This window comes from Heterodontus francisci, chromosome 23 (genome assembly GCF_036365525.1).
Source record: "Heterodontus francisci isolate sHetFra1 chromosome 23, sHetFra1.hap1, whole genome shotgun sequence".
NCBI lineage: Eukaryota > Metazoa > Chordata > Chondrichthyes > Heterodontiformes > Heterodontidae > Heterodontus > Heterodontus francisci.
Window position 1 is genome coordinate 80,815,087 of NC_090393.1, and position 66,738 is coordinate 80,881,824.

Below are 66,738 nucleotides of genomic sequence, written 5' to 3' on the forward strand. Positions count from 1 at the left end.
ATAGTGAGTGTCTGAGAGTGTCAGAGTGTCAGAGAGTGATAGAGAGTGATAGAGAGTGTCAGAGAGTGTCAGAGAGTGATAATGAGTGTCAGAGAGTGTCAGAGAGTGTCAGAGAGTGATAGAGAGTGTCAGAGAGTGATAGAGAGTGTCTGAGAGTGTCAGAGAGTGATAGAGAGTGATAGAGAGTGTCAGAGAGTGTCTGAGAGTGTCTGAGAGTTTCAGAGAGTGATAGAGAGTGATAGAGAGTGTCAGAGAGTGTCAGAGAGTGTCAGAGAGTGATAGCGAGTGTCTGAGAGTGTCAGAGAGTGAAAGCGAGTGTCTGAGAGTGTCAGAGATTGTCAGAGAGTGTCTGAGAGTGTCAGAGAGTGATAGTGAGTGTCTGAGAGTGTCAGAGTGTCAGAGAGTGATAGAGAGTGATAGAGAGTGTCAGAGAGTGTCAGAGAGTGAAAGCGAGTGTCTGAGAGTGTCAGAGAGTGAAAGCGAGTGTCTGAGAGTGTCAGAGATTGTCAGAGAGTGTCTGAGAGTGTCAGAGAGTGATAGTGAGTGTCTGAGAGTGTCTGAGAGTGTCAGAGATTGTCAGAGAGTGTCTGAGAGTGTCAGAGTGTCAGAGAGTGATAGAGAGTGATAGAGAGTGTCAGAGAGTGTCAGAGAGTGAAAGCGAGTGTCTGAGAGTGTCAGAGAGTGAAAGTGAGTGTCTGAGAGTGTCAGAGCTTGTCAGAGAGTGTCTGAGAGTGTCAGAGAGTGATAGTGAGTGTCTGAGAGTGTCAGAGTGTCAGAGAGTGATAGAGAGTGATAGAGAGTGTCAGAGAGTGTCAGAGAGTGAAAGCGAGTGTCTGAGAGTGTCAGAGAGTGAAAGCGAGTGTCTGAGAGTGTCAGAGATTGTCAGAGAGTGTCTGAGAGTGTCAGAGAGTGATAGTGAGTGTCTGAGAGTGTCAGAGTGTCAGAGAGTGATAGAGAGTGATAGAGAGTGATAGAGAGTGTCAGAGAGTGTCAGAGAGTGATAGTGAGTGTCTGAGAGTGTCTGAGAGTGTCAGAGATTGTCAGAGAGTGTCTGAGAGTGTCAGAGTGTCAGAGAGTGATAGAGAGTGATAGAGAGTGTCAGAGAGTGTCAGAGAGTGAAAGCGAGTGTCTGAGAGTGTCAGAGAGTGAAAGTGAGTGTCTGAGAGTGTCAGAGCTTGTCAGAGAGTGTCTGAGAGTGTCAGAGAGTGATAGTGAGTGTCTGAGAGTGTCAGAGTGTCAGAGAGTGATAGAGAGTGATAGAGAGTGTCAGAGAGTGTCAGAGAGTGAAAGCGAGTGTCTGAGAGTGTCAGAGAGTGAAAGCGAGTGTCTGAGAGTGTCAGAGATTGTCAGAGAGTGTCTGAGAGTGTCAGAGAGTGATAGTGAGTGTCTGAGAGTGTCAGAGTGTCAGAGAGTGATAGAGAGTGATAGAGAGTGATAGAGAGTGTCAGAGAGTGTCAGAGAGTGATAATGAGTGTCTGAGAGTGTCAGAGAGTGATAGTGAGTGTCTGAGAGTGTCAGAGTGTCAGAGAGTGATAGAGAGTGATAGAGAGTGTCAGAGAGTGTCAGAGAGTGATAATGAGTGTCAGAGAGTGTCAGAGAGTGTCAGAGAGTGATAGTGAGTGTCTGAGAGTGTCTGAGAGTGTCAGAGATTGTCAGAGAGTGTCTGAGAGTGTCAGAGTGTCAGAGAGTGATAGAGAGTGATAGAGAGTGTCAGAGAGTGTCAGAGAGTGAAAGCGAGTGTCTGAGAGTGTCAGAGAGTGAAAGTGAGTGTCTGAGAGTGTCAGAGCTTGTCAGAGAGTGTCTGAGAGTGTCAGAGAGTGATAGTGAGTGTCTGAGAGTGTCAGAGTGTCAGAGAGTGATAGAGAGTGATAGAGAGTGTCAGAGAGTGTCAGAGAGTGAAAGCGAGTGTCTGAGAGTGTCAGAGAGTGAAAGCGAGTGTCTGAGAGTGTCAGAGATTGTCAGAGAGTGTCTGAGAGTGTCAGAGAGTGATAGTGAGTGTCTGAGAGTGTCAGAGTGTCAGAGAGTGATAGAGAGTGATAGAGAGTGATAGAGAGTGTCAGAGAGTGTCAGAGAGTGATAATGAGTGTCTGAGAGTGTCAGAGAGTGATAGTGAGTGTCTGAGAGTGTCAGAGTGTCAGAGAGTGATAGAGAGTGATAGAGAGTGTCAGAGAGTGTCAGAGAGTGATAATGAGTGTCAGAGAGTGTCAGAGAGTGTCAGAGAGTGATAGAGAGTGTCAGAGAGTGATAGAGAGTGTCTGAGAGTGTCAGAGAGTGATAGAGAGTGATAGAGAGTGTCAGAGAGTGTCTGAGAGTGTCTGAGAGTTTCAGAGAGAGATAGAGAGTGATAGAGAGTGTCAGAGAGTGTCTGAGAGTGTCAGAGAGTGTCAGAGAGTGATAGAGAGTGATAGAGAGTGTCAGAGAGTGTCAGAGAGTGTCAGAGAGTGATAGCGAGTGTCTGAGAGTGTCAGAGAGTGAAAGCGAGTGTCTGAGAGTGTCAGAGATTGTCAGAGAGTGTCTGAGAGTGTCAGAGAGTGATAGTGAGTGTCTGAGAGTGTCAGAGTGTCAGAGAGTGATAGAGAGTGATAGAGAGTGTCAGAGAGTGTCAGAGAGTGAAAGCGAGTGTCTGAGAGTGTCAGAGAGTGATAGTGAGTGTCTGAGAGTGTCAGAGTGTCAGAGAGTGATAGAGAGTGATAGAGAGTGATAGAGAGTGTCAGAGAGTGTCAGAGAGTGATAGTGAGTGTCTGAGAGTGTCAGAGTGTCAGAGAGTGATAGAGAGTGATAGAGAGTGATAGAGAGTGTCAGAGAGTGTCAGAGAGTGATAGTGAGTGTCTGAGAGTGTCAGAGTGTCAGAGAGTGATAGAGAGTGATAGAGAGTGTCAGAGAGTGTCAGAGAGTGAAAGCGAGTGTCTGAGAGTGTCAGAGAGTGATAGTGAGTGTCTGAGAGTGTCAGAGTGTCAGAGAGTGATAGAGAGTGATAGAGAGTGATAGAGAGTGTCAGAGAGTGTCAGAGAGTGATAGTGAGTGTCTGAGAGTGTCAGAGTGTCAGAGAGTGATAGAGAGTGATAGAGAGTGATAGAGAGTGTCAGAGAGTGTCAGAGAGTGATAATGAGTGTCTGAGAGTGTCAGAGAGTGTCAGAGAGTGATAGAGAGTGATAGAGAGTGTCAGAGAGTGTCTGAGAGTGTCAGAGAGTGATAGAGAGTGTCAGAGAGTGATAGAGAGTGTCTGAGAGTGTCAGAGAGTGATAGAGAGTGATAGAGAGTGATAGAGAGTGTCAGAGAGTGTCTGAGAGTGTCAGAGAGTGTCAGAGAGTGATAGAGAGTGTCAGAGAGTGATAGTGAGTGTCTGAGAGTGTCAGAGAGTGTCAGAGAGTGATAGTGAATGTCAGAGAGAGATAGAGAGTGATAGAGAGTGTCAGAGAGTGTCTGAGAGTGTCAGAGAGTGTCAGAGAGTGATAGAGAGTGTCAGAGAGTGATAGAGAGCGTCTGAGATTGTCAGAGAGTGATAGAGAGTGATAGAGAGTGTCAGAGAGTGTCAGAGAGTGTCAGAGAGTGTCAGAGAGTGATAGTGAGTGTCAGAGAGTGTCTGAGAGTGTCAGAGAGTGATAGTGAGTGTCAGAGAGTGATAGAGAGTGTCAGAGAGTGTCTGAGAGTGTCAGAGAGTGTCAGAGAGTGATAGAGAGTGTCAGAGAGTGATAGAGAGCGTCTGAAAGTGTCAGAGAGTGATAGAGAGTGATAGAGAGTGTCAGAGAGTGTCAGAGAGTGATAGAGAGTGATAGAGAGTGTCAGAGAGTGTCAGAGGGTGTCAGAGAGTGATAGAGAGTGATAGAGAGTTTCAGAGAGTGTCAGAGAGTGTCTGAGAGTGTCAGAGAGTGATAGAGAGTGATAGAGAGTGATAGAGAGTGTCAGAGAGTGTCAGAGAGTGTCAGAGAGTGATAGAGAATGATAGAGAGTGTCAGAGAGTGTCAGAGAGTGTCTGAGAGTGTCAGAGAGTGTCAGAGAGTGATAGAGAGTGTCAGAGAGTGATAGAGAGCGTCTGAGAGTGTCAGAGAGTGATAGAGAGTGATAGAGAGTGTCAGAGAGTGTCAGAGAGTGTCAGAGAGTGATAGAGAGTGTCTGAGAGTGTCTGAGAGTGTCACAGATTGTCACAGAGTGTCTGAGAGTGTCAGAGAGTGATATAGTGTGTCAGGGAGTGATAGAGAGTGTCAGAGAGTGATAGAGAGTGATAGAGAGTGTCTGAGAGTGTCAGAGAGTGTCTGAGAGTGTCAGAGAGTGTCAGAGAGTGATAGAGAGTGTCAGAGAGTGTCAGAGAGTGATAGAGAGTGATAGAGAGTGTCAGAGAGTGTCAGAGAGTGATAGTGAGTGTCTGAGAGTGTCAGAGAGTGTCTGAGAGTGATAGAGCGTGTCAGAGAGTGTCAGAGAGTGTCAGAGAGTGATAGAGAGTGATAGAGAGTGTCAGAGAGTGTCAGAGAGTGATAGTGAGTGTCAGAGCGTGTCAGAGAGTGTCAGAGAGTGTCAGAGAGTGATAGAGAGTGATAGAGAGTGTCAGAGAGTGTCAGAGCGTGATAGTGAGTGTCTGAGAGTGTCAGAGAGTGTCAGAGAGAGATAGAGAGTGTCAGAGAGTGTCAGAGAGTGTCAGAGAGTGATAGAGAGTGTCAGAGAGTGATAGTGAGTGTCTGAGAGTGTCAGAGAGTGATAGAGAGAGATAGAGAGTGTCAGAGTGTGTCTGAGAGTGTCAGAGAGTGATAGTGAGTGTCTGAGAGTGTTAGAGAGTGTCAGTGAGTGTCAGAGAGTGATAGAGAGTGATAGAGAGTGTCAGAGAGTGTCAGAGAGAGATAGAGAGTGTCAGAGAGTGTCTGAGAGTGTCAGAGAGTGTCAGAGAGTGATAGTGAGTGTCTGAGAGTGTCAGAGAGTGTCAGAGAGAGATAGAGAGTGTCAGAGAGTGTCAGAGAGTGTCAGAGAGTGATAGAGTGTCAGAGAGTGATAGAGAGTGTCAGAGAGTGTCAGAGAGTGATAGAGAGTGATAGAGAGTGATAGAGTATGTCTGAAAGTGTCAGAGAGTGTCAGAGAGAGATAGAGAGTGTCAGAGAGTGTCAGAGAGTGTCAGAGAGTGATAGAGAGTGTCAGAGAGTGATAGAGAGTGTCAGAGAGTGTCAGAGAGTGTCAGAGAGTGATAGAGAGTGATAGAGAGTGTCAGAGAGTGTCAGAGAGAGATAGAGAGTGTCAGAGAGTGTCTGAGAGTGTCAGAGAGTGTCAGAGAGTGATAGTGAGTGTCTGAGAGTGTCAGAGAGTGATAGAGAGTGTCAGAGAGTGTCAGAGAGTGATAGAGAGTGATAGAGAGTGTCAGAGAGTGATAGAGAGTGTCAGAGAGTGTCAGAGAGTGTCAGAGAGTGATAGAGAGTGATAGAGAGTTTCAGAGAGTGTCAGAGAGTGTCTGAGAGTGTCAGAGAGTGTCAGAGAGTGATAGAGAGTGATAGAGAGTGATAGAGAGTGTCAGAGAGTGTCAGAGAGTGATAGAGAGTGATAGAGAGTCATAGAGAGTGATAGAGAGTGTCAGAGAGTGTCAGAGAGTGATAGTGAGTGTCTGAGAGTGTCAGAGAGTGATAGAGATTGATAGAGAGTGTCAGAGAGGGTCAGAGAGTGATAGAGAGTGCCAGAGAGTGTCAGAGAGTGATAGAGAGTGTCAGAGAGTGATAGAGAGTGTCAGAGAGTGTCAGAGAGTGTCAGGGAGTGATAGAGAGTGTCAGAGAGTGTGAGAGAGTGATAGAGAGTGTCAGAGAGTGATAGAGAGTGTCAGAGCGTGTCAGAGAGTGTCAGGGAGTGATATAGAGTTTCAGTGAGTGCCAGAGAGTGTCTGAGAGTGTCAGAGAGTGATAGAGAGGGATAGAGAGTGTCAGAGAGTGTCAGAGAGAGATAGAGAGTGTCAGAGAGTGTCAGAGGGTGTCAGAGAGTGATAGAGAGTGATAGAGAGTTTCAGAGAGTGTCAGAGAGTGTCTGAGAGTGTCAGAGAGTGATAGAGAGTGATAGAGAGTGTCAGAGAGTGTCAGAGAGTGTCAGAGAGTGATAGAGAGTGATAGAGAGTGTCAGAGAGTGTCTGAGAGTGTCAGAGAGTGTCAGAGAGTGATAGAGAGTGTCAGAGAGTGTCAGAGAGTGTCTGAGAGTGTCAGAGAGTGATAGAGAGTGTCAGAGAGTGTCAGAGAGTGATAGAGAGTGTCAGAGAGTGATAGAGAGTGTCAGAGAGTGTCAGAGAGTGATAGAGAGTGTCAGAGAGTGTGAGAGAGTGATAGAGAGTGTCAGAGAGTGATAGAGAGTGTCAGAGCGTGTCAGAGAGTGTCAGGGAGTGATAGAGAGTTTCAGTGAGTGCCAGAGAGTGTCTGAGAGTGTCAGAGAGTGATAGAGAGGGATAGAGAGTGTCAGAGAGTGTCAGAGAGTGATAGAGAGTGTCAGAGAGTGTCAGAGGGTGTCAGAGAGTGATAGAGAGTGATAGAGAGTTTCAGAGAGTGTCAGAAAGTGTCTGAGAGTGTCAGAGAGTGATAGAGAGTGATAGAGAGTGTCAGAGAGTGTCAGAGAGTGTCAGAGAGTGATAGAGAGTGATAGAGAGTGTCAGAGAGTGTCTGAGAGTGTCAGAGAGTGTCAGAGAGTGATAGAGAGTGTCAGAGAGTGTCAGAGAGTGTCTGAGAGTGTCAGAGAGTGATAGAGAGTGTCAGAGAGTGTCAGAGAGTGATAGAGAGTGTCAGAGAGTGTCAGAGAGTGTCAGAGAGTGATAGAGAGTGTCAGAGAGTGTCAGAGAGTGATAGAGAGTGTCAGAGAGTGTCAGAGAGTGTCAGAGAGTGATAGAGAGTGTCTGAGAGTGTCAGAGAGTGCTAGAGAGTGTCAGAGAGTGTCAGAGAGTGATAGAGAGTGATAGAGAGTGTCAGAGAGTGTCAGAGGGTGTCAGAGAGTGATAGAGAGTGATAGAGAGTTTCAGAGAGTGTCAGAGAGTGTCAGAGAGTGTCAGAGAGTGATAGAGAGTGATAGAGAGTGTCAGAGAGTGTCAGAGAGTGTCAGAGAGTGATAGAGAGTGATAGAGAGTGTCAGAGAGTGTCTGAGAGTGTCAGAGAGTGTCAGAGAGTGATAGAGAGTGTCAGAGAGTGTCTGAGAGTGTCAGAGAGTGTCAGAGAGTGATATAGAGTGTCAGAGAGTGTCAGAGAGTGATAGAGAGTGATAGAGAGTGTCAGAGAGTGTCAGAGAGTGTCAGAGAGTGATAGAGAGTGTCTGAGAGTGTCAGAGATTGCTAGAGAGTGTCAGAGAGTGTCAGAGAGTGATAGAGAGTGATAGAGAGTGTCAGAGAGTGTCAGAGAGTGTCAGAGAGTGATAGTGAGTGTCTGAGAGTGTCAGAGAGTGTCAGAGAGTGATAGAGAGTGATAGAGAGTGTCTGAGAGTGTCAGAGATTGCTAGAGAGTGTCAGAGAGTGTCAGAGAGTGATAGAGAGTGATAGAGAGTGTCAGAGAGTGTCAGAGAGTGTCAGAGAGTGATAGAGAGTGTCAGAGAGTGTCAGAGAGTGATAGAGAATGTCTGAGAGTGTCTGAGAGTGTCAGAGAGTGATAGAGAGTGTCAGAGAGTGACAGAGAGTGATAGTGAGTGTCTGAGAGTGATAGTGAGTGTCAGAGAGTGTCAGAGAGTGATAGTGAGTGTCTGACAGTGTCAGAGAGTGTCAGAGAGTGATAGAGAGTGTCAGAGAGTGTCAGAGAGTGTCAGAGAGTGATAGTGAGTGTCTGAGAGTGTCAGAGCGTGTCAGAGAGTGATAAAGAGTGATAGAGAGTGTCAGAGAGTATCAGAGAGTTTCAGAGAGTGATAGAGAGTGTCAGAGAGTGTCTGAGAGTGTCTGAGAGTGTCAGAGAGTGTCAGAGAGTGATAGAGAGTGTCAGAGAGTGTCAGAGAGTGATAGAGAGTGATAGAGAGTGTCAGAGAGTGTCAGAGAGTGTCAGAGAGTGATAGTGAGTGTCTGAGAGTGATAGTGAGTGTCAGAGAGTGTCAGAGAGTGATAGTGAGTGTCTGAGAGTGATAGAGAGTGTCAGAGAGTGTCAGAGACTGTCACAGAGTGACAGTGAGTGTCTGAGAGTGTCAGAGAGTGTCAGAGAGTGATAGAGAGTGATAGAGAGTGTCAGAGAGTGTCAGAGAGTGTCAGAGAGTGATAGTGAGTGTCAGAGAGTGATAGTGAGTGTCAGAGAGTGATAGAGAGAGATAGAGAATGTCAGAGAGTGTCTGAGAGTGTCAGAGAGTGATAGAGAGTGATAGAGAGTGTCAGAGAGTGTCTGAGAGTGTCAGAGAGTGTCAGAGAGTGATAGAGAGTGTCAGAGAGTGATAGAGAGTGTCTGAGAGTGTCTGAGAGTGTCAGAGAGTGATAGAGAGTGATAGAGAATGTCAGAGAGTGTCTGAGAGTGTCAGAGAGTGTCAGAGAGTGATAGAGAGTGTCAGAGAGTGTCAGAGAGTGATAGAGAGTGATAGAGAGTGTCAGAGAGTGTCAGAGAGTGTCAGAGAGTGATAGTGAGTGTCAGAGAGTGATAGAGAGTGATAGAGAGAGATAGAGAATGTCAGAGAGTGTCTGAGAGTGTCAGAGAGTGATAGAGAGTGATAGAGAGTGTCAGAGAGTGTCTGAGAGTGTCAGAGAGTGTCAGAGAGTGATAGAGAGTGTCAGAGAGTGATAGAGAGTGTCTGAGAGTGTCAGAGAGTGATAGAGAGTGATAGAGAGTGTCAGAGAGTGTCTGAGAGTGTCAGAGAGTGTCAGAGAGTGATAGAGAGTGTCAGAGAGTGTCAGAGAGAGATAGAGAGTGATAGAGAGTGTCAGAGAGTGTCAGAGAGTGATAGCGAGTGTCTGAGAGGGTCAGAGATTGTCAGAGAGTTTTAGAGAGTGATAGAGAGTGTCAGAGAGTGTCTGAGAGTGTCAGAGAGTGTCAGAGAGTGATAGAGAGTGTCAGAGAGTGATAGAGAGTGTCTGAGAGTGTCAGAGAGTGATAGAGAGTGATAGAGAGTGTCAGAGAGTGTCTGAGAGTGTCAGAGAGTGTCAGAGAGTGATAGAGAGTGTCAGAGAGTGTCAGAGAGAGATAGAGAGTGATAGAGAGTGTCAGAGAGTGTCAGAGAGTGATAGCGAGTGTCTGAGAGGGTCAGAGATTGTCAGAGAGTGTCTGAGAGTGTCAGAGAGTGATAGAGAGTGTCAGAGAGTGTCTGAGAGTGTCAGAGAGTGTCAGAGAGTGATAGAGAGTGTCAGAGAGTGATAGAGAGTGTCTGAGAGTGTCAGAGAGTGATAGAGAGTGATAGAGAGTGTCAGAGAGTGTCTGAGAGTGTCAGAGAGTGATAGAGAGTGTCAGAGAGTGTCAGAGAGAGATAGAGAGTGATAGAGAGTGTCAGAGAGTGTCAGAGAGTGATAGCGAGTGTCTGAGAGGGTCAGAGATTGTCAGAGAGTGATAGAGAGTGATAGAAAGTGTCAGAGAGTGTCTGAGAGTGTCAGAGAGTGTCAGAGAGTGATAGAGAGTGTCAGAGAGTGATAGAGAGTGTCTGAGAGTGTCAGAGAGTGATAGAGAGTGATAGAGAGTGTCAGAGAGTGTCTGAGAGTGTCAGAGAGTGTCAGAGAGTGATAGAGAGTGTCAGAGAGTGTCAGAGAGAGATAGAGAGTGATAGAGAGTGTCAGAGAGTGTCAGAGAGTGATAGCGAGTGTCTGAGAGGGTCAGAGATTGTCAGAGAGTGTCTGAGAGTGTCAGAGAGTGATCGTGAGTGTCTGAGAGTGTCAGAGAGTGTCAGAGAGTGATAGAGAGTGATAGAGAGTGTCAGAGAGTGTCAGAGTGTGTCAGAGAGTGATAGTGAGTGTCTGAGAGTGTCAGAGAGTGTCAGAGAGTGATAGAGAGTGTCAGAGAGTGTCAGAGAGTGTCAGAGAGTGATAGTGAGTGTCTGAGAGTGTCAGAGAGTGTCAGAGAGTGATAGAGAGAGATAGAGAATGTCAGAGAGTGTCTGAGAGTGTCAGAGAGTGATAGAGAGTGATAGAGAGTGTCAGAGAGTGTCAGAGAGTGATAGAGAGTGTCAGAGAGTGATAGAGAGTGTCTGAGAGTGTCAGAGAGTGATAGAGAGTGATAGAGAGTGTCAGAGAGTGTCTGAGAGTGTCAGAGAGTGTCAGAGAGTGATAGAGAGTGTCAGAGAGTGTCAGAGAGAGATAGAGAGTGATAGAGAGTGTCAGAGAGTGTCAGAGAGTGATAGCGAGTGTCTGAGAGGGTCAAAGATTGTCAGAGAGTGTCTGAGAGTGTCAGAGAGTGATAGTGAGTGTCTGAGAGTGTCAGAGAGTGTCAGAGAGTGATAGAGAGTGATAGAGAGTGTCAGAGAGTGTCAGAGTGTGTCAGAGAGTGATAGTGAGTGTCTGAGAGTGTCAGAGAGTGTCAGAGAGTGATAGAGAGTGTCAGAGAGTGTCAGAGAGTGTCAGAGAGTGATAGTGAGTGTCTGAGAGTGTCAGAGAGTGTCAGAGAGTGATAGCGAGTGTCTGAGAGTGTCAGAGATTGTCAGAGAGTGTCTGAGAGTGTCAGAGAGTGATATAGAGTGTCAGGGAGTGTCAGAGAGTGTCAGAGAGTGATAGAGAGTGATAGAGAGTTTCAGAGAGTTTCAGAGAGTGTCTGAGAGTGTCAGAAAGTGATAGAGTGTGATAGAGAGTGACAGAGTGTGTCAGAGAGTGTCAGAGAGTGATAGAGAGTGATAGAGAGTGTCTGAGAGTGTCAGAGAGTGCTAGAGAGTGTCAGAGAGTGTCAGAGAGTGATAGAGAGTGATAGAGAGTGTCAGAGAGTGTCAGAGAGTGTCAGAGAGTGATAGTGAGTGTCTGAGAGTGTCAGAGAGTGTCAGAGAGTGATAAAGAGTGATAGAGAGTGTCAGAGAGTGTCAGAGAGTGTCAGAGAGTGATAGTGAGTGTCAGAGAGTGTCAGAGAGTGATAGAGAGTGATAGAGAATGATAGAGAGTGTCAGAGAGTGTCTGAGAGTGTCAGAGAGTGTCAGAGAGTGATAGAGAGTGTCAGAGAGTGTCTGAGAGTGTCAGAGAGTGTCAGAGAGTGATAGAGAGTGTCAGAGAGTGTCAGAGAGTGATAGAGAGTGATAGAGAGTGTCAGAGAGTGTCAGAGAGTGTCAGAGAGTGATAGAGAGTGTCTGAGAGTGTCAGAGAGTGCTAGAGAGTGTCTGAGAGTGTCAGAGAGTGTCAGAGAGTGATAGAGAGTGTCAGAGAGTGTCAGAGAGTGTCAGAGAGTGATAGTGAGTGTCTGAGAGTGTCAGAGAGTGTCAGAGAGTGATAGAGAGTGATAGAGAGTGTCAGAGAGTGTCAGAGAGTGTCAGAGAGTGTCAGAGAGTGATAGAGAGTGTCAGAGAGTGTCAGAGAGTGTCAGAGAGTGATAGAGAGTGTCAGAGAGTGTCTGAGAGTGTCAGAGAGTGTCAGAGAGTGATAGAGAGTGTCAGAGAGTGATAGAGAGTGATAGAGAGTGTCAGAGAGTGTCAGAGAGTGTCAGAGAGTGATAGAGAGTGTCTGAGAGTGTCAGAGAGTGCTAGAGAGTGTCAGAGAGTGTCAGAGAGTGATAGAGAGTGATAGAGAGTGTCAGAGAGTGTCAGAGAGTGTCAGAGAGTGATAGAGAGTGTCTGAGAGTGTCAGAGAGTGCTAGAGAGTGTCAGAGAGTGTCAGAGAGTGATAGAGAGTGATAGAGAGTGTCAGAGAGTGTCAGAGAGTGTCAGAGAGTGTCAGAGAGTGATAGAGAGTGTCAGAGAGTGTCAGAGAGTGTCAGAGAGTGATAGAGAGTGTCAGAGAGTGTCTGAGAGTGTCAGAGAGTGTCAGAGAGTGATAGAGAGTGTCAGAGAGTGTCAGAGAGTGATAGAGAGTGATAGAGAGTGTCAGAGAGTGTCAGAGAGTGTCAGAGAGTGATAGAGAGTGTCTGAGAGTGTCAGAGAGTGCTAGAGAGTGTCAGAGAGTGTCAGAGAGTGATAGAGAGTGATAGAGAGTGTCAGAGAGTGTCAGAGAGTGTCAGAGAGTGATAGTGAGTGTCTGAGAGTGTCAGAGAGTGTCAGAGAGTGATAGAGAGTGTCAGAGAGTGTCAGAGAGTGTCAGAGAGTGATAGTGAGTGTCTGAGAGTGATAGTGAGTGTCTGAGAGTGTCAGAGAGTGTCAGAGAGTGATAGAGAGTGTCAGAGAGTGTCAGAGAGTGTCAGAGAGTGCTAGAGAGTGTCAGAGAGTGTCAGAGAGTGATAGAGAGTGATAGAGAGTGTCAGAGAGTGTCAGAGAGTGTCAGAGAGTGATAGTGAGTGTCTGAGAGTGTCAGAGAGTGTCAGAGAGTGATAGAGAGTGATAGAGAGTGTCAGAGAGTGTCAGAGAGTGTCAGAGAGTGATAGTGAGTGTCTGAGAGTGTCAGAGAGTGTCAGAGAGTGATAGAGAGTGATAGAGAATGATAGAGAGTGTCAGAGAGTGTCTGAGAGTGTCAGAGAGTGTCAGAGAGTGATAGAGAGTGTCAGAGAGTGTCTGAGAGTGTCAGAGAGTGTCAGAGAGTGATAGAGAGTGTCAGAGAGTGTCAGAGAGTGATAGAGAGTGATAGAGAGTGTCAGAGAGTGTCAGAGAGTGTCAGAGAGTGATAGAGAGTGTCTGAGAGTGTCAGAGAGTGCTAGAGAGTGTCTGAGAGTGTCAGAGAGTGTCAGAGAGTGATAGAGAGTGTCAGAGAGTGTCAGAGAGTGTCAGAGAGTGATAGTGAGTGTCTGAGAGTGTCAGAGAGTGTCAGAGAGTGATAGAGAGTGATAGAGAGTGTCAGAGAGTGTCAGAGAGTGTCAGAGAGTGTCAGAGAGTGATAGAGAGTGTCAGAGAGTGTCAGAGAGTGTCAGAGAGTGATAGAGAGTGTCAGAGAGTGTCTGAGAGTGTCAGAGAGTGTCAGAGAGTGATAGAGAGTGTCAGAGAGTGTCAGAGAGTGATAGAGAGTGATAGAGAGTGTCAGAGAGTGTCAGAGAGTGTCAGAGAGTGATAGAGAGTGTCTGAGAGTGTCAGAGAGTGCAAGAGAGTGTCAGAGAGTGTCAGAGAGTGATAGCGAGTGATAGAGAGTGTCAGAGAGTGTCAGAGAGTGTCAGAGAGTGATAGTGAGTGTCTGAGAGTGTCAGAGAGTGTCAGAGAGTGATAGAGAGTGTCAGAGAGTGTCAGAGAGTGTCAGAGAGTGATAGAGAGTGTCTGAGAGTGTCAGAGAGTGCAAGAGAGTGTCAGAGAGTGTCAGAGAGTGATAGCGAGTGATAGAGAGTGTCAGAGAGTGTCAGAGAGTGTCAGAGAGTGATAGTGAGTGTCTGAGAGTGTCAGAGAGTGTCAGAGAGTGATAGAGAGTGTCAGAGAGTGTCAGAGAGTGTCAGAGAGTGATAGTGAGTGTCTGAGAGTGTCAGAGAGTGTCAGAGAGTGATAGAGAGTGATAGAGAGTGTCAGAGAGTGTCAGAGAGTGCTAGAGAGTGTCAGAGAGTGCTAGAGAGTGTCAGAGAGTGTCAGAGAGTGATAGAGAGTGATAGAGAGTGTCAGAGAGTGTCAGAGAGTGATAGTGAGTGTCTGAGAGTGTCAGAGAGTGTCAGAGAGTGATAGAGAGTGATAGAGAGTGTCAGAGAGTGTCAGAGAGTGTCAGAGAGTGATAGTGAGTGTCTGAGAGTGTCAGAGAGTGTCAGAGAGTGATAGAGAGTGTCAGAGAGTGTCAGAGAGTGATAGAGAGTGATAGAGAGTGTCAGAGAGTGTCAGAGAGTGTCAGAGAGTGATAGAGAGTGTCTGAGAGTGTCAGAGAGTGCTAGAGAGTGTCAGAGAGTGTCAGAGAGTGATAGCGAGTGATAGAGAGTGTCAGAGAGTGTCAGAGAGTGTCAGAGAGTGATAGTGAGTGTCTGAGAGTGTCAGAGAGTGTCAGAGAGTGATAGAGAGTGTCAGAGAGTGTCAGAGAGTGTCAGAGAGTGATAGTGAGTGTCTGAGAGTGTCAGAGAGTGTCAGAGAGTGATAGAGAGTGATAGAGAGTGTCAGAGAGTGTCAGAGAGTGCTAGAGAGTGTCAGAGAGTGCTAGAGAGTGTCAGAGAGTGTCAGAGAGTGATAGAGAGTGATAGAGAGTGTCAGAGAGTGTCAGAGAGTGATAGTGAGTGTCTGAGAGTGTCAGAGAGTGTCAGAGAGTGATAGAGAGTGATAGAGAGTGTCAGAGAGTGTCAGAGAGTGTCAGAGAGTGATAGTGAGTGTCTGAGAGTGTCAGAGAGTGTCAGAGAGTGATAGAGAGTGATAGAGAATGATAGAGAGTGTCAGAGAGTGTCTGAGAGTGTCAGAGAGTGTCAGAGAGTGATAGAGAGTGTCAGAGAGTGTCTGAGAGTGTCAGAGAGTGTCAGAGAGTGATAGAGAGTGTCAGAGAGTGTCAGAGAGTGATAGAGAGTGATAGAGAGTGTCAGAGAGTGTCAGAGAGTGTCAGAGAGTGATAGAGAGTGTCTTAGAGTGTCAGAGAGTGCTAGAGAGTGTCTGAGAGTGTCAGAGAGTGTCAGAGAGTGTCAGAGAGTGATAGTGAGTGTCTGAGAGTGTCAGAGAGTGTCAGAGAGAGATAGAGAGTGATAGAGAGTGTCAGAGAGTGTCAGAGAGTGTCAGAGAGTGTATGAGAGTGTCAGAGAGTGTCAGAGAGTGATAGTGAGTGTCTGAGAGTGTCAGAGAGTGTCAGAGAGAGATAGAGAGTGATAGAGAGTGTCAGAGAGTGTCAGAGAGTGTCAGAGAGTGATAGAGAGTGTCAGAGAGTGTCAGAGAGTGTCAGAGAGTGATAGAGAGTGTCAGAGAGTGTCTGAGAGTGTCAGAGAGTGTCAGAGAGTGATAGAGAGTGTCAGAGAGTGTCAGAGAGTGATAGAGAGTGATAGAGAGTGTCAGAGAGTGTCAGAGAGTGTCAGAGAGTGATAGAGAGTGTCTGAGAGTGTCTGAGAGTGTCAGAGAGTGCTAGAGAGTGTCAGAGAGTGTCAGAGAGTGATAGAGAGTGATAGAGAGTGTCAGAGAATGTCAGAGAGTGTCAGAGAGTGATAGTGAGTGTCTGAGAGTGTCAGAGAGTGTCAGAGAGTGATAGAGAGTGTCAGAGAGTGTCAGAGAGTGTCAGAGAGTGATAGTGAGTGTCTGAGAGTGTCAGAGAGTGTCAGAGAGTGATAGAGAGTGATAGAGAGTGTCAGAGAGTGTCAGAGAGTGTCAGAGAGTGATAGAGAGTGTCAGAGAGTGTCAGAGAGTGTCAGATAGTGTCAGAGAGTGATAGTGAGTGTCTGAGAGTGTCTGAGCGTGTCAGAGAGTGATAGAGAGTGATAGAGAGTGTCAGAGAGTGTCAGAGAGTGTCAGAGAGTGAAAGAGAGTGTCTGAGAGTGTCAGAGAGTGTCAGAGAGTGATAGAGAGTGTCAGAGAGTGATAGAGAGTGTCAGAGAGTGTCAGAAAGTGTCAGAGAGTGATAGTGAGTGTCTGAGAGTGATAGTGAGTGTCAGAGAGTGTCAGAGAGTGATAGAGAGTGTCTGAGAGTGTCTGAGAGTGTCAGAGAGTGTCAGAGAGTGATAGAGAGTGTCAGAGAGTGATAGAGAGTGTCAGAGAGTGTCAGAAAGTGTCAGAGAGTGATAGTGAGTGTCTGAGAGTGATAGTGAGTGTCAGAGAGTGTCAGAGAGTGATAGAGAGTGTCTGAGAGTGTCTGAGAGTGTCAGAGAGTGTCAGAGAGTGATAGCGAGTGTCAGAGAGTGATAGAGAGTGTCAGAGAGTGTCAGAAAGTGTCAGAGAGTGATAGTGAGTGTCTGAGAGTGATAGTGAGTGTCAGAGAGTGTCAGAGAGTGATAGTGAGTGTCTGAGAGTGTCAAAGAGTGTCAGAGAGTGATAGAGAGTGATAGAGAGTGTCAGAGAGTGTCAGAGAGTGTCATAGAGTGATAGTGAGTGTCTGAGAGTGTCAGAGCGTGTCAGAGACTGATAAAGAGTGATAGAGAGTGTCAGAGAGTGTCAGAGAGTGATAGAGAGTGTCAGAGAGTGTCTGAGAGTGTCTGAGAGTGTCTGAGAGTGTCAGAGAGTGTCAGAGAGTGATAGAGAGTGTCAGAGTGTGTCAGAGAGTGATAGAGAGTGATAGAGAGTGTCAGAGAGTGTCAGAGAGTGTCAGAGAGTGATAGTGAGTGTCTGAGAGTGATAGTGAGTGTCAGAGAGTGTCAGAGAGTGATAGTGAGTGTCTGAGAGTGATAGAGAGTGTCAGAGAGTGTCAGAGACTGTCACAGAGTGATAGTGAGTGTCTGAGAGTGTCAGAGAGTGTCAGAGAGTGATAGTGAGTGTCAGAGAGTGATAGTGAGTGTCAGAGAGTGATAGAGAGTGATAGAGAGAGATAGAGAATGTCAGAGAGTGTCTGAGAGTGTCAGAGAGTGATAGAGAGTGATAGAGAGTGTCAGCGAGTGTCTGAGAGTGTCAGAGAGTGTCAGAGAGTGTCAGAGAGTGATAGAGAGTGTCAGAGAGTGATAGAGAGTGTCTGAGCGTGTCAGAGAGTGATAGAGAATGTCAGAGAGTGTCTGAGAGTGTCAGAGAGTGTCAGAGAGTGATAGAGAGTGTCAGAGAGTGTCAGAGAGTGATAGAGAGTGATAGAGAGTGTCAGATAGTGTCAGAGAGTGTCAGAGAGTGATAGTGAGTGTCAGAGAGTGATAGAGAGTGATAGAGAGAGATAGAGAATGTCAGAGAGTGTCTGAGAGTGTCAGAGAGTGATAGAGAGTGATAGAGAGTGTCAGAGAGTGTCTGAGAGTGTCAGAGAGTGTCAGAGAGTGATAGAGAGTGTCAGAGAGTGATAGAGAGTGTCTGAGAGTGTCAGAGAGTGATAGAGAGTGATAGAGAGTGTCAGAGAGTGTCTGAGAGTGTCAGAGAGTGATAGAGAGTGTCAGAGAGTGTCAGAGAGTGAAAGAGTGTGATAGAGAGTGTCAGAGAGTGTCAGAGAGTGATAGCGAGTGTCTGAGAGGGTCAGAGATTGCCAGAGAGTGTCTGAGAGTGTCAGAGAGTGATAGAGAGTGATAGAGAGTGTCAGAGAGTGCCAGCGAGTGTCAGAGAGTGATAGTGAGTGTCAGAGAGTGTCAGAGAGTGTCAGAGAGTGATAGTGAGTGTCAGAGAGTGATAGTGAGTGTCAGAGAGTGATAGAGAGTGATAGAGAGAGATAGAGAATGTCAGAGAGTGTCTGAGAGTGTCAGAGAGTGATAGAGAGTGATAGAGAGTGTCAGAGAGTGTCTGAGAGTGTCAGAGAGTGTCAGAGAGTGATAGAGAGTGTCAGAGAGTGATAGAGAGTGTCTGAGAGTGTCAGAGAGTGATAGAGAGTGATAGAGAGTGTCAGAGAGTGTCAGAGAGTGTCTGAGAGTGTCAGAGAGTGTCAGAGAGTGATAGAGAGTGTCAGAGAGTGATAGAGAGTGATAGAGAGTGTCAGAGAGTGATAGAGAGTGATAGAGAGTGTCAGAGAGTGTCTGAGAGTGTCAGAGAGTGTCAGAGAGTGATAGAGAGTGTCAGAGAGTGTCAGAGAGTGATAGAGAGTGATAGAGAGTGTCAGAGAGTGTCAGAGAGTGATAGCGAGTGTCTGAGAGTGTCAGAGAGTGTCAGAGAGTGATAGAGAGTGTCAGAGAGTGTCAGAGAGTGATAGAGAGTGATAGAGAGTGTCAGATAGTGTCAGAGAGTGTCAGAGAGTGATAGTGAGTGTCAGAGAGTGATAGAGAGTGATAGAGAGAGATAGAGAATGTCAGAGAGTGTCTGAGAGTGTCAGAGAGTGATAGAGAGTGATAGAGAGTGTCAGAGAGTGTCTGAGAGTGTCAGAGAGTGTCAGAGAGTGATAGAGAGTGTCAGAGAGTGATAGAGAGTGTCTGAGAGTGTCAGAGAGTGATAGAGAGTGATAGAGAGTGTCAGAGAGTGTCTGAGAGTGTCAGAGAGTGATAGAGAGTGTCAGAGAGTGTCAGAGAGTGAAAGAGAGTGATAGAGAGTGTCAGAGAGTGTCAGAGAGTGATAGCGAGTGTCTGAGAGGGTCAGAGATTGCCAGAGAGTGTCTGAGAGTGTCAGAGAGTGATAGAGAGTGATAGAGAGTGTCAGAGAGTGTCAGCGAGTGTCAGAGAGTGATAGTGAGTGTCAGAGAGTGTCAGAGAGTGTCAGAGAGTGATAGTGAGTGTCAGAGAGTGATAGTGAGTGTCAGAGAGTGATAGAGAGTGATAGAGAGAGATAGAGAATGTCAGAGAGTGTCTGAGAGTGTCAGAGAGTGATAGAGAGTGATAGAGAGTGTCAGAGAGTGTCTGAGAGTGTCAGAGAGTGTCAGAGAGTGATAGAGAGTGTCAGAGAGTGATAGAGAGTGTCTGAGAGTGTCAGAGAGTGATAGAGAGTGATAGAGAGTGTCAGAGAGTGTCAGAGAGTGTCTGAGAGTGTCAGAGAGTGTCAGAGAGTGATAGAGAGTGTCAGAGAGTGATAGAGAGTGATAGAGAGTGTCAGAGAGTGATAGAGAGTGATAGAGAGTGTCAGAGAGTGTCTGAGAGTGTCAGAGAGTGTCAGAGAGTGATAGAGAGTGTCAGAGAGTGTCAGAGAGTGATAGAGAGTGATAGAGAGTGTCAGAGAGTGTCAGAGAGTGATAGCGAGTGTCTGAGAGGGTCAGAGATTGTCAGAGAGTGTCAGAGAGTGTCAGAGAGTGATAGTGAGTGTCTGAGAGTGTCAGAGAGTGTCAGAGAGTGATAGAGAGTGTCAGAGAGTGATAGAGAGTGATAGAGAGTGTCAGAGAGTGTCTGAGAGTGTCAGAGAGTGTCAGAGAGTGATAGAGAGTGTCAGAGAGTGATAGAGAGTGTCTGAGAGTGTCAGAGAGTGATAGAGAGTGATAGAGAGTGTCAGAGAGTGTCAGAGAGTGATAGAGAGTGATAGAGAGTGTCAGAGAGTGTCAGAGAGTGATAGCGAGTGTCTGAGAGGGTCAGAGATTGTCAGAGAGTGTCAGAGAGTGTCAGACAGTGTCAGAGAGTGATAGTGAGTGTCTGAGAGTGTCAGAGAGTGTCAGAGAGTGATAGAGAGTGTCAGAGAGTGATAGAGAGTGATAGAGAGTGTCAGAGAGTGTCTGAGAGTGTCAGAGAGTGTCAGAGAGTGATAGAGAGTGTCAGAGAGTGATAGAGAGTGTCTGAGAGTGTCAGAGAGTGATAGAGAGTGATAGAGAGTGTCAGATTGTTTCTGAGAGTGTCAGAGAGTGTCAGAGAGTGATAGAGAGTGTCAGAGAGTGTCAGAGAGTGATAGAGAGTGATAGAGAGTGTCAGAGAGTGTCAGAGAGTGATAGCGAGTGTCTGAGAGGGTCAGAGATTGTCAGAGAGTGTCAGAGAGTGTCAGAGAGTGATAGTGAGTGTCTGAGAGTGTCAGAGAGTGTCAGAGAGTGATAGAGAGTGTCAGAGAGTGTCAGAGAGTGTCAGAGAGTGATAGTGAGTGTCTGAGAGTGTCAGAGAGTGTCAGAGAGTGTCAGAGAGTGATAGAGAGTGTCAGAGAGTGATAGAGAGTGTCAGAGAGTGATAGAGAGTGATAGAGAGTGTCAGAGAGTGTCTGAGAGTGTCAGAGAGTGTCAGAGAGTGATAGAGAGTGTCAGAGAGTGTCAGAGAGTGATAGAGAGTGATAGAGAGTGTCAGAGAGTGTCAGAGAGTGATAGCGAGTGTCTGAGAGGGTCAGAGATTGTCAGACAGTGTCAGAGAGTGATAGTGAGTGTCTGAGAGTGTCAGAGAGTGTCAGAGAGTGATAGAGAGTGTCAGAGAGTGATAGAGAGTGATAGAGAGTGTCAGAGAGTGTCTGAGAGTGTCAGAGAGTGTCAGAGAGTGATAGAGAGTGTCAGAGAGTGATAGAGAGTGTCTGAGAGTGTCAGAGAGTGATAGAGAGTGATAGAGAGTGTCAGAGAGTTTCTGAGAGTGTCAGAGAGTGTCAGAGAGTGATAGAGAGTGTCAGAGAGTGTCAGAGAGTGATAGAGAGTGATAGAGAGTGTCAGAGAGTGTCAGAGAGTGATAGCGAGTGTCTGAGAGGGTCAGAGATTGTCAGAGAGTGCCAGAGAGTGTCAGAGAGTGATAGTGAGTGTCTGAGAGTGTCAGAGAGTGTCAGAGAGTGATAGAGAGTGTCAGAGAGTGTCAGAGAGTGTCAGAGAGTGATAGTGAGTGTCTGAGAGTGTCAGAGAGTGTCAGAGAGTGTCAGAGAGTGTCAGAGAGTGATAGAGATTGTCAGAGAGTGTCAGAGAGTGTCAGAGAGTGATAGTGAGTGTCTGAGAGTGTCAGAGAGTGTCAGAGAGTGATAGAGAGTGTCAGAGAGTGTCAGAGAGTGTCAGAGAGTGATAGTGAGTGTCTGAGAGTGTCAGAGAGTGTCAGAGAGTGTCAGAGAGTGTCAGAGAGTGATAGAGAGTGTCAGAGAGTGATAGAGAGTGTCAGAGAGTGATAGAGAGTGATAGAGAGTGTCAGAGAGTGTCTGAGAGTGTCAGAGAGTGTCAGAGAGTGATAGAGAGTGTCAGAGAGTGTCAGAGAGTGATAGAGAGTGTCAGAGAGTGTCAGAGAGTGATAGCGAGTGTCTGAGAGGGTCAGAGATTGTCAGAGAGTGTCAGAGAGTGTCAGAGAGTGTCAGAGAGTGATAGTGAGTGTCTGAGAGTGTCAGAGAGTGTCAGAGAGTGATAGAGAGTGTCAGAGAGTGTCAGAGAGTGTCAGAGAGTGTCAGAGAGTGATAGTGAGTGTCTGAGAGTGTCAGAGAGTGTCAGAGAGTGATAGCGAGTGTCTGAGAGTGTCAGAGATTGTCAGAGAGTGTCTGAGAGTGTCAGAGAGTGATATAGAGTGTCAGGGAGTGTCAGAGAGTGTCAGAGAGTGATAGAGAGTGATAGAGAGTGTCAGAGAGTGTCAGAGAGTGATAGCGAGTGTCTGAGAGGGTCAGAGATTGTCAGAGAGTGTCTGAGAGTGTCAGAGAGTGATAGAGAGTGATAGAGAGTGTCAGAGAGTGTCAGAGAGTGTCAGAGAGTGATAGTGAGTGTCAGAGAGTGTCAGAGAGTGTCAGAGAGTGATAGTGAGTGTCAGAGAGTGATAGTGAGTGTCAGAGAGTGATAGGGAGTGATAGAGAGAGATAGAGAATGTCAGAGAGTGTATGAGAGTGTCAGAGAGTGATGGAGAGTGATAGAGAGTGTCAGAGAGTGTCTGAGAGTGTCAGAGAGTGTCAGAGAGTGATAGAGAGTGTCAGAGAGTGATAGAGAGTGTCTGAGAGTGTCAGAGAGTGATAGAGAGTGATAGAGAATGTCAGAGAGTGTCTGAGAGTGTCAGAGAGTGTCAGAGAGTGATAGAGAGTGTCAGAGAGCGTCAGAGAGAGATATAGAGTGATAGAGAGTGTCAGAGAGTGTCAGAGAGTGATAGTGAGTGTCAGAGAGTGATAGAGAGAGATAGAGAATGTCAGAGAGTGTCTGAGAGTGTCAGAGAGTGATAGAGAGTGATAGAGAGTGTCAGAGAGTGTCTGAGAGTGTCAGAAAGTGTCAGAGAGTGATAGAGAGTGTCAGAGAGTGATAGAGAGTGTCTGAGAGTGTCAGAGAGTGATAGAGAGTGATAGAGAGTGTCAGAGAGTGTCTGAGAGTGTCAGAGAGTGTCAGAGAGTGATAGAGAGTGTCAGAGAGTGTCAGAGAGTGATAGAGAGTGTCTGAGAGTGTCAGAGAGTGATAGAGAGTGATAGAGAGTGTCAGAGAGTGTCTGAGAGTGTCAGAGAGTGTCAGAGAGTGATAGAGAGTGTAAGAGAGTGTCAGAGAGTGATAGAGAGTGATAGAGAGTGTCAGAGAGTGTCAGAGAGTGATAGCGAGTGTCTGAGAGGGTCAGAGATTGTCAGAGAGTGTCAGAGAGTGATAGAGAGTGATAGAGAGTGTCAGAGAGTGTCAGAGAGTGTAAGAGAGTGTTAGTGAGTGTCTGAGAGTGTCAGAGAGTGTCAGAGAGTGATAGAGAGTGTCAGAGAGTGTCAGAGAGTGTCAGAGAGTGTCAGAGAGTGATAGTGAGTGATAGCGAGTGTCTGAGAGTGTCAGAGATTGTCAGAGAGTGTCTGAGAGTGTCAGAGAGTGATAGAGAGTGATAGAGAGTGTCAGAGAGTGTCTGAGAGTGTCAGAGAGTGATATAGAGTGTCAGGGAGTGTCAGAGAGTGTCAGAGAGTGATAGAGAGTGATAGAGAGTTTCAGAGAGTTTCAGAGAGTGTCTGAGAGTGTCAGAAAGTGATAGAGTGTGATAGAGAGTGTCAGAGAGTGTCAGAGAGTGATAGAGAGTGATAGAGAGTTTCAGAGAGTGTCAGAGAGTGTCTGAGAGTGTCTGAGAGTGATAGAGAGTGATAGAGAGTGTCAGAGAGTGTCAGAGAGTGTCAGAGAGTGATAGTGAGTGTCTGAGAGTGTCAGAGAGTGTCAGAGAGTGATAGAGAGTGATAGAGAGTGTCAGAGAGTGTCAGAGAGTGTCAGAGAGTGATAGAGAGTTTCAGAGAGTGTCAGAGAGTGATAGAGAGTGACAGAGAGTGTCAGAGAGTGTCAGAGAGTGTCTGAGAGTGTCAGAGAGTGTCAGAGAGTGATAGAGAGTGATAGAGAGTGTCAGAGAGTGTCAGAGAGTGATAGAGAGTGATAGAGAGTGTCAGAGAGTGTCAGAGAGTGTCAGAGAGTGATAGTGAGTGTCTGAGAGTGTCAGAGAGTGTCAGAGAGTGATAGAGAGTGATAGAGAGTGTCAGAGAGTGTCAGAGAGTGTCAGAGAGTGTCTGAGAGTGTCAGAGAGTGTCAGAGAGTGATAGAGAGTGATAGAGAGTGTCAGAGAGTGTCAGAGAGTGTCTGAGAGTGTCAGAGAGTGTCAGAGAGTGATAGAGAGTGATAGAGAGTGTCAGAGAGTGTCAGAGAGTGTCAGAGAGTGTCAGAGAGTGATAGAGAGTTTCAGAGAGTGTCAGAGAGTGTCAGAGAGTGATAGTGAGTGTCTGAGAGTGTCAGAGAGTGATAGAGAGTGATAGAGAGTGTCAGAGAGTGTCTGAGAGTGTCAGAGAGTGATATAGAGTGTCAGGGAGTGTCAGAGAGTGTCAGAGAGTGATAGAGAGTGATAGAGAGTTTCAGAGAGTTTCAGAGAGTGTCTGAGAGTGTCAGAAAGTGATAGAGTGTGATAGAGAGTGTCAGAGAGTGTCAGAGAGTGATAGAGAGTGATAGAGAGTTTCAGAGAGTGTCAGAGAGTGTCTGAGAGTGTCTGAGAGTGATAGAGAGTGATAGAGAGTGTCAGAGAGTGTCAGAGAGTGTCAGAGAGTGATAGTGAGTGTCTGAGAGTGTCAGAGAGTGTCAGAGAGTGATAGAGAGTGATAGAGAGTGTCAGAGAGTGTCAGAGAGTGTCAGAGAGTGATAGAGAGTTTCAGAGAGTGTCAGAGAGTGATAGAGAGTGATAGAGAGTGTCAGAGAGTGTCAGAGAGTGTCTGAGAGTGTCAGAGAGTGTCAGAGAGTGTCAGAGAGTGATAGAGAGTGATAGAGAGTGTCAGAGAGTGTCAGAGAGTGTCAGAGAGTGATAGAGAGTTTCAGAGAGTGTCAGAGAGTGTCAGAGAGTGATAGTGAGTGTCTGAGAGTGTCAGAGAGTGATAGAGAGTGATAGAGAGTGTCAGAGAGTGTCTGAGAGTGTCAGAGAGTGATAGTGAGTGTCTGAGAGTGTCAGAGAATGTCAGAGAGTGACAGAGAGTGATAGAGTGTGTCTGAGAGTGTCAGAGAGTGTCAGAGAGTGACAGAGAGTGATAGAGTGTGTCTGAGAGTGTCAGAGAGTGTCAGAGAGTGACAGAGAGTGATAGAGAGTGATAGAGAGTGTCAGAGAGTGTCAGAGAGTGACAAAGAGTGATAGAGTGTGTCTGAGAGTGTCAGAGAGTGTCAGAGAGTGACAGAGAGTGATAGAGTGTGACAGAGAGTGATAGAGTGTGTCAGAGAGTGATAGTGAGTGCCTGAGAGTGTCAGAGAGTGTCAGAGAGTGACAGAGAGTGATAGAGTGTGTCTGAGAGTGTCAGAGAGTGTCAGAGAGTGACAGAGAGTGATAGAGTGTGTCTGAGAGTGTCAGAGAGTGTCAGAGAGTGATAGAGAGTGATAGAGAGTGATAGAGAGTGTCAGAGAGTGTCAGAGAGTGTCAGAGAGTGAGAGTGAGTGTCTGAGAGTCTCAGAGAGTGTCAGAGAGTGACAGAGAGTGATAGAGTGTGTCTGAGAGTGTCAGAGAGTGATAGAGTGTGTCAGAGAGTGTCAGAGAGTGATAGAGTGTGTCAGAGAGTGTCAGAGAGTGATAGAGAGTGATAGAGAGTGTCAGAGAGTGTCAGAGAGTGATATAGAGTGATAGAGAGTTTCAGAGAGTGTCAGAGAGTGTCTGAGAGAGTCAGAGAGTGTAAGAGAGTGATAGAGAGTGTCAGAGAGTGTCAAAGAGTGATAGAGAGTGATAGAGAGTGTCAGAGAGTGTCAGAGAGTGATAGAGAGTGTCAGAGAGTGTCAGAGATTGTCAGAGAGTGTCAGAGAGTGATAGAGAGTGATAGAGAGTTTCAGAGAGTGTCAGAGAGTGTCTGAGAGTGATAGAGAGTGTCAGAGAGCGTCAGAGAGTGATAGAGAGTGATAGAGAGTGTCAGAGAGTGTCTGAGAGTGTCAGAGAGTGATAGAGAGTGTCAGAGAGCGTCAGAGAGTGATAGAGAGTGTCAGAGAGTGTCTGAGAGTGTCAGAGAGTGATAGAGAGTGTCTGAGAGTGTCAGAGAGTGATAGAGAGTGATAGAGAGTGTCAGAGAGTGTCAGAGAGTGATAGAGAGTGATAGAGAGTGTCAGAGAGTGTCAGAGAGTGTCAGAGAGTGATAGAGAGTGATAGAGAGTGTCAGAGAGTGATAGAGAGTGTCCGAGAGTCTCAGAGAGTGTCAGAGATTGATAGAGAGTGTCAGAGAGTGTCAGAGAGTGATAGAGAGTGATAGAGAGTGTCAGAGAGTGTCAGAGAATGTCAGAGAGTGATAGTGAGTGTCTGAGAGTGTCAGAGAGTGATAGAGATGGATAGAGAGTGTCAGAGAGTGTCTGAGAGTGTCAGAGAGTGATAGAGAGTGATAGAGAGTGTCAGAGAGTGTCTGAGAGTGTCAGAGAGTGTCAGAGAGTGATAGAGAGTGTCTGAGAGTGTCAGAGAGTGATAGAGAGTGATAGAGAGTGTCAGAGAGTGTCTGAGAGTGTCAGAGAGTGATAGAGAGTGTCAGAGAGTGTCAGAGAGTGATAGAGAGTGATAGAGAGTGATAGAGAGTGTCAGAGAGTGTCTGAGAGTGTCAGAGAGTGATAGAGAGTGTCAGAGAGTGTCTGAGAGTGTCAGAGAGTGTCAGAGAGTGATAGAGAGTGTCTGAGAGTGTCAGAGAGTGTCTGAGAGTGTCAGAGAGTGTCAGAGAGTGATAGAGAGTGTCTGAGAGTGTCAGAGAGTGATAGAGAGTGTTAGAAAGTGTCAGAGAGTGTCAGAGAGTGATAGAGAGTGTCAGAGAGTGTCAGAGAGTGATAGAGAGTGATAGAGAGTGTCAGAGAGTGATAGAGAGTGTCAGAGAGTGTCAGAGAGTGATAGAGAGTTATAGAGAGTGTCAGAGAGTGTCAGAGAGTGTCAGAGAGTGATAGAGAGTGATAGAGAGTGTCAGAGAGTGTCAGAGAGAGTCAGAGAGTGATAGTGAGTGTCTGAGAGTGTCAGAGAGTGATAGAGAGTGTCAGAGAGTGATAGAGAGTGATAGAGAGTGTCAGAGAGTGTCTGAGAGTGTCAGAGAGTGTCAGAGAGTGATAGAGAGTGTCTGAGAGTGTCAGAGAGTGATAGAGAGTGATAGAGAGTGTCAGAGAGTGTCTGAGAGTGTCAGAGAGTGTCAGAGAGTGATAGAGAGTGTCAGAGAGTGTCAGAGAGTGTCAGAGAGTGATAGAGAGTGATAGAGAGTGTCAGAGAGTGATAGTGAGTGTCTGAGAGTGTCAGAGAGTGATAGAGAGTGATAGAGAGTGTCAGAGAGTGTCTGAGAGTGTCAGAGAGTGTCAGAGAGTGATAGAGAGTGTCTGAGAGTGTCAGAGAGTGATAGAGAGTGATAGAGAGTGTCAGAGAGTGTCTGAGAGTGTCAGAGAGTGTCAGAGAGTGATAGAGAGTGTCAGAGAGTGTCAGAGAGTGTCAGAGAGTGATAGAGAGTGATAGAGAGTGTCAGAGAGTGATAGTGAGTGTCTGAGAGTGTCAGAGAGTGTCAGAGAGTGATAGAGAGTGATAGAGAGTGTCAGAGAGAGTCAGAGAGTGTCAGAGAGTGAAAGCGAGTGTCTGAGAGTGTCAGAGAGTGAAAGCGAGTGTCAGAGAGTGAAAGCGAGTGTCTGAGAGTGTCAGAGATTGTCAGAGAGTGTCTGAGAGTGTCAGAGAGTGATAGTGAGTGTCTGAGAGTGTCAGAGTGTCAGAGAGTGATAGAGAGTGATAGAGAGTGTCAGAGAGTGTCAGAGAGTGATAGTGAGTGTCTGAGAGTGTCAGAGTGTCAGAGAGTGATAGAGAGTGATAGAGAGTGTCAGAGAGTGTCAGAGAGTGATAGAGAGTGTCAGAGAGTGTCTGAGAGTGTCAGAGAGTGATAGAGAGTGTCAGAGAGTGATAGAGAGTGTCAGAGAGTGTCTGAGAGTGTCAGAGAGTGATAGAGAGTGATAGAGAGTGTCAGAGAGTGTCTGAGAGTGTCAGAGAGTGATAGAGAGTGATAGAGAGTGTCAGAGAGTGTCTGAGAGTGTCAGAGAGTGTCAGAGAGTGATAGAGAGTGTCTGAGAGTGTCAGAGAGTGATAGAGAGCGATAGAGAGTGTCAGAGAGTGTCCGAGAGTGTCAGAGAGTGTCAGAGAGTGATAGAGAGTGTCCGAGAGTGTCAGAGAGTGTCAGAGATTGATAGAGAGTGTCAGAGAGTGTCAGAGAGTGATAGAGAGTGATAGAGAGTGTCAGAGAGTGTCAGAGAATGTCAGAGAGTGATAGTGAGTGTCTGAGAGTGTCAGAGAGTGATAGAGAGTGATAGAGAGTGTCAGAGAGTGTCTGAGAGTGTCAGTGAGTGATAGAGAGTGATAGAGAGTGTCAGAGAGTGTCTGAGAGTGTCAGAGAGTGTCAGAGAGTGATAGAGAGTGTCTGAGAGTGTCAGAGAGTGATAGAGAGTGATAGAGAGTGTCAGAGAGTGTCTGAGATTGTCAGAGAGTGATAGAGAGTGTCAGAGAGTGTCAGAGAGTGATAGAGAGTGATAGAGAGTGTCAGAGAGTGTCTGAGAGTGTCAGAGAGTGATAGAGAGTGATAGAGAGTGATAGAGAGTGTCAGAGAGTGTCAGAGAGTGATAGTGAGTGTCTGAGAGTGTCAGAGTGTCAGAGAGTGATAGAGAGTGATAGAGAGTGTCAGAGAGTGTCAGAGAGTGATAGAGAGTGTCAGAGAGTGTCTGAGAGTGTCAGAGAGTGATAGAGAGTGTCAGAGAGTGATAGAGAGTGTCTGAGAGTGTCAGAGAGTGATAGAGAGTGATAGAGAGTGTCAGAGAGTGTCTGAGAGTGTCAGAGAGTGATAGAGAGTGATAGAGAGTGTCAGAGAGTGTCTGAGAGTGTCAGAGAGTGTCAGAGAGTGATAGAGAGTGTCTGAGAGTGTCAGAGAGTGATAGAGAGCGATAGAGAGTGTCAGAGAGTGTCCGAGAGTGTCAGAGAGTGTCAGAGAGTGATAGAGAGTGTCCGAGAGTGTCAGAGAGTGTCAGAGATTGATAGAGAGTGTCAGAGAGTGTCAGAGAGTGATAGAGAGTGATAGAGAGTGTCAGAGAGTGTCAGAGAATGTCAGAGAGTGATAGTGAGTGTCTGAGAGTGTCAGAGAGTGATAGAGAGTGATAGAGAATGTCAGAGAGTGTCTGAGAGTGTCAGAGAGTGATAGAGAGTGATAGAGAGTGTCAGAGAGTGTCTGAGAGTGTCAGAAAGTGTCAGAGAGTGATAGAGAGTGTCTGAGAGTGTCAGAGAGTGATAGAGAGTGATAGAGAGTGTCAGAGAGTGTCTGAGAGTGTCAGAGAGTGATAGAGAGTGTCAGAGAGTGTCAGAGAGTGATAGAGAGTGATAGAGAGTGTCAGAGAGTGTCTGAGAGTGTCAGAGAGTGATAGAGAGTGATATAGAGTGTCAGAGAGTGTCTGAGAGTGTCAGAGAGTGTCAGAGAGTGATAGAGAGTGTCTGAGAGTGTCAGAGAGTGTCTGAGAGTGTCAGAGAGTGTCAGAGAGTGATAGAGAGTTTCTGAGAGTGTCAGTGAGTGATAGAGAGTGTTAGAAAGTGTCAGAGAGTGTCAGAGAGTGATAGAGAGTGTCAGAGAGTGTCAGAGAGTGATAGAGAGTGATAGAGAGTGTCAGAGAGTGATAGACAGTGTCAGAGAGTGTCAGAGAGTGATAGAGAGTGTCAGAGAGTGTCAGAGAGTGATAGAGAGTGATAGAGAGTGTCAGAGAGTGTCTGAGAGTGTCAGAGAGTGATAGAGAGTGATAGAGAGTGTCAGAGAGTGTCTGAGAGTGTCAGAGAGTGTCAGAGAGTGATAGACAGTGTCTGAGAGTGTCAGAGAGTGTCTGAGAGTGTCAGAGAGTGTCAGAGAGTGATAGAGAGTGTCTGAGAGTGTCAGTGAGTGATAGAGAGTGTTAGAAAGTGTCAGAGAGTGTCAGAGAGTGATAGAGAGTGTCAGAGAGTGTCAGAGAGTGATAGAGAGTGATAGAGAGTGTCAGAGAGTGATAGAGAGTGTCAGAGAGTGTCAGAGAGTGATAGAGAGTTATAGAGAGTGTCAGAGAGTGTCAGAGAGTGTCAGAGAGTGTCAGAGAGTGATAGAGAGTGATAGAGAGTGTCAGAGAGTGTCAGAGAGAGTCAGAGAGTGATAGTGAGTGTCTGAGAGTGTCAGAGAGTGATAGAGAGTGTCAGAGAGTGATAGAGAGTGATAGAGAGTGTCAGAGAGTGTCTGAGAGTGTCAGAGAGTGTCAGAGAGTGATAGAGAGTGTCTGAGAGTGTCAGAGAGTGATAGAGAGTGATAGAGAGTGATAGAGAGTGTCAGAGAGTGTCTGAGAGTGTCAGAGAGTGTCAGAGAGTGATAGAGAGTGTCAGAGAGTGTCAGAGAGTGTCAGAGAGTGATAGAGAGTGATAGAGAGTGTCAGAGAGTGATAGTGAGTGTCTGAGAGTGTCAGAGAGTGTCAGAGAGTGATAGAGAGTGATAGAGAGTGACAGAGAGAGTCAGAGAGTGTCAGAGAGTGATAGTGAGTGTCTGAGCGTGTCAGAGAGTGTCAGAGAGTGATAGAGAGTGATAGAGAGTGTCAGAGAGTGTCAGAGAGTGATAGTGAGTGTCTGAGAGTGTCAGAGAGTGACAGAGAGTGATAGAGAGTGATAGAGAGTGTCAGAGAGTGTCAGAGAGTGATAGAGAGTGATAGAGAGTGTCAGAGAGTGTCAGAGAGTGTCAGAGAGTGATAGTGAGTGTCTGAGAGTGTCAGTGAGTGATAGAGAGTGATAGAGAGTGTCAGAGAGTGTATGAGAGTGTCAGAGAGTGTCAGAGAGTGATAGTGAGTGTCAGAGAGTGTCAGAGTGTGTCAGAGAGTGATAGAGAGTGATAGAGAGTGTCAGAGAGTGTCAGAGAGTGTCAGAGAGTGATAGTGAGTGTCTGAGAGTGTCTGAGAGTGATAGAGAGTGATAGAAAGTGATAGAGTGTGTCAGAGAGTGTCAGAGATTGTCAAAGAGTGATAGTGAGTGTCTGAGATTGTCTGAGAGTGTCAGAGAGAGATAGAGAGTGATAGAGACTGTCAGAGAGTGTCAGAGAGTGATAGTGAGTGTCTGAGAGTGTCTGAGAGTGTCTGAGAGTGATAGAGAGTGATAGAGAGTGATAGAGTGTGTCAGAGAGTGTCAGAGAGTGTCAAAGAGTGATAGTGAGTGTCTGAGATTGTCTGAGAGTGTCAGAGAGAGATAGAGAGTGATAGAGACTGTCAGAGAGTGTCAGAGAGTGATAGTGAGTGTCTGAGAGTGTCAGAGAGTGATAGAGAGTGTCAGAGAGTGTCAGAGAGTGATAGAGAGTGTCAGAGATTGTCAGAGAGTGTCAGAGAGTGTCAGAGAGGGTCAGAGAGTGTCAGACAGTGATAGAGAGTGTCAGAGAGTGTCAGAGAGTGTCAGAGAGTGATAGAGAGTGTCAGAGAGTGTCAGAGAGTGATAGAGAGTTATAGAGAGTGTCAGAGAGTGTCAGAGAGTGATAGAGAGTGATAGAGAGTGTCAGAGAGTGTCAGAGAGTGTCAGAGAGTGATAGAGAGTGTCAGAGAGTGTCAGAGAGTGTCAGAGAGTGTCAGACAGTGATAGAGAGTGATAGAGAGTTTCAGAGAGTGTCAGAGAGTGATAGAGAGTGTCAGAGAGTGTCAGACAGTGATAGAGAGTGATAGAGAGTTTCAGAGAGTGTCAGAGAGTGATAGAGAGTGTCAGAGAGTGTCAGAGAGTGATAGAGAGTTATAGAGAGTGTCAGAGAGTATCAGAGAGTGTCAGAGAGTGATAGAGAGTGATAGAGAGTGTCAGAGAGTGTCAGAGAGTGTCAGAGAGTGATAGAGAGTGTCAGAGAGTGTCAGAGAGTGTCAGAGAGGGTCAGAGAGTGTCAGACAGTGATAGAGAGTGATAGAGAGTTTCAGAGAGTGTCAGAGAGTGATAGAGAGTGTCAGAGAGTGATAGAGAGTTATAGAGAGTGTCAGAGAGTGTCAGAGAGTGTCAGAGAGTGATAGAGAGTGATAGAGAGTGTCGGAGAGTGTCAGAGAGTGATAGAGAGTGATAGAGAGTGTCAGAGAGTGTCTGAGAGTGTCAGAGAGTGTCAGAGAGTGATAGAGAGTGATGGAGAGTGTCAGAGAGTGTCAGAGAGTGTCAGAGAGTGATAGTGAGTGTCTGAGAGTGTCAGAGTGTCAGAGAGTGATAGAGAGTGATAGAGAGTGTCAGAGAGTGTCAGAGAGTGATAGAGAGTGTCAGAGAGTGTCTGAGAGTGTCAGAGAGTGATAGAGAGTGTCAGAGAGTGATAGAGAGTGATAGAGAGTGTCAGAGAGTGTCTGAGAGTGTCAGAGAGTGATAGAGAGTGATAGAGAGTGTCAGAGAGTGTCTGAGAGTGTCAGAGAGTGATAGAGAGTGATAGAGAGTGTCAGAGAGTGTCTGAGAGTGTCAGAGAGTGTCAGAGAGTGATAGAGAGTGTCTGAGAGTGTCAGAGAGTGATAGAGAGCGATAGAGAGTGTCAGAGAGTGTCCGAGAGTGTCAGAGAGTGTCAGAGAGTGATAGAGAGTGTCCGAGAGTGTCAGAGAGTGTCAGAGATTGATAGAGAGTGTCAGAGAGTGTCAGAGAGTGATAGAGAGTGATAGAGAGTGTCAGAGAGTGTCAGAGAATGTCAGAGAGTGATAGTGAGTGTCTGAGAGTGTCAGAGAGTGATAGAGAGTGATAGAGAGTGTCAGAGAGTGTCTGAGAGTGTCAGTGAGTGATAGAGAGTGATAGAGAGTGTCAGAGAGTGTCTGAGAGTGTCAGAGAGTGTCAGAGAGTGATAGAGAGTGTCTGAGAGTGTCAGAGAGTGATAGAGAGTGATAGAGAGTGTCAGAGAGTGTCTGAGATTGTCAGAGAGTGATAGAGAGTGTCAGAGAGTGTCAGAGAGTGATAGAGAGTGATAGAGAGTGTCAGAGAGTGTCTGAGAGTGTCAGAGAGTGATAGAGAGTGATAGAGAGTGATAGAGAGTGTCAGAGAGTGTCAGAGAGTGATAGTGAGTGTCTGAGAGTGTCAGAGTGTCAGAGAGTGATAGAGAGTGATAGAGAGTGTCAGAGAGTGTCAGAGAGTGATAGAGAGTGATAGAGAGTGTCAGAGAGTGTCTGAGAGTGTCAGAGAGTGATAGAGAGTGTCAGAGAGTGATAGAGAGTGTCTGAGAGTGTCAGAGAGTGATAGAGAGTGATAGAGAGTGTCAGAGAGTGTCTGAGAGTGTCAGAGAGTGATAGAGAGTGATAGAGAGTGTCAGAGAGTGTCTGAGAGTGTCAGAGAGTGATAGAGAGTGTCTGAGAGTGTCAGAGAGTGATAGAGAGCGATAGAGAGTGTCAGAGAGTGTCCGAGAGTGTCAGAGAGTGTCAGAGAGTGATAGAGAGTGTCCGAGAGTGTCAGAGAGTGTCAGAGATTGATAGAGAGTGTCAGAGAGTGTCAGAGAGTGATAGAGAGTGATAGAGAGTGTCAGAGAGTGTCAGAGAATGTCAGAGAGTGATAGTGAGTGTCTGAGAGTGTCAGAGAGTGATAGAGAGTGATAGAGAATGTCAGAGAGTGTCTGAGAGTGTCAGAGAGTGATAGAGAGTGATAGAGAGTGTCAGAGAGTGTCTGAGAGTGTCAGAGAGTGTCAGAGAGTGATAGAGAGTGTCTGAGAGTGTCAGAGAGTGATAGAGAGTGATAGAGAGTGTCAGAGAGTGTCTGAGAGTGTCAGAGAGTGTCAGAGAGTGATAGAGAGTGTCAGAGAGTGTCAGACAGTGATAGAGAGTGATAGAGAGTTTCAGAGAGTGTCAGAGAGTGATAGAGAGTGTCAGAGAGTGTCAGAGAGTGATAGAGAGTTATAGAGAGTGTCAGAGAGTATCAGAGAGTGTCAGAGAGTGATAGAGAGTGATAGAGAGTGTCAGAGAGTGTCAGAGAGTGTCAGAGAGTGATAGAGAGTGTCAGAGAGTGTCAGAGAGTGTCAGAGAGGGTCAGAGAGTGTCAGACAGTGATAGAGAGTGATAGAGAGTTTCAGAGAGTGTCAGAGAGTGATAGAGAGTGTCAGAGAGTGATAGAGAGTTATAGAGAGTGTCAGAGAGTGTCAGAGAGTGTCAGAGAGTGATAGAGAGTGATAGAGAGTGTCGGAGAGTGTCAGAGAGTGATAGAGAGTGATAGAGAGTGTCAGAGAGTGTCTGAGAGTGTCAGAGAGTGTCAGAGAGTGATAGAGAGTGATGGAGAGTGTCAGAGAGTGTCAGAGAGTGTCAGAGAGTGATAGTGAGTGTCTGAGAGTGTCAGAGTGTCAGAGAGTGATAGAGAGTGATAGAGAGTGTCAGAGAGTGTCAGAGAGTGATAGAGAGTGTCAGAGAGTGTCTGAGAGTGTCAGAGAGTGATAGAGAGTGTCAGAGAGTGATAGAGAGTGATAGAGAGTGTCAGAGAGTGTCTGAGAGTGTCAGAGAGTGATAGAGAGTGATAGAGAGTGTCAGAGAGTGTCTGAGAGTGTCAGAGAGTGATAGAGAGTGATAGAGAGTGTCAGAGAGTGTCTGAGAGTGTCAGAGAGTGTCAGAGAGTGATAGAGAGTGTCTGAGAGTGTCAGAGAGTGATAGAGAGCGATAGAGAGTGTCAGAGAGTGTCCGAGAGTGTCAGAGAGTGTCAGAGAGTGATAGAGAGTGTCCGAGAGTGTCAGAGAGTGTCAGAGATTGATAGAGAGTGTCAGAGAGTGTCAGAGAGTGATAGAGAGTGATAGAGAGTGTCAGAGAGTGTCAGAGAATGTCAGAGAGTGATAGTGAGTGTCTGAGAGTGTCAGAGAGTGATAGAGAGTGATAGAGAGTGTCAGAGAGTGTCTGAGAGTGTCAGTGAGTGATAGAGAGTGATAGAGAGTGTCAGAGAGTGTCTGAGAGTGTCAGAGAGTGTCAGAGAGTGATAGAGAGTGTCTGAGAGTGTCAGAGAGTGATAGAGAGTGATAGAGAGTGTCAGAGAGTGTCTGAGATTGTCAGAGAGTGATAGAGAGTGTCAGAGAGTGTCAGAGAGTGATAGAGAGTGATAGAGAGTGTCAGAGAGTGTCTGAGAGTGTCAGAGAGTGATAGAGAGTGATAGAGAGTGATAGAGAGTGTCAGAGAGTGTCAGAGAGTGATAGTGAGTGTCTGAGAGTGTCAGAGTGTCAGAGAGTGATAGAGAGTGATAGAGAGTGTCAGAGAGTGTCAGAGAGTGATAGAGAGTGATAGAGAGTGTCAGAGAGTGTCTGAGAGTGTCAGAGAGTGATAGAGAGTGTCAGAGAGTGATAGAGAGTGTCTGAGAGTGTCAGAGAGTGATAGAGAGTGATAGAGAGTGTCAGAGAGTGTCTGAGAGTGTCAGAGAGTGATAGAGAGTGATAGAGAGTGTCAGAGAGTGTCTGAGAGTGTCAGAGAGTGTCAGAGAGTGATAGAGAGTGTCTGAGAGTGTCAGAGAGTGATAGAGAGCGATAGAGAGTGTCAGAGAGTGTCCGAGAGTGTCAGAGAGTGTCAGAGAGTGATAGAGAGTGTCCGAGAGTGTCAGAGAGTGTCAGAGATTGATAGAGAGTGTCAGAGAGTGTCAGAGAGTGATAGAGAGTGATAGAGAGTGTCAGAGAGTGTCAGAGAATGTCAGAGAGTGATAGTGAGTGTCTGAGAGTGTCAGAGAGTGATAGAGAGTGATAGAGAATGTCAGAGAGTGTCTGAGAGTGTCAGAGAGTGATAGAGAGTGATAGAGAGTGTCAGAGAGTGTCTGAGAGTGTCAGAGAGTGTCAGAGAGTGATAGAGAGTGTCTGAGAGTGTCAGAGAGTGATAGAGAGTGATAGAGAGTGTCAGAGAGTGTCTGAGAGTGTCAGAGAGTGATAGAGAGTGTCAGAGAGTGTCAGAGAGTGATAGAGAGTGATAGAGAGTGTCAGAGAGTGTCTGAGAGTGTCAGAGAGTGATAGAGAGTGATAGAGAGTGTCAGATAGTGTCTGAGAGTGTCAGAGAGTGTCAGAGAGTGATAGAGAGTGTCTGAGAGTGTCAGAGAGTGTCTGAGAGTGTCAGAGAGTGTCAGAGAGTGATAGAGAGTTTCTGAGAGTGTCAGTGAGTGATAGAGAGTGTTAGAAAGTGTCAGAGAGTGTCAGAGAGTGATAGAGAGTGTCAGAGAGTGTCAGAGAGTGATAGAGAGTGATAGAGAGTGATAGAGAGTGTCAGAGAGTGTCTGAGAGTGTCAGAGAGTGATAGAGAGTGTCAGAGAGTGTCAGAGAGTGATAGAGAGTGATAGAGAGTGTCAGAGAGTGTCTGAGAGTGTCAGAGAGTGATAGAGAGTGATAGAGAGTGTCAGAGAGTGTCTGAGAGTGTCAGAGAGTGTCAGAGAGTGATAGAGAGTGTCTGAGAGTGTCAGAGAGTGTCTGAGAGTGTCAGAGAGTGTCAGAGAGTGATAGAGAGTGTCTGAGAGTGTCAGTGAGTGATAGAGAGTGTTAGAAAGTGTCAGAGAGTGTCAGAGAGTGATAGAGAGTGTCAGAGAGTGTCAGAGAGTGATAGAGAGTGATAGAGAGTGTCAGAGAGTGATAGAGAGTGTCAGAGAGTGTCAGAGAGTGATAGAGAGTTATAGAGAGTGTCAGAGAGTGTCAGAGAGTGTCAGAGAGTGTCAGAGAGTGATAGAGAGTGATAGAGAGTGTCAGAGAGTGTCAGAGAGAGTCAGAGAGTGATAGTGAGTGTCTGAGAGTGTCAGAGAGTGATAGAGAGTGTCAGAGAGTGATAGAGAGTGATAGAGAGTGTCAGAGAGTGTCTGAGAGTGTCAGAGAGTGTCAGAGAGTGATAGAGAGTGTCTGAGAGTGTCAGAGAGTGATAGAGAGTGATAGAGAGTGATAGAGAGTGTCAGAGAGTGTCTGAGAGTGTCAGAGAGTGTCAGAGAGTGATAGAGAGTGTCAGAGAGTGTCAGAGAGTGTCAGAGAGTGATAGAGAGTGATAGAGAGTGTCAGAGAGTGATAGTGAGTGTCTGAGAGTGTCAGAGAGTGTCAGAGAGTGATAGAGAGTGATAGAGAGTGACAGAGAGAGTCAGAGAGTGTCAGAGAGTGATAGTGAGTGTCTGAGCGTGTCAGAGAGTGTCAGAGAGTGATAGAGAGTGATAGAGAGTGTCAGAGAGTGTCAGAGAGTGATAGTGAGTGTCTGAGAGTGTCAGAGAGTGACAGAGAGTGATAGAGAGTGATAGAGAGTGTCAGAGAGTGTCAGAGAGTGATAGAGAGTGATAGAGAGTGTCAGAGAGTGTCAGAGAGTGTCAGAGAGTGATAGTGAGTGTCTGAGAGTGTCAGTGAGTGATAGAGAGTGATAGAGAGTGTCAGAGAGTGTATGAGAGTGTCAGAGAGTGTCAGAGAGTGATAGTGAGTGTCAGAGAGTGTCAGAGTGTGTCAGAGAGTGATAGAGAGTGATAGAGAGTGTCAGAGAGTGTCAGAGAGTGTCAGAGAGTGATAGTGAGTGTCTGAGAGTGTCTGAGAGTGATAGAGAGTGATAGAAAGTGATAGAGTGTGTCAGAGAGTGTCAGAGATTGTCAAAGAGTGATAGTGAGTGTCTGAGATTGTCTGAGAGTGTCAGAGAGAGATAGAGAGTGATAGAGACTGTCAGAGAGTGTCAGAGAGTGATAGTGAGTGTCTGAGAGTGTCTGAGAGTGTCTGAGAGTGATAGAGAGTGATAGAGAGTGATAGAGTGTGTCAGAGAGTGTCAGAGAGTGTCAAAGAGTGATAGTGAGTGTCTGAGATTGTCTGAGAGTGTCAGAGAGAGATAGAGAGTGATAGAGACTGTCAGAGAGTGTCAGAGAGTGATAGTGAGTGTCTGAGAGTGTCAGAGAGTGATAGAGAGTGTCAGAGAGTGTCAGAGAGTGATAGAGAGTGTCAGAGATTGTCAGAGAGTGTCAGAGAGTGTCAGAGAGGGTCAGAGAGTGTCAGACAGTGATAGAGAGTGTCAGAGAGTGTCAGAGAGTGTCAGAGAGTGATAGAGAGTGTCAGAGAGTGTCAGAGAGTGATAGAGAGTTATAGAGAGTGTCAGAGAGTGTCAGAGAGTGATAGAGAGTGATAGAGAGTGTCAGAGAGTGTCAGAGAGTGTCAGAGAGTGATAGAGAGTGTCAGAGAGTGTCAGAGAGTGTCAGAGAGTGTCAGACAGTGATAGAGAGTGATAGAGAGTTTCAGAGAGTGTCAGAGAGTGATAGAGAGTGTCAGAGAGTGTCAGACAGTGATAGAGAGTGATAGAGAGTTTCAGAGAGTGTCAGAGAGTGATAGAGAGTGTCAGAGAGTGTCAGAGAGTGATAGAGAGTTATAGAGAGTGTCAGAGAGTATCAGAGAGTGTCAGAGAGTGATAGAGAGTGATAGAGAGTGTCAGAGAGTGTCAGAGAGTGTCAGAGAGTGATAGAGAGTGTCAGAGAGTGTCAGAGAGTGTCAGAGAGGGTCAGAGAGTGTCAGACAGTGATAGAGAGTGATAGAGAGTTTCAGAGAGTGTCAGAGAGTGATAGAGAGTGTCAGAGAGTGATAGAGAGTTATAGAGAGTGTCAGAGAGTGTCAGAGAGTGTCAGAGAGTGATAGAGAGTGATAGAGAGTGTCGGAGAGTGTCAGAGAGTGATAGAGAGTGATAGAGAGTGTCAGAGAGTGTCTGAGAGTGTCAGAGAGTGTCAGAGAGTGATAGAGAGTGATGGAGAGTGTCAGAGAGTGTCAGAGAGGGATAGAGAGTGATAGAGTGTGTCAAACAGTGTCAGAGAGTGATAGAGAGTGATAGAGAGTGTCAGAGAGTGTCAGAGAGTCTCTGAGAGTGTCAGAGAGTGTCAGAGAGTGATAGAGAGTGTCAGAGGGTGTCAGAGAGTGATAGAGAGTGATAGAGAGTGTCAGAGAGTGTCAGAGAGTTTCAGAGAGTGATAGTGAGTGTCTGAGAGTGTCAGAGAGTGATAGACAGTGTCAGAGAGTGTCAGAGAGTGATAGAGAGTGATAGAGAGTGTCAGAGAGTGTCAGAGAATGTCAGAGAGTGATAGTGAGTGTCTGAGAGTGTCAGAGAGTGATAGAGAGTGATAGAGAGTGATAGAGAGTGTCAGAGAGTGTCTGAGAGTGTCAGAGAGTGATAGAGAGTGATAGAGAGTATCAGAGAGTGTCAGAGAGTGATAGAGAGTGATAGAGAGTGTCAGAGAGTGTCTGAGAGTGTCTGAGAGTGTCAGAGAGTGATAGAGAGTGATGGAGAGTGTCAGAGAGTGTCAGAGAGGGATAGAGAGTGATAGAGTGTGTCAAACAGTGTCAGAGAGTGATAGAGAGTGATAGAGAGTGTCAGAGAATGTCAGAGAGTGTCAGAGAGTGATAGCGAGTGTCTGAGAGTGTCAGAGAGTGATAGAGAGTGATAGAGAGTGTCAGAGAGTGTCTGAGAGTGTCAGAGAGTGTCAGAGAGTGATAGAGAGTGTCAGAGGGTGTCAGAGAGTGATAGAGAGTGATAGAGAGTGTCAGAGAGTGTCAGAGAGTGATAGAGAGTGATAGAGAGTGTCAGAGAGTGTCTGAGAGTGTCAGAGAGTGTCAGAGAGTGATAGAGAGTGTCACAGGGTGTCAGAGAGTGATAGAGAGTGATAGAGAGTGTCAGAGAGTGTCAGAGAGTGATAGCGAGTGTCTGAGAGTGTCAGAGATTGTCAGAGAGTGTCAGAGAGTGTCAGAGAGTGATAGTGAGTGTCAGAGAGTGTCAGAGAGTGTCAGAGAGTGTCAGAGAGTGATAGCGAGTGTCTGAGAGTGTCAGAGAGTGATAGTGAGTGTCTGAGAGTGATAGTGAGTGTCTGAGAGTGTCAGAGAGTGATGGAGAGTGTCAGAGAGTGTCAGAGAGTGTCAGAGAGTGTCAGAGAGTGATAGTGAGTGTCAGAGAGTGTCAGAGAGTGTCAGAGAGTGATAGCGAGTGTCTGAGAGTGTTGGAGATTGTCAGAGAGTGATAGCGAGTGTCTGAGAGTGTCAGAGAGTGATAGTGAGTGTCTGAGAGTGTCAGAGAGTGTCTGAGAGTGTCAGAGAGTGTCAGAGAGTGATAGCGAGTGTCTGAGAGTGGCGGAGATTGTCAGAGAGTGATAGCGAGTGTCTGAGAGTGTCAGAGAGTGATAGTGAGTGTCTGAGAGTGTCAGAGAGTGTCAGAGAGTGTCAGAGAGTGATAGCGAGTGTCTGAGAGTGGCGGAGATTGTCAGAGAGTGATAGCGAGTGTCTGAGAGTGTCAGAGAGTGATAGTGAGTGTCTGAGAGTGTCAGAGAGTGTCAGAGAGTGTCAGAGAGTGATAGTGAGTGTCTGAGAGTGTCAGAGCGTGTCAGAGAGTGATAGTGAGTGTCTGAGAGTGTCAGAGAGTGTCAGAGAGTGATAGTGAGTGTCTGAGAGTGTCAGAGAGAGATAGAGAGTGATAGTGAGTGTCTGAGAGTGTCAGAGAGTGTCAGAGAGTGATAGAGAGTGATAGAGAGTGTCAGAGAGTGTCAGAGAGTGATAGTGAGTGTCTGAGAGTGTCAGAGAGTGTCAGAGAGTGATAGAGAGTGATAGAGAGTGTCAGAGAGTGTCAGAGAGTGTCAGAGAGTGATAGTGAGTGTCTGAGAGTGTCAGAGAGTGATAGCGAGTGTCTGAGAGTGTCAGAGATTGTCAGAGAGTGTCTGAGAGTGTCAGAGAGTGATATAGAGTGTCAGGGAGTGATAGAGAGTGTCAGAGAGTGATATAGAGTGTCAGGGAGTGATAGAGATTGTCTGAGAGTGATAGAGAGTGATAGAGAGTGATAGAGAGTGTCAGAGAGTGTCAGAGAGTGTCAGAGAGTGATAGTGAGTGTCTGAGAGTGTCTGAGAGTGTCAGCGAGTGTCAGAGAGTGTCAGAGAGTGTCAGAGAGTGTCAGAGAGTGATAGAGAGTGATAGAGAGTGTCAGAGAGTGTCAGAGAGTGTCAGAGAGTGATAGAGAGTGATAGTGAGTGTCAGAGAGTGTCAGAGAGTGATAGTGAGTGTCAGAGTGTGTCAGAGAGTGTCAGAGAGTGTCAGAGAGTGATAGAGAGTGTCAGAGAGTGTCAGAAAGTGATAGTGAGTGTCTGAGAGTGTCAGAGAGTGTCAGAGAGTGATAGAGAGTGATAGAGAGTGTCAGAGAGTGTCAGAGAGTGTCAGAGAATGATAGTGAATGTCTGAGAGTGTCAGAGAGTGATAGAGAGAGATAGAGAGTGTCAGAGAGTGTCTGAGAGTGTCAGAGAGTGTCAGAGAGTGATAGTGAGTGTCTGAGAGTGTCAGAGAGTGATAGAGTATGTCTGAAAGTGTCAGAGAGTGTCAGAGAGAGATAGAGAGTGTCAGAGAGTGTCAGAGAGTGTCAGAGAGTGATAGAGAGTGTCAGAGAGTGATAGAGAGTGTCAGAGAGTGTCAGAGAGTGATAGAGAGTGACAGAGAGTGTCAGAGAGTGTCAGAGAGAGATAGAGAGTGTCAGAGAGTGTCTGAGAGTGTCAGAGAGTGTCAGAGAGTGTCAGAGAGTGATAGTGAGTGTCTGAGAGTGTCAGAGAGTGATAGAGAGTGATAGAGTGTGTCTGAAAGTGTCAGAGAGTGTCAGAGAGAGATAGAGAGTGTCAGAGAGTGTCAGAGAGTGTCAGAGAGTGATAGAGAGTGTCAGAGAGTGATAGAGAGTGTCAGAGAGTGTCAGAGAGTGATAGAGAGTGATAGAGAGTGTCAGAGAGTGTCAGAGAGTGATAGTGAGTGTCTGAGAGTGTCAGAGAGTGTCAGAGAGTGATAGAGATTGATAGAGAGTGTCTGAGTGTGTCAGAGAGTGTCAGAGAGTGATCGTGAGTGTCTGAGAGTGATAGAGAGTGGCAGAGAGTGATAGAGAGTGATAGAGAGGTTCAGAGTGTGTCAGAGAGTGTCAGAGAGTGATAGTGAGTGTCTGAGAGTGTCAGAGAGTGTCAGAGAGTGATAGAGAGTGATAGAGAGTTTCAGAGAGTTTCAGAGAGTGTCTGAGAGTGTCAGAAATTGATAGAGTGTGATAGAGAGTTTCAGAGAGTGTCAGAGAGTGATAGAGAGTGATAGAGAGTTTCAGAGAGTGTCAGAGAGTGTCAGAGAGTGTCTGAGAGTGTCAGAGAGTGTCAGAGAGTGATAGAGAGTGATAGAGACTGTCAGAGAGTGTCAGAGAGTGATAGTGAGTGTCAGAGAGTGTCAGAGAGTGATAGAGAGTGTCAGAGAGTGTCAGAGAGTGATAGAGAGTGTCAGAGAGTGATAGAGAGTGATAGAGAGTGTCAGAGAGTGTCAGAGAGTGATAGAGAGTGATAGAGAGTGATAGAGAGTGTCAGAGAGGGTTAGAGAGTGTCAGAGAGTGATAGAGAGTGATAGAGAGTGTCAGAGAGTGTCAGAGAGTGATAGAGAGTGATAGAGAGTGATAGAGAGTGTCAGAGAGTGTCAGAGAGTGACAGAGAGTGATAGAGAGTGTCAGAGAGTGATAGAGAGTGATAGAGAGTGTCAGAGAGTGTCAGAGAGTGTCAGAGAGTGATAGAGAGTGATAGAGAGTGTCAGAGAGTGATAGAGAGTGTCAGAGAGTGTCAGAGAGTGTCAGAGAGTGTCAGAGAGTGATAGAGAGTGATAGAGAGTTTCAGAGAGTGTCAGAGAGTGTCTGAGAGTGTCAGAGAGTGATAGAGAGTGATAGAGAGTGTCAGAGAGTGTCAGAGAGTGATAGAGAGTGATAGAGAGTGATAGAGAGTCATAGAGAGTGATAGAGAGTGTCAGAGAGTGTCAGAGAGTGATAGAGAGTGATAGAGAGTGTCAGAGAGTGTCTGAGAGTGTCAGAGAGTGATAGAGAGTGATAGAGAGTGATAGAGAGTGTCAGAGAGTGTCAGAGAGTGATAGTGAGTGTCTGAGAGTGTCAGAGTGTCAGAGAGTGATAGAGAGTGATAGAGAGTGTCAGAGAGTGTCAGAGAGTGATAGAGAGTGATAGAGAGTGTCAGAGAGTGTCTGAGAGTGTCAGAGAGTGATAGAGAGTGTCAGAGAGTGATAGAGAGTGTCTGAGAGTGTCAGAGAGTGATAGAGAGTGATAGAGAGTGTCAGAGAGTGTCTGAGAGTGTCAGAGAGTGATAGAGAGTGATAGAGAGTGTCAGAGAGTGTCTGAGAGTGTCAGAGAGTGTCAGAGAGTGATAGAGAGTGTCTGAGAGTGTCAGAGAGTGATAGAGAGCGATAGAGAGTGTCAGAGAGTGTCCGAGAGTGTCAGAGAGTGTCAGAGAGTGATAGAGAGTGTCCGAGAGTGTCAGAGAGTGTCAGAGATTGATAGAGAGTGTCAGAGAGTGTCAGAGAGTGATAGAGAGTGATAGAGAGTGTCAGAGAGTGTCAGAGAATGTCAGAGAGTGATAGTGAGTGTCTGAGAGTGTCAGAGAGTGATAGAGAGTGATAGAGAATGTCAGAGAGTGTCTGAGAGTGTCAGAGAGTGATAGAGAGTGATAGAGAGTGTCAGAGAGTGTCTGAGAGTGTCAGAGAGTGTCAGAGAGTGATAGAGAGTGTCTGAGAGTGTCAGAGAGTGATAGAGAGTGATAGAGAGTGTCAGAGAGTTTCTGAGAGTGTCAGAGAGTGATAGAGAGTGTCAGAGAGTGTCAGAGAGTGATAGAGAGTGATAGAGAGTGTCAGAGAGTGTCTGAGAGTGTCAGAGAGTGATAGAGAGTGATAGAGAGTGTCAGAGAGTGTCTGAGAGTGTCAGAGAGTGTCAGAGAGTGATAGAGAGTGTCTGAGAGTGTCAGAGAGTGTCTGAGAGTGTCAGAGAGTGTCAGAGAGTGATAGAGAGTTTCTGAGAGTGTCAGTGAGTGATAGAGAGTGTTAGAAAGTGTCAGAGAGTGTCAGAGAGTGATAGAGAGTGTCAGAGAGTGTCAGAGAGTGATAGAGAGTGATAGAGAGTGATAGAGAGTGTCAGAGAGTGTCTGAGAGTGTCAGAGAGTGATAGAGAGTGTCAGAGAGTGTCAGAGAGTGATAGAGAGTGATAGAGAGTGTCAGAGAGTGTCTGAGAGTGTCAGAGAGTGATAGAGAGTGTCAGAGAGTGTCTGAGAGTGTCAGAGAGTGTCAGAGAGTGATAGAGAGTGTCTGAGAGTGTCAGAGAGTGTCTGAGAGTGTCAGAGAGTGTCAGAGAGTGATAGAGAGTTCCTGAGAGTGTCAGTGAGTGATAGAGAGTGTTAGAAAGTGTCAGAGAGTGTCAGAGAGTGATAGAGAGTGTCAGAGAGTGTCAGAGAGTGATAGAGAGTGATAGAGAGTGTCAGAGAGTGATAGAGAGTGTCAGAGAGTGTCAGAGAGTGATAGAGAGTTATAGAGAGTGTCAGAGAGTGTCAGAGAGTGTCAGAGAGTGTCAGAGAGTGATAGAGAGTGATAGAGAGTGTCAGAGAGTGTCAGAGAGAGTCAGAGAGTGATAGTGAGTGTCTGAGAGTGTCAGAGAGTGATAGAGAGTGTCAGAGAGTGATAGAGAGTGATAGAGAGTGTCAGAGAGTGTCTGAGAGTGTCAGAGAGTATCAGAGAGTGATAGAGAGTGTCTGAGAGTGTCAGAGAGTGATAGAGAGTGATAGAGAGTGATAGAGAGTGTCAGAGAGTGTCTGAGAGTGTCAGAGAGTGTCAGAGAGTGATAGAGAGTGTCAGAGAGTGTCAGAGAGTGTCAGAGAGTGATAGAGAGTGATAGAGAGTGTCAGAGAGTGATAGTGAGTGTCTGAGAGTGTCAGAGAGTGTCAGAGAGTGATAGAGAGTGATAGAGAGTGACAGAGAGAGTCAGAGAGTGTCAGAGAGTGATAGTGAGTGTCTGAGCGTGTCAGAGAGTGTCAGAGAGTGATAGAGAGTGATAGAGAGTGTCAGAGAGTGTCAGAGAGTGATAGTGAGTGTCTGAGAGTGTCAGAGAGTGACAGAGAGTGATAGAGAGTGATAGAGAGTGTCAGAGAGTGTCAGAGAGTGATAGAGAGTGATAGAGAGTGTCAGAGAGTGTCAGAGAGTGTCAGAGAGTGATAGTGAGTGTCTGAGAGTGTCAGTGAGTGATAGAGAGTGATAGAGAGTGTCAGAGAGTGTATGAGAGTGTCAGAGAGTGTCAGAGAGTGATAGTGAGTGTCAGAGAGTGTCAGAGTGTGTCAGAGAGTGATAGAGAGTGATAGAGAGTGTCAGAGAGTGTCAGAGAGTGTCAGAGAGTGATAGTGAGTGTCTGAGAGTGTCTGAGAGTGATAGAGAGTGATAGAAAGTGATAGAGTGTGTCAGAGAGTGTCAGAGATTGTCAAAGAGTGATAGTGAGTGTCTGAGATTGTCTGAGAGTGTCAGAGAGAGATAGAGAGTGATAGAGACTGTCAGAGAGTGTCAGAGAGTGATAGTGAGTGTCTGAGAGTGTCTGAGAGTGTCTGAGAGTGATAGAGAGTGATAGAGAGTGATAGAGTGTGTCAGAGAGTGTCAGAGAGTGTCAAAGAGTGATAGTGAGTGTCTGAGATTGTCTGAGAGTGTCAGAGAGAGATAGAGAGTGATAGAGACTGTCAGAGAGTGTCAGAGAGTGATAGTGAGTGTCTGAGAGTGTCAGAGAGTGATAGAGAGTGTCAGAGAGTGTCAGAGAGTGATAGAGAGTGTCAGAGATTGTCAGAGAGTGTCAGAGAGTGTCAGAGAGGGTCAGAGAGTGTCAGACAGTGATAGAGAGTGTCAGAGAGTGTCAGAGAGTGTCAGAGAGTGATAGAGAGTGTCAGAGAGTGTCAGAGAGTGATAGAGAGTTATAGAGAGTGTCAGAGAGTGTCAGAGAGTGATAGAGAGTGATAGAGAGTGTCAGAGAGTGTCAGAGAGTGTCAGAGAGTGATAGAGAGTGTCAGAGAGTGTCAGAGAGTGTCAGAGAGTGTCAGACAGTGATAGAGAGTGATAGAGAGTTTCAGAGAGTGTCAGAGAGTGATAGAGAGTGTCAGAGAGTGTCAGACAGTGATAGAGAGTGATAGAGAGTTTCAGAGAGTGTCAGAGAGTGATAGAGAGTGTCAGAGAGTGTCAGAGAGTGATAGAGAGTTATAGAGAGTGTCAGAGAGTATCAGAGAGTGTCAGAGAGTGATAGAGAGTGATAGAGAGTGTCAGAGAGTGTCAGAGAGTGTCAGAGAGTGATAGAGAGTGTCAGAGAGTGTCAGAGAGTGTCAGAGAGGGTCAGAGAGTGTCAGACAGTGATAGAGAGTGATAGAGAGTTTCAGAGAGTGTCAGAGAGTGATAGAGAGTGTCAGAGAGTGTCAGAGAGTGATAGAGAGTTATAGAGAGTGTCAGAGAGTGTCAGAGAGTGTCAGAGAGTGATAGAGAGTGATAGAGAGTGTCGGAGAGTGTCAGAGAGTGATAGAGAGTGATAGAGAGTGTCAGAGAGTGTCTGAGAGTGTCAGAGAGTGTCAGAGAGTGATAGAGAGTGATGGAGAGTGTCAGAGAGTGTCAGAGAGGGATAGAGAGTGATAGAGTGTGTCAAACAGTGTCAGAGAGTGATAGAGAGTGATAGAGAGTGTCAGAGAGTGCCAGAGAGTCTCTGAGAGTGTCAGAGAGTGTCAGAGAGTGATAGAGAGTGTCAGAGGGTGTCAGAGAGTGATAGAGAGTGATAGAGAGTGTCAGAGAGTGTCAGAGAGTTTCAGAGAGTGATAGTGAGTGTCTGAGAGTGTCAGAGAGTGATAGACAGTGTCAGAGAGTGTCAGAGAGTGATAGAGAGTGATAGAGAGTGTCAGAGAGTGTCAGAGAATGTCAGAGAGTGATAGTGAGTGTCTGAGAGTGTCAGAGAGTGATAGAGAGTGATAGAGAGTGATAGAGAGTGTCAGAGAGTGTCTGAGAGTGTCAGAGAGTGATAGAGAGTGATAGAGAGTATCAGAGAGTGTCAGAGAGTGATAGAGAGTGATAGAGAGTGTCAGAGAGTGTCTGAGAGTGTCTGAGAGTGTCAGAGAGTGATAGAGAGTGATGGAGAGTGTCAGAGAGTGTCAGAGAGGGATAGAGAGTGATAGAGTGTGTCAAACAGTGTCAGAGAGTGATAGAGAGTGATAGAGAGTGTCAGAGAATGTCAGAGAGTGTCAGAGAGTGATAGCGAGTGTCTGAGAGTGTCAGAGAGTGATAGAGAGTGATAGAGAGTGTCAGAGAGTGTCTGAGAGTGTCAGAGAGTGTCAGAGAGTGATAGAGAGTGTCAGAGGGTGTCAGAGAGTGATAGAGAGTGATAGAGAGTGTCAGAGAGTGTCAGAGAGTGATAGAGAGTGATAGAGAGTGTCAGAGAGTGTCTGAGAGTGTCAGAGAGTGTCAGAGAGTGATAGAGAGTGTCACAGGGTGTCAGAGAGTGATAGAGAGTGATAGAGAGTGTCAGAGAGTGTCAGAGAGTGTCAGAGAGTGATAGCGAGTGTCTGAGAGTGTCAGAGATTGTCAGAGAGTGTCAGAGAGTGTCAGAGAGTGATAGTGAGTGTCAGAGAGTGTCAGAGAGTGTCAGAGAGTGTCAGAGAGTGATAGCGAGTGTCTGAGAGTGTCAGAGAGTGATAGTGAGTGTCTGAGAGTGATAGTGAGTGTCTGAGAGTGTCAGAGAGTGATGGAGAGTGTCAGAGAGTGTCAGAGAGTGTCAGAGAGTGTCAGAGAGTGATAGTGAGTGTCAGAGAGTGTCAGAGAGTGTCAGAGAGTGATAGCGAGTGTCTGAGAGTGTCGGAGATTGTCAGAGAGTGATAGCGAGTGTCTGAGAGTGTCAGAGAGTGATAGTGAGTGTCTGAGAGTGTCAGAGAGTGTCTGAGAGTGTCAGAGAGTGCCAGAGAGTGTCAGAGAGTGATAGCGAGTGTCTGAGAGTGGCGGAGATTGTCAGAGAGTGATAGCGAGTGTCTGAGAGTGTCAGAGAGTGATAGTGAGTGTCTGAGAGTGTCAGAGAGTGTCAGAGAGTGTCAGAGAGTGATAGTGAGTGTCTGAGAGTGTCAGAGAGTGTCAGAGAGTGATAGTGAGTGTCTGAGAGTGTCAGAGAGTGTCAGAGAGTGATAGTGAGTGTCTGAGAGTGTCAGAGAGAGATAGAGAGTGATAGTGAGTGTCTGAGAGTGTCAGAGAGTGTCAGAGAGTGATAGTGAGTGTCTGAGAGTGTCAGAGAGTGTCAGAGAGTGATAGTGAGTGTCTGAGAGTGTCAGAGAGTGTCAGAGAGTGATAGAGAGAGATAGAGAGTGTCAGAGAGTGTCAGAGAGTGTCAGAGAGTGATAGTGAGTGTCTGAGAGTGTCAGAGAGTGATAGCGAGTGTCTGAGAGTGTCAGAGATTGTCAGAGAGTGTCTGAGAGTGTCAGAGAGTGATATAGAGTGTCAGGGAGTGATAGAGAGTGTCAGAGAGTGATATAGAGTGTCAGGGAGTGATAGAGATTGTCTGAGAGTGATAGAGAGTGATAGAGAGTGATAGAGAGTGTCAGAGAGTGTCAGAGAGTGTCAGAGAGTGATAGTGAGTGTCTGAGAGTGTCTGAGAGTGTCAGCGAGTGTCAGAGAGTGTCAGAGAGTGTCAGAGAGTGTCAGAGAGTGATAGAGAGTGATAGAGAGTGTCAGAGAGTGTCAGAGAGTGTCAGAGAGTGATAGAGAGTGATAGTGAGTGTCAGAGAGTGTCAGAGAGTGATAGTGAGTGTCAGAGTGTGTCAGAGAGTGTCAGAGAGTGTCAGAGAGTGATAGAGAGTGTCAGAGAGTGTCAGAAAGTGATAGTGAGTGTCTGAGAGTGTCAGAGAGTGTCAGAGAGTGATAGAGAGTGATAGAGAGTGTCAGAGAGTGTCAGAGAGTGTCAGAGAATGATAGTGAATGTCTGAGAGTGTCAGAGAGTGATAGAGAGAGATAGAGAGTGTCAGAGAGTGTCTGAGAGTGTCAGAGAGTGTCAGAGAGTGATAGTGAGTGTCTGAGAGTGTCAGAGAGTGATAGAGTATGTCTGAAAGTGTCAGAGAGTGTCAGAGAGAGATAGAGAGTGTCAGAGAGTGTCAGAGAGTGTCAGAGAGTGATAGAGAGTGTCAGAGAGTGATAGAGAGTGTCAGAGAGTGTCAGAGAGTGATAGAGAGTGACAGAGAGTGTCAGAGAGTGTCAGAGAGAGATAGAGAGTGTCAGAGAGTGTCTGAGAGTGTCAGAGAGTGTCAGAGAGTGTCAGAGAGTGATAGTGAGTGTCTGAGAGTGTCAGAGAGTGATAGAGAGTGATAGAGTGTGTCTGAAAGTGTCAGAGAGTGTCAGAGAGAGATAGAGAGTGTCAGAGAGTGTCAGAGAGTGTCAGAGAGTGATAGAGAGTGTCAGAGAGTGATAGAGAGTGTCAGAGAGTGTCAGAGAGTGATAGAGAGTGATAGAGAGTGTCAGAGAGTGTCAGAGAGTGATAGTGAGTGTCTGAGAGTGTCAGAGAGTGTCAGAGAGTGATAGAGAGTGATAGAGAGTGTCTGAGTGTGTCAGACAGTGTCAGAGAGTGATCGTGAGTGTCTGAGAGTGATAGAGAGTGGCAGAGAGTGATAGAGAGTGATAGAGAGGTTCAGAGTGTGTCAGAGAGTGTCAGAGAGTGATAGTGAGTGTCTGAGAGTGTCAGAGAGTGTCAGAGAGTGATAGAGAGTGATAGAGAGTTTCAGAGAGTTTCAGAGAGTGTCTGAGAGTGTCAGAAATTGATAGAGTGTGATAGAGAGTTTCAGAGAGTGTCAGAGAGTGATAGAGAGTGATAGAGAGTTTCAGAGAGTGTCAGAGAGTTTCAGAGAGTGTCTGAGAGTGTCAGAGAGTGTCAGAGAGTGATAGAGAGTGTCTGAGAGTGTCAGAGAGTGTCAGAGAGTGATAGAGAGTGATAGAGACTGTCAGAGAGTGTCAGAGAGTGATAGTGAGTGTCAGAGAGTGTCAGAGAGTGATAGAGAGTGTCAGAGAGTGTCAGAGAGTGATAGAGAGTGTCAGAGAGTGATAGAGAGTGATAGAGAGTGTCAGAGAGTGTCAGAGAGTGATAGAGAGTGATAGAGAGTGATAGAGAGTGTCAGAGAGGGTTAGAGAGTGTCAGAGAGTGATAGAGAGTGATAGAGAGTGTCAGAGAGTGTCAGAGAGTGATAGAGAGTGATAGAGAGTGATAGAGAGTGTCAGAGAGTGTCAGAGAGTGACAGAGAGTGATAGAGAGTGTCAGAGAGTGATAGAGAGTGATAGAGAGTGTCAGAGAGTGTCAGAGAGTGTCAGAGAGTGATAGAGAGTGATAGAGAGTGTCAGAGAGTGATAGAGAGTGTCAGAGAGTGTCAGAGAGTGTCAGAGAGTGTCAGAGAGTGATAGAGAGTGATAGAGAGTTTCAGAGAGTGTCAGAGAGTGTCTGAGAGTGTCAGAGAGTGATAGAGAGTGATAGAGAGTGTCAGAGAGTGTCAGAGAGTGATAGAGAGTGATAGAGAGTGATAGAGAGTCATAGAGAGTGATAGAGAGTGTCAGAGAGTGTCAGAGAGTGATAGAGAGTGATAGAGAGTGTCAGAGAGTGTCAGAGAGTGATAGAGAGTGATAGAGAGTGATAGAGAGTCATAGAGAGTGATAGAGAGTGTCAGAGAGTGTCAGAGAGTGTCAGAGAGTGATAGTGAGTGTCTGAGAGTGTCAGAGAGTGATAGAGAGTGATAGAGAGTGTCTGAGAGGGTCAGAGAGTGATAGAGAGTGTCAGAGAGTGTCAGAGAGTGATAGAGAGTGTCAGAGAGTGATAGAGAGTGTCAGAGAGTGTCAGAGAGTGTCAGGGAGTGATAGAGAGTTTCAGAGAGTGATAGAGAGTGTCAGAGAGTGTCAGAGAGTGATAGAGAGTGTCAGAGAGTGTCAGAGAGTGATAGAGAGTGTCAGAGAGTGATAGAGAGTGTCAGAGAGTGTCAGAGAGTGTCAGGGAGTGATAGAGAGTTTCAGAGAGTGCCAGAGAGTGTCTGAGAGTGTCAGAGAGTGATAGAGAGGGATAGAGAGTGTCAGAGAGTGTCAGAGAGTGATAGAGAGTGTCAGAGAGTGTCAGAGAGTGTCAGAGAGTGTCAGAGGGTGTCAGAGAGTGATAGAGAGTGATATAGAGTTTCAGAGAGTGTCAGAGAGTGTCTGAGAGTGTCAGAGAGTGATAGAGAGTGATAGAGAGTGATAGAGAGTGTCAGAGAGTGTCAGAGAGTGATAGAGAGTGTCAGAGAGTGTCTGAGAGTGTCAGAGAGTGTCAGAGAGTGATAGAGAGTGTCAGAGAGTGTATGAGAGTGTCAGAGAGTGTCAGAGAGTGATAGAGAGTGTCAGAGAGTGTCAGAGAGTGATAGAGAGTGATAGAGAGTGTCAGAGAGTGTCAGAGAGTGTCAGAGAGTGATAGAGAGTGTCTGAGAGTGTCAGAGAGTGCTAGAGAGTGTCAGAGTTTGTCAGAGAGTGATAGAGAGTGATAGAGAGTGTCAGAGAGTGTCAGAGAGTGTCAGAGAGTGATAGTGAGTGTCTGAGAGTGTCAGAGAGTGTCAGAGAGTGTCTGAGAGTGTCAGAGAGTGATAGTGAGTGTCAGAGAGTGATAGAGAGTGATAGAGAGTGTCAGAGAGTGTCTGAGAGTGTCAGAGAGTGATAGAGAGTGATAGAGAGTGTCAGAGAGTGTGTGAGAGTGTCAGAGAGTGTCAGAGAGAGATAGAGAGTGTCAGAGAGTGTCAGAGAGTGTCAGAGAGTGATAGAGAGTGTCAGAGAGTGATAGAGAGTGTCAGAGAGTGTCAGAGAGTGATAGAGAGTGACAGAGAGTGTCAGAGAGTGTCAGACAGAGATAGAGAGTGTCAGAGAGTGTCTGAGAGTGTCAGAGAGTGTCAGAGAGTGATAGTGAGTGTCTGAGAGTGTCAGAGAGTGATAGAGAGTGATAGAGTGTGTCTGAAAGTGTCAGAGAGTGTCAGAGAGAGATAGAGAGTGTCAGAGAGTGTCAGAGAGTGTCAGAGAGTGATCGTGAGTGTCTGAGAGTGATAGAGAGTGGCAGAGAGTGATAGAGAGTGATAGAGAGGTTCAGAGTGTGTCAGAGAGTGTCAGAGAGTGATAGTGAGTGTCTGAGAGTGTCAGAGAGTGTCAGAGAGTGTCAGAGAGTGATAGAGAGTGTCAGAGAGTGATCGTGAGTGTCTGAGAGTGTCAGAGAGTGATCGTGAGTGTCTGAGAGTGATAGAGAGTGGCAGAGAGTGATAGAGAGTGATAGAGAGGTTCAGAGTGTGTCAGAGAGTGTCAGAGAGTGATAGTGAGTGTCTGAGAGTGTCAGAGAGTGTCAGAGAGTGATAGAGAGTGATAGAGAGTTTCAGAGAGTTTCAGAGAGTGTCTGAGAGTGTCAGAAAGTGATAGAGTGTGATAGAGAGTTTCAGAGAGTGTCAGAGAGTGATAGAGAGTGATAGAGAGTTTCAGAGAGTGTCAGAGAGTGTCAGAGAGTGTCTGAGAGTGTCTGAGAGTGTCAGAGAGTGATAGAGAGTGATAGAGACTGTCAGAGAGTGTCAGAGAGTGATAGTGAGTGTCAGAGAGTGTCAGAGAGTGATAGAGAGTGTCAGAGAGTGTCAGAGAGTGATAGAGAGTGTCAGAGAGTGATAGAGAGTGATAGAGAGTGTCAGAGAGTGTCAGAGAGTGATAGAGAGTGATAGAGAGTGATAGAGAGTGTCAGAGAGGGTTAGAGAGTGTCAGAGAGTGATAGAGAGTGATAGAGAGTGTCAGAGAGTGTCAGAGAGTGATAGAGAGTGATAGAGAGTGATAGAGAGTGTCAGAGAGTGTCAGAGAGTGACAGAGAGTGATAGAGAGTGTCAGAGAGCGATAGAGAGTGATAGAGAGTGTCAGAGAGTGTCAGAGAGTGTCAGAGAGTGATAGAGAGTGATAGAGAGTGTCAGAGAGTGATAGAGAGTGTCAGAGAGTGTCAGAGAGTGTCAGAGAGTGTCAGAGAGTGATAGAGAGTGATAGAGAGTTTCAGAGAGTGTCAGAGAGTGTCAGAGAGTGTCAGAGAGTGATAGAGAGTGATAGAGAGTCATAGGGAGTGATAGAGAGTGTCAGAGAGTGTCAGAGAGTGATAGTGAGTGTCTGAGAGTGTCAGAGAGTGATAGAGAGTGATAGAGAGTGTCAGAGAGGGTCAGAGAGTGATAGAGAGTGTCAGAGAGTGTCAGAGAGTGATAGAGAGTGTCAGAGAGTGATAGAGAGTGTCAGAGAGTGTCAGAGAGTGTCAGGGAGTGATAGAGAGTTTCAGAGAGTGATAGAGAGTGTCAGAGAGTGTCAGAGAGTGATAGAGAGTGTCAGAGAGTGTCAGAGAGTGATAGAGAGTGTCAGAGAGTGATAGAGAGTGTCAGAGAGTGTCAGAGAGTGTCAGGGAGTGATAGAGAGTTTCAGAGAGTGCCAGAGAGTGTCTGAGATTGTCAGAGAGTGATAGAGAGGGATAGAGAGTGTCTGAGAGTGTCAGAGAGTGATGGAGAGTGTCAGAGAGTGTCAGAGAGTGTCAGAGAGTGTCAGAGAGTGATAGTGAGTGTCAGAGAGTGTCAGAGAGTGTCAGAGAGTGATAGCGAGTGTCTGAGAGTGTCGGAGATTGTCAGAGAGTGATAGCGAGTGTCTGAGAGTGTCAGAGAGTGATAGTGAGTGTCTGAGAGTGTCAGAGAGTGTCAGAGAGTGTCAGAGAGTGATAGTGAGTGTCTGAGAGTGTCAGAGAGTGTCAGAGAGTGATAGTGAGTGTCTGAGAGTGTCAGAGAGTGTCAGAGAGTGATAGTGAGTGTCTGAGAGTGTCAGAGAGAGATAGAGAGTGATAGTGAGTGCCTGAGAGTGTCAGAGAGTGTCAGAGAGTGATAGAGAGTGATAGAGAGTGTCAGAGAGTGTCAGAGAGTGATAGTGAGTGTCTGAGAGTGTCAGAGAGTGTCAGAGAGTGATAGAGAGTGATAGAGAGTGTCAGAGAGTGTCAGAGAGTGTCAGAGAGTGTCAGAGAGTGATAGTGAGTGTCTGAGAGTGTCAGAGAGTGATAGCGAGTGTCTGAGAGTGTCAGAGATTGTCAGAGAGTGTCTGAGAGTGTCAGAGAGTGATATAGAGTGTCAGGGAGTGATAGAGAGTGTCAGAGAGTGATATAGAGTGTCAGGGAGTGATAGAGATTGTCAGAGAGTGATAGAGAGTGATAGAGAGTGATAGAGAGTGTCAGAGAGTGTCAGAGAGTGTCAGAGAGTGATAGTGAGTGTCTGAGAGTGTCAGAGAGTGTCTGAGAGTGTCAGCGAGTGTCAGAGAGTGTCAGAGAGTGTCAGAGAGTGTCAGAGAGTGATAGAGAGTGATAGAGAGTGTCAGAGAGTGTCAGAGAGTGTCAGAGAGTGATAGAGAGTGATAGTGAGTGTCAGAGAGTGTCAGAGAGTGATAGTGAGTGTCAGAGTGTGTCAGAGAGTGTCAGAGAGTGTCAGAGAGTGATAGAGAGTGATAGAGAGTGTCAGAGAGTGTCAGAAAGTGATAGTGAGTGTCTGAGAGTGTCAGAGAGTGTCAGAGAGTGATAGAGAGTGATAGAGAGTGTCAGAGAGTGTCAGAGAGTGTCAGAGAGTGATAGTGAATGTCTGAGAGTGTCAGAGAGTGATAGAGAGAGATAGAGAGTGTCAGAGAGTGTCTGAGAGTGTCAGAGAGCGTCAGAGAGTGATAGTGAGTGTCTGAGAGTGTCAGAGAGTGATAGAGTATGTCTGAAAGTGTCAGAGAGTGTCAGAGAGAGATAGAGAGTGTCAGAGAGTGTCAGAGAGTGTCAGAGAGTGATAGAGAGTGTCAGAGAGTGATAGAGAGTGTCAGAGAGTGTCAGAGAGTGATAGAGAGTGACAGAGAGTGTCAGAGAGTGTCAGAGAGAGATAGAGAGTGTCAGAGAGTGACTGAGAGTGTCAGAGAGTGTCAGAGAGTGTCAGAGAGTGATAGTGAGTGTCTGAGAGTGTCAGAGAGTGATAGAGAGTGATAGAGTGTGTCTGAAAGTGTCAGAGAGTGTCAGAGAGAGATAGAGAGTGTCAGAGAGTGTCAGAGAGTGTCAGAGAGTGATAGAGATTGTCAGAGAGTGATAGAGAGTGTCAGAGAGTGTCAGAGAGTGATAGAGAGTGATAGAGAGTGTCAGAGAGTGTCAGAGAGTGATAGTGAGTGTCTGAGAGTGTCAGAGAGTGTCAGAGAGTGATAGAGAGTGATAGAGAGTGTCTGAGTGTGTCAGAGAGTGTCAGAGAGTGATCGTGAGTGTCTGAGAGTGATAGAGAGTGGCAGAGAGTGATAGAGAGTGATAGAGAGGTTCAGAGTGTGTCAGAGAGTGTCAGAGAGTGATAGTGAGTGTCTGAGAGTGTCAGAGAGTGTCAGAGAGTGATAGAGAGTGATAGAGAGTTTCAGAGAGTTTCAGAGAGTGTCTGAGAGTGTCAGAAATTGATAGAGTGTGATAGAGAGTTTCAGAGAGTGTCAGAGAGTGATAGAGAGTGATAGAGAGTTTCAGAGAGTGTCAGAGAGTGTCAGAGAGTGTCTGAGAGTGTCTGAGAGTGTCAGAGAGTGATAGAGAGTGATAGAGACTGTCAGAGAGTGTCAGAGAGTGATAGTGAGTGTCAGAGAGTGTCAGAGAGTGATAGAGAGTGTCAGAGAGTGTCAGAGAGTGATAGAGAGTGTCAGAGAGTGATAGAGAGTGATAGAGAGTGTCAGAGAGTGTCAGAGAGTGATAGAGAGTGATAGAGAGTGATAGAGAGTGTCAGAGAGGGTTAGAGAGTGTCAGAGAGTGATAGAGAGTGATAGAGAGTGTCAGAGAGTGTCAGAGAGTGATAGAGAGTGATAGAGAGTGATAGAGAGTGTCAGAGAGTGTCAGAGAGTGACAGAGAGTGATAGAGAGTGTCAGAGAGTGATAGAGAGTGATAGAGAGTGTCAGAGAGTGTCAGAGAGTGTCAGAGAGTGATAGAGAGTGATAGAGAGTGTCAGAGAGTGATAGAGAGTGTCAGAGAGTGTCAGAGAGTGTCAGAGAGTGTCAGAGAGTGATAGAGAGTGATAGAGAGTTTCAGAGAGTGTCAGAGAGTGTCTGAGAGTGTCAGAGAGTGATAGAGAGTGATAGAGAGTGTCAGAGAGTGTCAGAGAGTGATAGAGAGTGATAGAGAGTGATAGAGAGTCATAGAGAGTGATAGAGAGTGTCAGAGAGTGTCAGAGAGTGATAGTGAGTGTCTGAGAGTGTCAGAGAGTGATAGAGAGTGATAGAGAGTGTCAGAGAGGGTCAGAGAGTGATAGAGAGTGTCAGAGAGTGTCAGAGAGTGATAGAGAGTGTCAGAGAGTGATAGAGAGTGTCAGAGAGTGTCAGAGAGTGTCAGGCAGTGATAGAGAGTTTCAGAGAGTGATAGAGAGTGTCAGAGAGTGTCAGAGAGTGATAGAGAGTGTCAGAGAGTGTCAGAGAGTGATAGAGAGTGTCAGAGAGTGATAGAGAGTGTCAGAGAGTGTCAGAGAGTGTCAGGGAGTGATAGAGAGTTTCAGAGAGTGCCAGAGAGTGTCTGAGAGTGTCAGAGAGTGATAGAGAGGGATAGAGAGTGTCAGAGAGTGTCAGAGAGTGATAGAGAGTGTCAGAGAGTGTCAGAGAGTGTCAGAGAGTGTCAGAGGGTGTCAGAGAGTGATAGAGAGTGATATAGAGTTTCAGAGAGTGTCAGAGAGTGTCTGAGAGTGTCAGAGAGTGATAGAGAGTGATAGAGAGTGATAGAGAGTGTCAGAGAGTGTCAGAGAGTGATAGAGAGTGTCAGAGAGTGTCTGAGAGTGTCAGAGAGTGTCAGAGAGTGATAGAGAGTGTCAGAGAGTGTATGAGAGTGTCAGAGAGTGATAGAGAGTGTCAGAGAGTGTCAGAGAGTGATAGAGAGTGATAGAGAGTGTCAGAGAGTGTCAGAGAGTGTCAGAGAGTGATAGAGAGTGTCTGAGAGTGTCAGAGAGTGCTAGAGAGTGTCAGAGTTTGTCAGAGAGTGATAGAGAGTGATAGAGAGTGTCAGAGAGTGATAGAGAGTTTCAGAGAGTGTCAGAGAGTGTCTGAGAGTGTCAGAGAGTGATAGAGAGTGATAGAGAGTGTCAGAGAGTGTCAGAGAGTGATAGAGAGTGATAGAGAGTGATAGAGAGTCATAGAGAGTGATAGAGAGTGTCAGAGAGTGTCAGAGAGTGATAGTGAGTGTCTGAGAGTGTCAGAGAGTGATAGAGAGTGATAGAGAGTGTCAGAGAGGGTCAGAGAGTGATAGAGAGTGTCAGAGAGTGTCAGAGAGTGATAGAGAGTGTCAGAGAGTGATAGAGAGTGTCAGAGAGTGTCAGAGAGTGTCAGGCAGTGATAGAGAGTTTCAGAGAGTGATAGAGAGTGTCAGAGAGTGTCAGAGAGTGATAGAGAGTGTCAGAGAGTGTCAGAGAGTGATAGAGAGTGTCAGAGAGTGATAGAGAGTGTCAGAGAGTGTCAGAGAGTGTCAGGGAGTGATAGAGAGTTTCAGAGAGTGCCAGAGAGTGTCTGAGAGTGTCAGAGAGTGATAGAGAGGGATAGAGAGTGTCAGAGAGTGTCAGAGAGTGATAGAGAGTGTCAGAGAGTGTCAGAGAGTGTCAGAGAGTGTCAGAGGGTGTCAGAGAGTGATAGAGAGTGATATAGAGTTTCAGAGAGTGTCAGAGAGTGTCTGAGAGTGTCAGAGAGTGATAGAGAGTGATAGAGAGTGATAGAGAGTGTCAGAGAGTGTCAGAGAGTGATAGAGAGTGTCAGAGAGTGTCTGAGAGTGTCAGAGAGTGTCAGAGAGTGATAGAGAGTGTCAGAGAGTGTATGAGAGTGTCAGAGAGTGATAGAGAGTGTCAGAGAGTGTCAGAGAGTGATAGAGAGTGATAGAGAGTGTCAGAGAGTGTCAGAGAGTGTCAGAGAGTGATAGAGAGTGTCTGAGAGTGTCAGAGAGTGCTAGAGAGTGTCAGAGTTTGTCAGAGAGTGATAGAGAGTGATAGAGAGTGTCAGAGAGTGTCAGAGAGTGTCAGAGAGTGATAGTGAGTGTCTGAGAGTGTCAGAGAGTGTCAGAGAGTGTCTGAGAGTGTCAGAGAGTGATAGTGAGTGTCAGAGAGTGATAGAGAGTGATAGAGAGTGTCAGAGAGTGTCTGAGAGTGTCAGAGAGTGATAGAGAGTGATAGAGAGTGTCAGAGAATGTGTGAGAGTGTCAGAGAGTGTCAGAGAGAGATAGAGAGTGTCAGAGAGTGTCAGAGAGTGTCAGAGAGTGATAGAGAGTGTCAGAGAGTGATAGAGAGTGTCAGAGAGTGTCAGAGAGTGATAGAGAGTGACAGAGAGTGTCAGAGAGTGTCAGAGAGAGATAGAGAGTGTCAGAGAGTGTCTGAGAGTGTCAGAGAGTGTCAGAGAGTGATAGTGAGTGTCAGAGAGTGATAGAGAGTGATAGAGAGTGTCAGAGAGTGTCTGAGAGTGTCAGAGAGTGATAGAGAGTGATAGAGAGTGTCAGAGAGTGTGTGAGAGTGTCAGAGAGTGTCAGAGAGAGATAGAGAGTGTCAGAGAGTGTCAGAGAGTGTCAGAGAGTGATAGAGAGTGTCAGAGAGTGATAGAGAGTGTCAGAGAGTGTCAGAGAGTGATAGAGAGTGACAGAGAGTGTCAGAGAGTGTCAGAGAGAGATAGAGAGTGTCAGAGAGTGTCTGAGAGTGTCAGAGAGTGATAGTGAGTGTCTGAGAGTGTCAGAGAGTGATAGAGAGTGATAGAGTGTGTCTGAAAGTGTCAGAGAGTGTCAGAGAGAGATAGAGAGTGTCAGAGAGTGATAGAGAGTGTCAGAGAGTGATAGAGAGTGTCAGAGAGTGTCAGAGAGTGATAGAGAGTGATAGAGAGTGTCAGAGAGTTTCAGAGAGTGATAGTGAGTGTCTGAGAGTGTCAGAGAGTGATAGAGAGTGATAGAGTGTGTCTGAAAGTGTCAGAGAGTGTCAGAGAGAGATAGAGAGTGTCAGAGAGTGTCAGAGAGTGTCAGAGAGTGATAGAGAGTGTCAGAGAGTGATAGAGAGTGTCAGAGAGTGTCAGAGAGTGATAGAGAGTGATAGAGAGTGTCAGAGAGTGTCAGAGAGTGATAGTGAGTGTCTGAGAGTGTCAGAGAGTGTCAGAGAGTGATAGAGAGTGATAGAGAGTGTCTGAGTGTGTCAGAGAGTGTCAGAGAGTGATCGTGAGTGTCTGAGAGTGATAGAGAGTGGCAGAGAGTGATAGAGAGTGATAGAGAGGTTCAGAGTGTGTCAGAGAGTGTCAGAGAGTGATAGTGAGTGTCTGAGAGTGTCAGAGAGTGTCAGAGAGTGATAGAGAGTGATAGAGAGTTTCAGAGAGTTTCAGAGAGTGTCTGAGAGTGTCAGAAAGTGATAGAGTGTGATAGAGAGTTTCAGAGAGTGTCAGAGAGTGATAGAGAGTGATAGAGAGTTTCAGAGAGTGTCAGAGAGTGTCAGAGAGTGTCTGAGAGTGTCTGAGAGTGTCAGAGAGTGATAGAGAGTGATAGAGACTGTCAGAGAGTGTCAGAGTGTGATAGTGAGTGTCAGAGAGTGTCAGAGAGTGATAGAGAGTGTCAGAGAGTGTCAGAGAGTGATAGAGAGTGTCAGAGAGTGATAGAGAGTGATAGAGAGTGTCAGAGAGTGTCAGAGAGTGATAGAGAGTGATAGAGAGTGATAGAGAGTGTCAGAGAGGGTTAGAGAGTGTCAGAGAGTGATAGAGAGTGATAGAGAGTGTCAGAGAGTGTCAGAGAGTGATAGAGAGTGATAGAGAGTGATAGAGAGTGTCAGAGAGTGTCAGAGAGTGACAGAGAGTGATAGAGAGTGTCAGAGAGTGATAGAGAGTGATAGAGAGTGTCAGAGAGTGTCAGAGAGTGTCAGAGAGTGATAGAGAGTGATAGAGAGTGTCAGAGAGTGATAGAGAGTGTCAGAGAGTGTCAGAGAGTGTCAGAGAGTGTCAGAGAGTGATAGAGAGTGATAGAGAGTTTCAGAGAGTGTCAGAGAGTGTCTGAGAGTGTCAGAGAGTGATAGAGAGTGATAGAGAGTGTCAGAGAGTGTCAGAGAGTGATAGAGAGTGATAGAGAGTCATAGAGAGTGATAGAGAGTGTCAGAGAGTGTCAGAGAGTGATAGTGAGTGTCTGAGAGTGTCAGAGAGTGATAGAGAGTGATAAAGAGTGTCAGAGAGGGTCAGAGAGTGATAGAGAGTGTCAGAGAGTGTCAGAGAGTGATAGAGAGTGTCAGAGAGTGATAGAGAGTGTCAGAGAGTGTCAGAGAGTGTCAGGGAGTGATAGAGAGTTTCAGAGAGTGATAGAGAGTGTCAGAGAGTGTCAGAGAGTGATAGAGAGTGTCAGAGAGTGTCAGAGAGTGATAGAGAGTGTCAGAGAGTGATAGAGAGTGTCAGAGAGTGTCAGAGAGTGTCAGGGAGTGATAGAGAGTTTCAGAGAGTGCCAGAGAGTGTCTGAGAGTGTCAGAGAGTGATAGAGAGGGATAGGGAGTGTCAGAGAGTGGCAGAGAGTGATAGAGAGTGTCAGAGAGTGTCAGAGAATGTCAGAGAGTGTCAGAGGGTGTCAGAGAGTGATAGAGAGTGATAGAGAGTTTCAGAGAGTGTCAGAGAGTGTCTGAGAGTGTCAGAGAGTGTCAGAGAGTGATAGAGAGTGATAGAGAGTGATAGAGAGTGTCAGAGAGTGTCAGAGAGTGATAGAGAGTGTCAGAGAGTGTCTGAGAGTGTCAGAGAGTGTCAGAGAGTGATAGAGAGTGTCAGAGAGTGTATGAGAGTGTCAGAGAGTGTCAGAGAGTGATAGAGAGTGTCAGAGAGTGTCAGAGAGTGATAGAGAGTGATAGAGAGTGTCAGAGAGTGTCAGAGAGTGTCAGAGAGTGATAGAGAGTGTCTGAGAGTGTCAGAGAGTGCTAGAGAGTGTCAGAGAATGTCAGAGAGTGATAGAGAGTGATAGAGAGTGTCAGAGAGTGTCAGAGAGTGTCAGAGAGTGATAGAGAGTGTCAGAGAGTGTCAGAGAGTGTCAGAGAGTGATAGTGAGTGTCAGAGAGTGTCAGAGAGTGTCAGAGAGTGATAGTGAGTGTCTGAGAGTGTCAGAGAGTGTCAGAGAGTGTCTGAGAGTGTCAGAGAGTGATAGTGAGTGTCAGAGAGTGATAGAGAGTGATAGAGAGTGTCAGAGAGTGTCTGAGAGTGTCAGAGAGTGATAGAGAGTGATAGAGAGTGTCAGAGAGTGTGTGAGAGTGTCAGAGAGTGTCAGAGAGTGATAGAGAGTGTCTGAGAGTGATAGAGAGTGATAGTGAGTGTCAGAGAGTGATAGTGAGTGTCTGAGAGTGATAGAGAGTGATAGAGAGTGATAGAGAGTGTCAGAGAGTGTCTGAGAGTGTCAGAGAGTGATAGAGAGTGATAGAGAGTGTCAGAGAGTGTGTGAGAGTGTCAGAGAGTGTCAGAGAGTGATAGAGAGTGTCTGAGAGTGATAGTGAGTGTCAGAGAGTGTCAGAGAGTGTCAGAGAGTGTCTGAGAGTGTCACAGAGTGATAGTGAGTGTCAGAGAGTGATAGAGAGTGATAGAGAGTGTCAGAGAGTGTCTGAGAGTGTCAGAGAGTGATAGAGAGTGATAGAGAGTGTCAGAGAGTGTGTGAGAGTGTCAGAGAGTGTCAGAGAGTGATAGAGAGTGTCTGAGAGTGATAGAGAGTGATAGTGAGTGTCAGAGAGTGATAGTGAGTGTCTGAGAGTGATAGAGAGTGATAGAGAGTGATAGAGAGTGTCAGAGAGTGTCTGAGAGTGTCAGAGAGTGATAGAGAGTGATAGAGAGTGTCAGAGAGTGTGTGAGAGTGTCAGAGAGTGTCAGAGAGTGATAGAGAGTGATAGAGAGTGATAGAGAGTGTCAGAGAGTGTCTGAGAGTGTCAGAGAGTGATAGAGAGTGATAGAGAGTGTCAGAGAGTGTGTGAGAGTGTCAGAGAGTGTCAGAGAGTGATAGAGAGTGTCTGAGAGTGATAGTGAGTGTCAGAGAGTGATAGTGAGTGTCTGAGAGTGTCAGAGAGTGTCAGAGAGTGATAGAGAGTGATAGAGAGTGTCAGAGAGTGTCAGAGAGTGTCAGAGAGTGATAGTGAGTGTCTGAGAGTGTCAGAGCGTGTCAGAGAGTGATAGAGAGTGATAGAGAGTGTCAGAGAGTGTCAGAGAGTGTCAGAGAGTGATAGAGAGTGTCAGAGAGTGTCTGAGAGTGTCTAGGAGTGTCAGAGAGTGTCAGAGAGTGATAGAGAGTGTCAGAGAGTGTCAGAGAGTGATAGAGAGTGTCAGAGAGTGTCAGAGAGTGTCAGAGAGTGATAGTGAGTGTCTGAGAGTGATAGTGAGTGTCAGAGAGTGTCAGAGAGTGATAGTGAGTGTCTGAGAGTGTCAGAGAGTTTCAGAGGGCGTCTGAGAGTGTCAGAGAGTGATAGTGAGTGTCTGAGAGTGTCAGAGAGTGTCAGAGAGTGATAGAGAGTGATAGAGAGTGTCAGAGAGTGTCAGAGAGTGTCAGAGAGTGATAGTGAGTGTCAGAGAGTGTCTGAGAGTGTCAGAGAGTGTCAGAGAGTGATAGTGAGTGTCAGAGAGTGATAGAGAGTGATAGAGAGAGATAGAGAATGTCAGAGAGTGTCTGAGAGTGTCAGAGAGTGATAGAGAGTGATAGAGAGTGTCAGAGAGTGTCTGAGAGTGTAAGAGAGTGTCAGAGATTGATAGAGAGTGTCAGAGAGTGATAGAGATTGTCTGAGAGTGTCAGAGAGTGATAGAGAGTGATAGAGAGTGTCAGAGAGTGTCTGAGAGTGTCAGAGAGTGCCAGAGAGTGATAGAGAGTGTCAGAGAGTGTCAGAGAGAGATAGAGAGTGATAGAGAGTGTCAGAGAGTGTCAGAGATTGTCAGAGAGTGATAGTGAGTGTCAGAGAGTGATAGAGAGCGATAGAGAGAGATAGAGAATGTCAGAGAGTGTCTGAGAGTGTCAGAGAGTGATAGAGAGTGATAGAGAGTGTCAGAGAGTGTCTGAGAGTGTCAGAGAGTGTCAGAGAGTGATAGAGAGTGTCAGAGAGTGATAGAGAGTGTCTGAGAGTGTCAGAGAGTGATAGAGAGTGATAGAGAGTGGCAGACAGTGTCTGAGAGTGTCAGAGAGTGTCAGAGAGTGATAGAGAGTGTCAGAGAGTGTCAGAGAGTGATAGCGAGTGTCTGAGAATGTCAGAGATTGTCAGAGAGTGTCTGAGAGTGTCAGAGAGTGATATTGAGTGTCTGAGAGTTTCAGAGAGTGATAGTGAGTGTCTGAGAGTGTCAGAGAGTGACAGTGAGTGTCTGAGAGTGTCAGAGCGTGTCAGAGAGTGATAGTGAGTGTCAGAGAGTGTCTGAGAGTGTCAGAGAGTGATAGTGAGTGTCAGAGAGTGTCTGAGAGTGTCAGAGAGTGATATTGAGTGTCTGAGAGTTTCAGAGAGTGATATTGAGTGTCTGAGAGTTTCAGAGAGTGATAGTGAGTGTCTGAGAGTGTCAGAGAGTGACAGTGAGTGTCTGAGAGTGTCAGAGCGTGTCAGAGAGTGATAGTGAGTGTCAGAGAGTGTCTGAGAGTGTCAGAGAGTGATATTGATTGTCTGAGAGTGTCAGAGCGTGTCAGAGAGTGATAGTGAGTGTCTGAGAGTGTCAGAGAGTGTCAGAGAGTGATAGAGAGTGTCAGAGAGTGTCAGAGAGTGATAGAGAGTGATAGAGAGTGTCAGAGAGTGTCAGAGAGTGTCAGAGAGTGATAGTGATTGTCAGAGAGTGATAGAGAGTGATAGAGAGAGATAGAGAATGTCAGAGAGTGTCTGAGAGTGTCAGAGAGTGATAGAGAGTGATAGAGAGTGTCAGAGAGTGTCTGAGAGTGTCAGAGAGTGTCAGAGAGTGATAGAGAGTGTCAGAGAGTGATAGAGAGTGTCTGAGAGTGTCAGAGAGTGATAGAGAGTGATAGAGAGTGTCAGAGAGTGTCTGAGAGTGTCAGAGAGTGTCAGAGAGTGATAGAGAGTGTCAGAGAGTGTCAGAGAGTGATAGAGAGTGTCAGAGAGTGTCAGAGAGTGATAGTGAGTGTCTGAGAGTGTCAGAGAGTGCTAGTGAGTGTCTGAGAGTGTCAGAGAGTGATAGTGAGTGTCTGAGAGTGTCAGAGAGTGATAGTGAATGTCTGAGAGTGTCAGAGAGTGTCAGAGAGTGATAGAGAGTGATAGAGAGTGTCAGAGAGAGTCAGAGAGTGTCAGAGAGTGATAGTGAGTGTCTGAGAGTGTCAGAGAGTGCTAGAGAGTGTCAGAGAGTGTCAGAGAGTGATAGAGAGTGATAGAGAGTGTCAGAGAGTGTCAGAGAGTGTCAGAGAGTGATAGTGAGTGTCTGAGAGTGTCAGAGCGTGTCAGAGAGTGATAGAGAGTGATAGAGAGTGTCAGAGAGTGTCAGAGAGTGTCAGAGAGTGATAGAGAGTGTCAGAGAGTGTCTGAGAGTGTCTGAGAGTGTCAGAGAGTGTCAAAGAGTGATAGAGAGTGTCAGAGAGTGTCAGAGAGTGATAGAGAGTGTCAGAGAGTGTCAGAGAGTGTCAGAGAGTGATAGTGAGTGTCTGAGAGTGATAGTGAGTGTCAGAGAGTGTCAGAGAGTGATAGTGAGTGTCTGAGAGTGTCAGAGAGTTTCAGAGAGCGTCTGAGAGTGTCAGAGAGTGATAGTGAGTGTCTGAGAGAGTCAGAGAGTGTCAGAGAGTGATAGAGAGTGATAGAGAGTGTCAGAGAGTGTCAGAGAGTGTCAGAGAGTGATAGTGAGTGTCAGAGAGTGTCTGAGAGTGTCAGAGAGTGTCAGAGAGTGATAGTGAGTGTCAGAGAGTGATAGAGAGTGATAGAGAGAGATAGAGAATGTCAGAGAGTGTCTGAGAGTGTCAGAGAGTGATAGAGAGTGATAGAGAGTGTCAGAGAGTGTCTGAGAGTGTAAGAGAGTGTCAGAGATTGATAGAGAGTGTCAGAGAGTGATAGAGATTGTCTGAGAGTGTCAGAGAGTGATAGAGAGTGATAGAGAGTGTCAGAGAGTGTCTGAGAGTGTCAGAGAGTGCCAGAGAGTGATAGAGAGTGTCAGAGAGTGTCAGAGAGAGATAGAGAGTGATAGAGAGTGTCAGAGAGTGTCAGAGATTGTCAGAGAGTGATAGTGAGTGTCAGAGAGTGATAGAGAGCGATAGAGAGAGATAGAGAATGTCAGAGAGTGTCTGAGAGTGTCAGAGAGTGATAGAGAGTGATAGAGAGTGTCAGAGAGTGTCTGAGAGTGTCAGAGAGTGTCAGAGAGTGATAGAGAGTGTCAGAGAGTGTCAGAGAGTGTCAGAGAGTGATAGAGAGTGATAGAGAGTGTCTGAGTGTGTCAGAGAGTGTCAGAGAGTGATCGTGAGTGTCTGAGAGTGATAGAGAGTGGCAGAGAGTGATAGAGAGTGATAGAGAGGTTCAGAGTGTGTCAGAGAGTGTCAGAGAGTGATAGTGAGTGTCTGAGAGTGTCAGAGAGTGTCAGAGAGTGATAGAGAGTGATAGAGAGTTTCAGAGAGTTTCAGAGAGTGTCTGAGAGTGTCAGAAAGTGATAGAGTGTGATAGAGAGTTTCAGAGAGTGTCAGAGAGTGATAGAGAGTGATAGAGAGTTTCAGAGAGTGTCAGAGAGTGTCAGAGAGTGTCTGAGAGTGTCTGAGAGTGTCAGAGAGTGATAGAGAGTGATAGAGACTGTCAGAGAGTGTCAGAGAGTGATAGTGAGTGTCAGAGAGTGTCAGAGAGTGATAGAGAGTGTCAGAGAGTGTCAGAGAGTGTCTGAGAGTGTCAGAGAGTGATAGAGAGTGATAGAGAGAGATAGAGAATGTCAGAGAGTGTCTGAGAGTGTCAGAGAGTGATAGAGAGTGATAGAGAGTGTCAGAGAGTGTCTGAGAGTGTAAGAGAGTGTCAGAGATTGATAGAGAGTGTCAGAGAGTGATAGAGATTGTCTGAGAGTGTCAGAGAGTGATAGAGAGTGATAGAGAGTGTCAGAGAGTGTCTGAGAGTGTCAGAGAGTGCCAGAGAGTGATAGAGAGTGTCAGAGAGTGTCAGAGAGAGATAGAGAGTGATAGAGAGTGTCAGAGAGTGTCAGAGATTGTCAGAGAGTGATAGTGAGTGTCAGAGAGTGATAGAGAGCGATAGAGAGAGATAGAGAATGTCAGAGAGTGTCTGAGAGTGTCAGAGAGTGATAGAGAGTGATAGAGAGTGTCAGAGAGTGTCTGAGAGTGTCAGAGAGTGTCAGAGAGTGATAGAGAGTGTCAGAGAGTGATAGAGAGTGTCTGAGAGTGTCAGAGAGTGATAGAGAGTGATAGAGAGTGTCAGACAGTGTCTGAGAGTGTCAGAGAGTGTCAGAGAGTGATAGAGAGTGTCAGAGAGTGTCAGAGAGTGATAGCGAGTGTCTGAGAATGTCAGAGATTGTCAGAGAGTGTCTGAGAGTGTCAGAGAGTGATATTGAGTGTCTGAGAGTGTCAGAGAGTGACAGTGAGTGTCTGAGAGTGTCAGAGCGTGTCAGAGAGTGATAGTGAGTGTCAGAGAGTGTCTGAGAGTGTCAGAGAGCGATAGTGAGTGTCAGAGAGTGTCTGAGAGTGTCAGAGAGTGATATTGAGTGTCTGAGAGTTTCAGAGAGTGATATTGAGTGTCTGAGAGTTTCAGAGAGTGATAGTGAGTGTCTGAGAGTGTCAGAGAGTGACAGTGAGTGTCTGAGAGTGTCAGAGCGTGTCAGAGAGTGATAGTGAGTGTCAGAGAGTGTCTGAGAGTGTCAGAGAGTGATATTGAGTGTCTGAGAGTGTCAGAGCGTGTCAGAGAGTGATAGTGAGTGTCTGAGAGTGTCAGAGAGTGTCAGAGAGTGATAGAGAGTGTCAGAGAGTGTCAGAGAGTGATAGAGAGTGATAGAGAGTGTCAGAGAGTGTCAGAGAGTGTCAGAGAGTGATAGTGATTGTCAGAGAGTGATAGAGAGTGATAGAGAGAGATAGAGAATTTCAGAGAGTGTCTGAGAGTGTCAGAGAGTGATAGAGAGTGATAGAGAGTGTCAGAGAGTGTCTGAGAGTGTCAGAGAGTGTCAGAGAGTGATAGAGAGTGTCAGAGAGTGATAGAGAGTGTCTGAGAGTGTCAGAGAGTGATAGAGAGTGATAGAGAGTGTCAGAGAGTGTCTGAGAGTGTCAGATAGTGTCAGAGAGTGATAGAGAGTGTCAGAGAGTGTCAGAGAGTGATAGAGAGTGTCAGAGAGTGTCAGAGAGTGATAGTGAGTGTCTGAGAGTGTCAGAGAGTGATAGTGAGTGTCTGAGAGTGTCAGAGAGTGATAGTGAGTGTCTGAGAGTGTCAGAGAGTGATAGTGAATGTCTGAGAGTGTCAGAGAGTGTCAGAGAGTGATAGAGAGTGATAGAGAGTGTCAGAGAGAGTCAGAGAGTGTCAGAGAGTGATAGTGAGTGTCTGAGAGTGTCAGAGAGTGCTAGAGAGTGTCAGAGAGTGTCAGAGAGTGATAGAGAGTGATAGAGTGTCAGAGAGTGTCAGAGAGTGATAGTGAGTGTCTGAGAGTGTCAGAGCGTGTCAGAGAGTGATAGAGAGTGATAGAGAGTGTCTGAGAGTGTCAGAGAGTGTCAGAGAGTGATAGAGAGTGTCAGAGAGTGTCTGAGAGTGTCTGAGAGTGTCAGAGAGTGTCAGAGAGTGATAGAGAGTGTCAGAGAGTGTCAGAGAGTGATAGAGAGTGTCAGAGAGTGTCAGAGAGTGTCAGAGAGTGATAGTGAGTGTCTGAGAGTGATAGTGAGTGTCAGAGAGTGTCAGAGAGTGATAGTGAGTGTCTGAGAGTGTCAGAGAGTTTCAGAGAGCGTCTGAGAGTGTCAGAGAGTGATAGTGAGTGTCTGAGAGAGTCAGAGAGTGTCAGAGAGTGATAGAGAGTGATAGAGAGTGTCAGAGAGTGTCAGAGAGTGTCAGAGAGTGATAGTGAGTGTCAGAGAGTGTCTGAGAGTGTCAGAGAGTGTCAGAGAGTGATAGTGAGTGTCAGAGAGTGATAGAGAGTGATAGAGAGAGATAGAGAATGTCAGAGAGTGTCTGAGAGTGTCAGAGAGTGATAGAGAGTGATAGAGAGTGTCAGAGAGTGTCTGAGAGTGTAAGAGAGTGTCAGAGATTGATAGAGAGTGTCAGAGAGTGATAGAGATTGTCTGAGAGTGTCAGAGAGTGATAGAGAGTGATAGAGAGTGTCAGAGAGTGTCTGAGAGTGTCAGAGAGTGCCAGAGAGTGATAGAGAGTGTCAGAGAGTGTCAGAGAGAGATAGAGAGTGATAGAGAGTGTCAGAGAGTGTCAGAGATTGTCAGAGAGTGATAGTGAGTGTCAGAGAGTGATAGAGAGCGATAGAGAGAGATAGAG